The sequence below is a fragment of the Syzygium oleosum genome, unplaced genomic scaffold, assembly GCF_021117445.2.
Source record: "Syzygium oleosum isolate NSW1041296 unplaced genomic scaffold, Sole_v2.1 Sole_v2.08, whole genome shotgun sequence".
In the NCBI taxonomy this organism is placed as follows: domain Eukaryota; kingdom Viridiplantae; phylum Streptophyta; class Magnoliopsida; order Myrtales; family Myrtaceae; genus Syzygium; species Syzygium oleosum.
Window position 1 is genome coordinate 7103539 of NW_026607492.1, and position 70499 is coordinate 7174037.

General features: G+C 41.2%; 5 protein-coding genes, 1 long non-coding RNA gene and 1 pseudogene across 8 annotated transcripts in view; 5 read left to right on the forward strand and 2 right to left on the reverse strand.

The window, feature by feature from the left end:
* Window positions 1-264: 264 nt before the first annotated feature.
* Window positions 265-11385, forward strand: LOC115687659 (aminopeptidase P1-like). The gene is made up of 16 exons (XM_056313784.1): window positions 265-437; window positions 574-637; window positions 3023-3162; window positions 3690-3974; window positions 4064-4186; window positions 4351-4665; window positions 5625-5711; window positions 5857-5924; window positions 7119-7188; window positions 7529-7663; window positions 7814-7894; window positions 9162-9216; window positions 9360-9464; window positions 9608-9664; window positions 10250-10374; window positions 11018-11385. Exons 1-16 carry the CDS (start codon window positions 345-347, stop codon window positions 11177-11179), a joined length of 1965 nt encoding a protein of 654 aa, XP_056169759.1. The 5' UTR covers window positions 265-344; the 3' UTR covers window positions 11180-11385.
* Window positions 11386-16496: 5111 nt separating this feature from the next.
* Window positions 16497-17925, reverse strand: LOC115665138 (nuclear transport factor 2B-like). Its single transcript, XM_030587025.2, has 2 exons — window positions 17528-17925; window positions 16497-16823 (listed from the first exon to the last, which is right to left on the reverse strand). The coding sequence occupies exons 1-2, from the start codon at window positions 17846-17848 to the stop codon at window positions 16725-16727; spliced, it is 420 nt and encodes a 139-aa protein (XP_030442885.2). The 5' UTR covers window positions 17849-17925; the 3' UTR covers window positions 16497-16724.
* On the forward strand, window positions 17885-19822 carry LOC130138794 (aminopeptidase P1-like). The gene is made up of 3 exons (XM_056313922.1): window positions 17885-17897; window positions 18720-18844; window positions 19487-19822. Exons 1-3 carry the CDS (start codon window positions 17885-17887, stop codon window positions 19646-19648), a joined length of 300 nt encoding a protein of 99 aa, XP_056169897.1. The 3' UTR covers window positions 19649-19822.
* Window positions 19823-28084: 8262 nt separating this feature from the next.
* On the reverse strand, window positions 28085-29516 carry LOC130138761 (nuclear transport factor 2B-like). Its single transcript, XM_056313783.1, has 2 exons — window positions 29110-29516; window positions 28085-28387 (listed from the first exon to the last, which is right to left on the reverse strand). Exons 1-2 carry the CDS (start codon window positions 29428-29430, stop codon window positions 28289-28291), a joined length of 420 nt encoding a protein of 139 aa, XP_056169758.1. The 5' UTR covers window positions 29431-29516; the 3' UTR covers window positions 28085-28288.
* An 18076-nt stretch (window positions 29517-47592) lies between these two features.
* Window positions 47593-48585, forward strand: LOC115687668 (uncharacterized). The gene is made up of 3 exons (XR_004006482.2): window positions 47593-47757; window positions 48099-48199; window positions 48452-48585. It is a non-coding gene; the product is annotated as an uncharacterized LOC115687668 (long non-coding RNA).
* A 591-nt stretch (window positions 48586-49176) lies between these two features.
* On the forward strand, window positions 49177-51752 carry LOC115687644 (trans-Golgi network-localized SYP41-interacting protein 1-like; annotated as a pseudogene).
* A 12288-nt stretch (window positions 51753-64040) lies between these two features.
* The window catches only part of LOC130138760 (aminopeptidase P1-like), an 11107-nt gene continuing 4648 nt past the window's right edge, over window positions 64041-70499 (forward strand). For 2 of the 3 annotated variants that reach the window (XM_056313779.1, XM_056313781.1), the window contains exons 1-8: window positions 64041-64368; window positions 64511-64574; window positions 67013-67152; window positions 67674-67958; window positions 68047-68169; window positions 68334-68648; window positions 69411-69497; window positions 69641-69708. In XM_056313779.1, the coding sequence (XP_056169754.1) occupies window positions 64276-64368; window positions 64511-64574; window positions 67013-67152; window positions 67674-67958; window positions 68047-68169; window positions 68334-68648; window positions 69411-69497; window positions 69641-69708 (1175 nt within the window). In that variant the 5' untranslated portion in view covers window positions 64041-64275. Of the gene's footprint in view, window positions 64369-64510; window positions 64575-66419; window positions 66537-67012; window positions 67153-67673; window positions 67959-68046; window positions 68170-68333; window positions 68649-69410; window positions 69498-69640; window positions 69709-70499 lie in introns of those variants that run through there. The other variant, XM_056313782.1, reaches the window with a different exon arrangement.

The window sequence follows — 70499 nt, forward strand, 5'->3', positions numbered from 1 at the left end:
CCCGGGTCCCTTTGTCATCACTCCATTTCCAAATATGTAAATAATTGCATAGATTACTTGTAGTTTTGGGCATTGCCTTAAAAGAAAGAGATCAGATTTCAACGAATGAATTGAAGTCATCAAGTAATTTGAGGCATGTCCTTATGTTTTTGTCAATAATAAGACACGCCTTCCTTTAAAGCTTTGGCCTATTTCAATCAGTCTCTCTTGTCAGCTCCGGCAACGGAGAGAACTTCTATTGAAGCGATTCTTGACCAAACAAAAAAACATTCGATCTTGCTTCTCGATTGGGTTGCTGCTGATACTAGAGAGACACCGTGCTGCGAAGTGACACTGAGGTGAAAATGGCGGACACGCTCGCTGCTCTAAGGTCCCTGATGTCCTCTCACTCCCCTCCTCTCGATGCCCTGGTCGTTCCTTCCGAAGATTATCATCAGGTTCCACTCTCTCTCTTCCATCTTAAACTATGGTTGATTATACCTTCCCCTTGTCGAATCCGTCCTCTTCTTTCTTTAGCATCATCTCGTTTCTTGTGGAGTTTCGCTGATGCTCGGGATGGCTGAATTGTTGTAGAGCGAGTATGTATCTTCGAGGGACAAGAGGCGCGAGTTCGTTTCTGAATTCACTGGAAGTGCCGGTGAGTTTTGTTTCGCCTTTTGTTGTTTTTTTTTTGCGCTCATGAATCGGTTTGATCGCGTTCATGAGTCGCTTGAGTTTGTATCAGTTTGAGTTTACGAGAGCGATTGAAGAATTGCGACTTTTGATACGGTCTAAATACACCTGTTGTAATGGGCCTCAAACCTATTTAATAACCAAAACGGGTCAGGTCATGTATGAGCCATCTCAAATTTAAAGGGGAATCACCACTTCTGCTACGATAAACCTCTCAAAATGGGCCTCAAACCCATTTCCAACCCACAAAAATCTTGAGACCCAACCCAGTACCAACCTGCAAGCCCAGAGACTCTCTCTTCTCTCTCTCTAGTCTCGCTCTCTCGCCCTCGGGCGCAGACGTTCTGCTCCGCGTCGATCTTCTGAGTGCTTGAGCGTACGTACCCCTCACGTGTTCGATCTAAGGGCATGAGTGTTCGTGAAATGAGCAGATGTGTGTTCAAGAAATGAGGAGGGGGGGTGCTGGGTAGGTGGTTCGAGATTAGACTTTGAGAACTCCCGCGGTGGATGACCTCCCCCAACATTGCTTCTAATTCTTCAAACAACATTCCCAAGTGATCAAATCAATCCTAAAAGGAAAAGTTTGTTTCAGTAAACGATCCCAAGTGGACGATGAATTAAACTCAGAGAGAGAGAGAGAGAGAGAGAGAGAGAGAGCAAGGAATGCCACAATTTGGTTAACAGCTTCAGAATGTAGGGGGAGAATTTGAGGTACGAACAGGGGATGACAGCTGCTGAGCACGAACTCTTCTTCTTGCGGGGGAAGATTGAGCGCTTCTTTGTGTCTTGAATTGAGAGGTGGTGAAAGAATCCACCGAAGAGTGCAAAACAATCTAGAGCAATGCTAGTAGGTCCGAGCAGGGGTTTTTCAGAGAGCGGTAGAAATGAGAACCTGCCGAGGACTTTGCGCGCGCAATCGCCGCGGGAGTTCTCGCCGCAGTTGTTGATGGCCATGATGGCGATGAAGGCGACGACCTGGCGGAGCACGAAGAGGGAGGCGATTAATATTGGTCCAAATAAAACCCCTGAAGCAGACATTATCGTATCGACCCGAGGGCGCTAAAATATGATAGCTCTGTTTTTGGGTGGGTTTGAATTGGATTTGGATTGAGTTGGGTATGGGTCATCTAAATTATTTAGCAAATAAACGGGACAATGTGAGTTAAATCGGAGGATTTGGGCCGAACATCCGCCCATTTGCCACCTCTAAGTCCACGCTGTCGTCTTGCGGTCTTCCGCTTTTTCCTTGAAATTGACGAGTGCTGGAATGAAGTAATTCTTTTGCCTATTCCAACGTATTACTTCTCTTGCTTTCGAATTCTTGTTTTTGGATTGGTATCGGTTCATCGCATGCATATTATCGTCTCTTAGTAGGCAAACTTTGAGAGCAATGTTAGTATTTACTGAGTTTGTAATCAAACACTTCAATTTATGCTAGGCAAACTGATGTGTCAGCACTGTTGTACTTTCTTTCAGCTTTTTGCAATTGAACATCTGAGTTAATATGTTTGAAGAAATGGTAGACATCGGCGTTATCCCTTTCAGATCAATAAATGATTACTACTGACTAGAAATGGGATAAACAAATGTATCCTCATTTTCATGGCATTGTGCTTCACAAAACTTTTGGTTGTTCAATAACTCTAACCTTAAAAGGTTGAAAGAGTATTTCTTTGTTTAGTGGGATTTCAAAAGTTATGGTGGAAAAGTAGAACATTATTATGACAAAAAAAAAGTAGAAAATTATTTTTACCTACATTCATTTCATTGGCCATAAAAAGATTTATATCTCATGAGCTGTTGTTCTAAATTGGTGAAAATGCTGTGGGATGAAATTGACGTTGTTGTTTCAATAGGGGTTTTCATCCTCAAATGGGTGAGGATTTCTTTTGGTTCATGCTGCTTTTGCGCTAGATTCTAGTACAATTATATTTTATGCATCTGATGAGGTGTCTTAGAAATGTATCGGCTGTATCTTGTTTTTATGGTATTGCAAATGAGGTTTACATTAGGTTGATTTTAAGAATCTCTTCGAACACCAGGCTCAATTACCTGCTTCCTTTAGTGTAATTTCACACGTCTAAGATCTGCATATGCAACAAAAGTTTGGTTCGGAGAAATGAATGAGGAAAAGGAAGAGTGTTTGCACCTTAATCCAGAGAAATTTCATACTTTGACTGTCATGTGACAGATGAAAGTCATCACTCATGTTTCACCAGCATCAACTCATTGATCTTTTTTCTTTCTGTTTAGAGAAATCTGAAGAAAATTAAGATGGTTAGAATTTCCATGTAAATTATTAAATATCTGGAGTATGTCCTAGTTAAATCTTTTAACTTGAATCGTGCAGGTCTGGCTCTTATAACAATGAACGAAGCTCTGCTATGGACCGATGCACGTTATTTCTTGCAGGCTGCTCAACAACTTAGCGATCAGTGGAAACTCATGCGCATAGGAGAAGACCCTGCTGTGGATGTTTGGATGGCAGACGTGAGTCTTTATCTTTTTGGTGAATTTTGGACTACTTTTTAAGCTAAAAGGACATGCTAATTCTAATTTGTTCTGTGCAAGATCGGAAGTTGAGACATGCTCTTTGACATTTCCTCAATTATTGGTTCTGGGATTTCTTGAACTCTATGAAGTGGGTTATATAATCTCTTGTGGGCCAAAAAAATGTTGGATATAATCTATTCAATTTAAATGTTTATGATGATTGCCAATCAAAACGATGATTTTCTTTTACTTAAGTTCTGGCATACTGATAATCTTCTCCAGACTGGCTTTGTCGATCTTGTCTCATGTCTAAGCCAGTATCATGTTTTTTCCTTCAGCTAAATCTGGTGTAACCTATGCTGTAAGACAATTTTAAAGTGCTAATTCTTATGCTCCTGCTTATGTAGTTCAGAGTTCATGGTCCAACTGAAGAGTAGGTTACTGTCGCTTACTTAGATTACTCCAGAAAATTTTTTATGTAACCATTTTCGCTCCGTGTGGATTTAATGTCTATTCTTCATCAGAACTTGCCAAATGATGCGTCAATTGGCATTGATCCTTGGTGCGTGTCCATAGACACTGCGCAGAGATGGGAACGTGCTTTTGCCAAAAAAAAGCAGAAGCTGGTTCACACTTCCACCAACTTGGTTGATGAGGTATGGAAAAATAGGCCACCTCCTCAAATAAATGCTGTGAATGTACATGCCCTGGAATTTGCCGGTCGATCAACCGCAGATAAACTGAATGACTTGAGAGAAAGGCTTACCCAGGAGAAAGCTCGTGGCATAGTAATCACAGCCCTTGATGAGGCAAGATTTTTTAGATGGGTCATCTCCCAATCATATATTTCGTAGATACTTTTTATTGGCAGTGTTAGAACTTAGCTGTTACTTTGCAGGTTGCTTGGCTGTATAATATTCGAGGAAGTGATGTGTCTTACTGCCCCGTAGTTCATGCATTTGCTATAGTCACGCCCACTTTAGCTTTCATTTATGTGGACCAGAGGAAGCTATCTTCTGAGGTTTGGTTATCACCCCTTTCCTTATGATATTGTCAGCATCAAGGTGTATTGGGTTCTTCCTGACATATTCAGTCTCCATCTTATTATAATCAGACGTTTCTTATTCTCTCCTATTATGTTTTGTTAGCGGTACTGTTGTGCTAAACAGTGTGAGTCATATGCAGGTAAGTGGCTATTTGAAGGAGAATGGAATCGAAGTGCGGGAGTATGGTGCGGTTAGCGCAGATGTGAGCTTACTTGCATCCAACCAGCTTGGCCCATGGGAATTCAAAGAAACTCAAAGTGATGTTTCTGGGGGAACGGACATTGGCTCTAGGGAGGATGCAGCCAAAAGCATTAAGAGTGAAGCAGAAGATGGTGATAGCATTAACTTTATATGGGCTGATCCTGGATCCTGTTGCTATGCTTTGTATTCTAAACTAGATTCCGACAGAGTTCTCCTGAAGCAATCTCCTTTGGCCCTTGCAAAAGCTTTGAAGGTAATGCATGTATTACCTATCTATGAAAAAGTAATGGTCACAGATAATGTTGCGCCGATGATCTTCGAGTATATGTAGTGATGTAATCATACATAAGGTAGTGATCATCGAAATAAGCTGATGTTAGCTCCAGAATCTGAGCTGGCACTGCCTTTGAATTGTTCTATGTTGGCAGAACGTTCAATCTCATGATCGACTAGGGTCAAATTAGACTCGATGCCATTTACTAATTCCAAAGCTTCACTTCTGGTGGAAATTGGCATTGAGATTGCATACTCTAGTGTGTCGTTGAGATGAACAGATCCTCTTTATATGGATGTTGATATGAAAGAATGAATATGATTCTCAATTGTGGATCCTCCATGATTTCCTTGTATGTGTTTTGGCCCATTACTGATGATGGCTTTTGTGCTGCTACTACCTCATACTTCCTGAACATTCTGTCCAACCCCTTTTTGCAGGTGCTTCTTTTTATGGAGGCCTTTGCTTTATTTGTTGATATCTTAAGAATAGCGTCTGCAAATCATTTGGTTTTAGCTGAAATAATATGGGAATGAAAAGCATTCAGTATTCTGACGATCATAATTTTTAGGAATTAACCTGTAAGAGGGTCTGTAGTTATGAGCAGAATAAGCCTATTCAAATCAAATGCACAAGCAAAGAATCTCGGGTCTGATTTGTAAAGTATAGGAGCAAGAATTGAACATTTTCTGCCTGGTCATCTGGCCATTAACTTGTAACTGATGCCAATTGCCATCATCCGGAAGCCTATGAGCAGCGATATCTCATCGTTAGCATTTTTTAGTATAGAAATTTCCATTTGGACTTTACCATTCTACTATTTGATAAGACTAGGATATTCCGTTTTGTGATCTTTGTTGGCCATGTATTGGTCAGCTGCTCTTTATTATGAAAGCATGCCAATTTTCTTTAATGAAGCGTAAGTCTGTAAATTTCAGAATCCAATTGAGTTGGATGGGTTAAGGAAGGCACACATCAGAGATGGTGCAGCTGTTGTACAATATCTTGTCTGGTTGGATAAGCAGGTATACCACGGAATCTTCTTGCATTAACCTTGAGAACTATTTGCCTTTTCCTTATCGTGCCACACATGGAGATCTTTCTTATGTCAATCATACCTGAAAGTTCCTTGAGTGAGTGATGCATGATCTTGTTTGTCTAATTGCTCAGATGCAAGAAGACTATGGTGCTTCTGGTTACTTCGTGGAGGGAGAGACTTTGGCCCAGAAAAAGAAGTTGTAAGTTCATTTCGCTGGTCATAATTTTTGTTCAATTATATTTTTTTTGGATGCAAATGCAGTGGATTACTTATTCAAGAATAGACAGTGAAAGATTTTGATATTATCCGAATGGCAAAGCAAAGGAATTTCATAACTTGGCTTAGTTTCCTGCTAGTTTTCGAGAGATGTGCCCGCTTTAATCAATGAGTGGGTGGAGACATCTCAGTTCAACTTACCTGTACCACAAGCTTTGACTTTGCAGAAACATGTTCATTTTGAAGTCATCACTTGAATCAGCCATTAGGATAGGAAGGCTTGCAGCTAGTCTATAATATCTATCTGTTGATCCTCAAACAGAAAAAGAACATTCCATTGTTTGGTCATCCTTCATGCCAATAAAGCATGTGACTCTGTAAGATGTTGGATGAAAGGCACATCCTGGGTGAACCACTTCTGTTTGAATTAACAATTGCTGCATAAAGCCTTATGAGTGACATTAACTGTGCCCCCGATTTCACTGTTCTTCTTTATGTGTATTGGCATTGCTTTCCCCAGAGAATCATTTTATTATAGTGTTGGGGACACGGGGGCATTTCTGGGATTGGCTATATCTGTATGAAATTCTTCTGCTCTCAAAAGGAAACTCTTCTGGAGAACCTGATGGGTCAGTGCTAGTTCCGTCAAGATAATTCATTATACTGTTGGCCTTCCAGTGAGGTCCTTGTTGTCCGTCTTCTGTTAGTCGAGGTGACAGAATTTGGGCTAATGCACCTCCAAATATGAGGGGCTTGAAGCACTCTGGTATCGTTATGGCTTGACACCATCTACCTCCCTAATCATTTTAGCCTTTTAAATTTGGTTTCTAAATAACATGAAGCTAATAGGTTAGTACTTTGACTATGAACTCCGACATCTAAAGACTGGGAACCTCTTCCGCTTGTGCGTACTTTGTCTCTTTTGAAGACTCATCATAAACCTGTGAAGGAAATGTTTCCTGCATTTTCTTTGACGGCATGTGGGGTGAAGCAAACTAATTTTGTGTGCTTAATGTGAGTTTCTAAAGTGTACCTTACTGACAAATGTATTGGCAGATTTCTAATTTCTCGTGCCAGTTGATTTAAAGCATCACTTGATGTCTTTTTCGGTAGTATCTTCCAAAATTTTGGTTCAAGGCACATATGCTTCAACACGTTTGATTAAAATAACGTACAGCAGGGAAGGAAAGAAACTAACGGAGGTGACTGTGAGTGATAAGCTGGAGTCATTTCGAGCTTCAAAAGAGGTAATCTCCTACTCATGGATTTTCACAGAACTGTGTGGACTCTTCTTTATGTTTTTTATTTTTAAATTGGATTTGATGTCGTACAAATGTATGCCTAAGCAAACATTATACATGCGTACGACGTTTGAAAACCCAACTGTCTGCAAGGTGTGGTTAGTAGAGGAGTTACTCTTCCATTTGCTTTTTGTAATTTGGCGTTATGTGAATGCTTGTTACAGTGCATGTATCTCTAGTGATGTGACGGATAAGATGTTCAAAACTATTTTGATTTGCCCAGGCTACCACATGTTTGTGTGAAGTTTTTATGGAATAACAATATCCTTTTCTTTAACATTTGCAGCATTTCAAAAGTTTAAGTTTTCCTACCATTTCATCAGTCGGTCCTAATGCGGCAATGAACCATTATGCACCGCAGCCGAACACTTGCGCAGAGTTAGATGCAGATTGCATTTATCTATTTGATTCTGGCGCACAGGTATGTGAGCTGTGCTTCTGTTTAGTGTTTGTTATTTGGAAATTTGCTGCTTTAACAACAAGGTAATCTGTCAATTTGCATCTCATTTCGCGATCTTTTTCCCAAGACTTATAGTTTTCTTTCTTGGTTTTGTGGATGCTGTATCCAAAGTATCTAGATGGAACAACAGATATAACTCGTACTGTTCATTTTGGGAGACCTTCAGCACATGAGAAAGCATGCTATACGGCGGTGCGTTGTTTCAGTTCAGCTTTGTTTATATAATTACGTGGCAATTGTATATGGTGGTAGAATCTAGGTAAGATTATAGATCTCATTCCTGGAAACATTTGACTCAGTAAGTTGTATGCAAGAATATCTAGCAAACCTGTTCTTATAGATGCCAATATACTACTTATTTCTGGATAGCAAGTAATGTGATCTTATGCTTTGATGGGAAGTGAAGAATATGGGGGGTTTTGAGGTGCATCAAGTCCACCTAATGCATCCATCCTTAGCCCTTTGATTTGGTGGGTCCCAAATGAGACTCGTGATCTGAGGGTAGGGAGTGCATTGGGTGTACCCCATAGCAGTGCAACTAATGTTTCTTGAATATTTCTGTAATAGATGAAGTTCTTTCGACTACTTTTAAGATAAAAGATGGTCCTGCATGCAGATTTTGAACCTTGAAATTGGCCATAGGACTGTCAATGAAACAAGTCAGTTTTGATGCTACCTTGAAGAGATTCATCAATGGTCGGCTATCGCTTTCTTTGCAGCTCTTTCAATATTTCCAACATCATCTTGCCTCCTTTGCTAGTTTCTTTTTCTCAGAGAGTTGTTTCGTCATTGGCTGCTGCCATGACGTGAATCTACCTCTTCCTATTGCTGTGTTTCGTCCTTAATTTCTCCAATAGTCGTCGAACTTGAGTATTTTAGGTCATATCTAGATCAGTCTCTAAAATGCCGTTTACTTCACAGGGTGATACCCCCTTCACCCCTCAATAGCCATTACTTTCGCCTAATACCAGAGTAAAATGTTGCCTATCTATGATTTTTAACCTCTAGGTGCAGCTGGAAACCTTGTTGTTATATATATTTGCCTTTGCATGTCATGCACTGCATCATCGGTGAACATTGATTCATTGGTCAAGACGACTCCCATTAACTATTGACGTGTGCTACTAATGCAAGTGGTGCATTAACTATTGACTCGTAAATACACCTCACAGTCTTTCATCTTCCTCTTCTCAAGATATCTCTTCCATATGTATAAATTGTTATCCCTATATTCTCTGGCGTTAGTAGTGTAAAGACCTCATATTCCTGAGCACAGATCCAAGGTCTAATTAAGGAAGTACTGGAAAAATTACCTTGAGTTTTCTTTTTTATGCGCTTTGTCTACTTATTTCAATCCAGTTAATTCCTTCTCCCCCTGTAAAACAGCAAGTCCTTTGATTTCTAATTCATACTAAGTCTTACAAGGCTCTGAGAGCTTCTGGTTCTGGGCTCTATCCAGGTACTAAAAGGGCACATCGCTCTGGGAAATGCCAGATTTCCGAATGGAACAAATGGTATCACAATCCTTCACCCTCGCACTTGACTAAATTTTGCTTCTAAATCAAATTGTCAGTGCATTCAGGGATTGGTCCCATCAACATAAACTGAGGTTTTTTTCCTTCATATTTGTAAAGTTTCTATTATTTAAATCTTTAAGGTTATGCTTTGGACATTCTTGCCCGACTACCTTTGTATAAGGACGGTCTCAATTATCGACATGGCACAGGGCATGGGATCGGATCTTACCTAAATGTTCATGAAGGTATGTGGATGAGCAGGGATAAAGCACGTTTATTTCCATATTTGGCCATGATATCTGCCATCCCAGCTTAGTCTAGGCAAGCTTAGCTAACTTTTGATACATAATCTAGCTAATGATGTTTAACTTGACCTTTCAATGATCAGGTCCGCATTCGATCGGTGGTAATGAGCCAATTCAAGCTTCAATGACAGTTACAGATGGTTAGTATATGTAGTGTACCGGATTGTAATTTGGGAAAGTTATTAGATGCCCGGGGCATTGCTATCTCAGCCATTCGATGTATAAGGCTGAGGTGGTGTGGTCTATTCACCGTGGTCTAGGGGTCAATATGCACCGGGAGCAATGCTTCCAGAATACGTAATAATTACTCTGTAACAGACTTAACAGTTCTGTTCTTGGTTATTCTATGGAATGTGAAATATGATAACCTTCCTGGTAGAAGAGAGTTCTATTGAATTTGGTAGATTTGAGAGCAGCTGGTAGGATTTGATTCAATTGTTTTTGGAGTAGTTTAAGGTTATGACTGGCTGCTTTTGGATGGTACTGTGAAATTGCTCGAAGCTATTACTTGGAATGCTACTCACAACAGCTTGTTCATCTATATTCGATGTTTATTCAGAAGTGTCTTTCTTAAAAGAAGCAGCCCTATATTTGCAATTGGTGTTCTGTATTATTGTCCTACCGCTTAGTTCATCACTTATTCGCGAGGCATTTCAGGAACCAAATTTTCAAAATCCTGTTGCATCAATGTTGCATTGATTTCCTAAAATGGAAATCTTTTGCAGAACCTGGTTACTATGAAGATGGGAACTTTGGTGTTAGGCTGGAGAATGTCTTGGTGGTCAATGAAGCGGATACAAAGTTCAACTTTGGTGACAAGGGGTACTTATCATTTGAGCATATAACGTGGGTAAGTTATAATTACATAAAAGGGCATTGCCTACCAGTTGGTGAAGGTGTTTCCTTGCTTTTCGACTTTGGTTTTTTCTATTAACTACGCAATTCTTCCCTGTAGTTGGTGATATTTCAATCTTGTTGACAAATTTGACATTTTCACCAATTTTTATGTTCTCTTTGCTTGGTCACTGTTCCAGTCATCTAATTACATTTTCGACAGGCGACTAGCAGTTGGATTATTTGGGTGGGTAGAATACAGAGAGAATTAAGGGGAAAAAGATACAAACTTGCTTTTATTCGTCTTTGGAAGAGTATAACAAACGAAGACATGGGCAGACCAACAACATTTGAAGCATGAGCAGAAATTTTTCCCAGTCAATGTTCTTGTTTCCTAGAGGCATGATGCTTGTAGAAAAATGTTATACCCTGTTTAGCGCAAAAGACTTGACTTGAACATTCACTTCATTAGAAAAAACTAAATTATTATCAACCCGGTCAATTTATCGGAGAATCACCACCACCTCATTCTCTATCATAGGCATCCTCGGAGTTTAACGTCTTATGGGATAAATAATTATTCGGGATGAGTGACTAATTTAATGTTATTTCCAAATCATCGAGCTCTCTTTCGTGATTCTAATCTGTTTCCTGTGTAGGCACCGTATCAGAGCAAGCTGATCGACTTGAGTTTATTGACGCCTGAAGAGATCGATTGGCTGAACACATACCATTCGAAGTGTAGAGATATATTGGCGCCATACTTGGATGATGCTGAAATGGCATGGCTGAAGAAAGCTACTGAACCTGTCCGTGCATGAGCAAAAAACCGCGGAAAACTCCATTTGTTATATCTATATTTCCTTCTCCATCCTTTATGAATTCCTGCCCCATCCTTGACTTTCTGATAAAAGAGAAAGGAACTTGATGCTTAAGTGGTTGCATAAAAGATTGCTATTTTGCTGTTACCATGTGAATACATTGGCTGCATTTTCTGCATAGTAATTCATCGCAATGATTTCGTTCCTGCTTACGTGTTTTCTGCATAAACGAACAAGCGGCGACATTTAGACTCTTGCAACCAACTTGTATGTCAACAAGGTGAAATCCTTAAGCGTATCGGTGTTGCACCAACAATGGGGTGGTGGTTGGTAGTGGATTTGGGGACCAAAAGCCTTCTGAGTCCCGAGTTTTGGTTGTGCTGTTGCACTTCATCAATTACTAAAAGAGTGAGCGAGCTCCCCATCTTTGAGATTTTCTAGTTATGATTGTTTGTGCCATCGTCGGGTTTGATAAAGACTTGTTTTCTATGAAATAAGCGTGCCGGAGTATTTCCGATCTCTCGTTTTGTGGGGATATCAAGCAGTAGGGAAAAGTGCCAAAAAAGTCCTAAACCTTTTGCATTAGTGCCAATTTAGTCCTAAATCTTTTTTTGGTGCCAATTCAGTCCTAAACCTTTTGCATTGGTGCCAATTTAGTCCTAAACCTTTTTTTGGTGCCAATTAAGTCCTAAACCTTTTAAATTGGTGCCAATTCAGTCCTAAACCTTTTGTTTTTGTGTCAATTTAGTCATTCCGGCCAATTTTGACCGGAATTTGCCGACGTGGACGCCTGCTGGCCGGCGGCCGGTCACCGGCGCCGACGTGGACAACTTTAATAATATTTTAATATTTTTTTTGAATTTTTATTTTTTTCATTTTTTTTCTTTTTTTTCACTTTTTTTTTTGTCTCTCTCCCTCCTTCCTCTGGTCGGCGAGCTCGACCTCGCCGGCCACTGGCGAGGGCGGCCTCCGGCGAGGTCGCTGGGCGAGGCTCGACCTCGCCGGATCGGCGAGGTCGGGCCTCGCCCGACCATGGCGAGGCTCGCCCTCGCCGGGAGGCCGCGGCGAGGGCTCGAGCCTCGCCCGGCCGACCTCGCCGGCCACCGGCGAGGGCGGCCTCGCCGCGGCCTCCGGCGAGGTCGGCCGGGCGAGGCTCGAACCCTCGCCGGAGGCCGTGGCGAGGGCGAGCCTCGCCATGGTCGGGTGAGGCCCGACCTCGCCGGATCCGGCGAGGTCGGGCCTCGCCCGGCGACCTCGCCGGATCTGGCGAGGTCGGGCCTCGCCCGCCGACCTCGCCGGATCCGGCGAGGTCGAGCCTCGCCCGACCAAGGTGAGGCTCGCCCTCGCCGCGGCCTCCAGAGAGGTCGCTGGGCGAGGCCGGACCTCGCTAGATCCGACTAGGTCGGGCCTCACCCGACCATGGCGAGGCTCGCCCTCGCCCGACCAAGGCGAGGCTCGCCTCACCGCGGCCTCCGGCGAGGTCGCTGGGCGAGGCTGGAGCCCTCGCCGCGGCCTCCGGCGAGGGCTAGCCTCGCCATGGTCGGGCGAGGCCCGACCTCGCCCAGATCCGGCGAGGTCGAGCCTCGCCCGGCGACCCGTTGGGAGGCTCGCGGCGAGGCCGCCCTTGCCGGTGGCCTAGCGAGGTTGAGCTCGCCGGCCTCTGGCCTCTGGCCGGTCGCCGGACCGGCGACCGGCCAGAGGAAGGAGGGAGAGAGACCAAAAAAAAAAGTGGAAAAAAAAGAAAAAAAGGAAAAAAAATAAAAATTCAAAAAATGTTAAAATATTATTAAAGTTGTCCACGTCGGCGCCACGTCGGCGCCGGTGACCGGCCATCGGCCGGCAAGAGTCCACGTCAGCAAATTCCGATCAAAATTGGCCGGAAGGACTAAATTGACACAAAAACAAAAGGTTTAGGACTGAATTGGCACCAATTTAAAAGGTTTAGGACTTAATTGGCACCAAAAAAAGGTTTAGGACTAAATTGGCACCAATGCAAAAGGTTTAGGACTGAATTGGCACCAAAAAAAGGTTTAGGACTAAATTGGCACTAATGCAAAAGGTTTAGGATTTTTTTGGCAATTTTCCCTCAAGCAGTACATGTCGTGATTCACTATACTACACATCAAATAAGGATTTACGTTTGGTAGTCATGATAAAATTCAAAATTTGATAAAATTTATCTTATCCCGTGTTTGGTGCCTGCTCAAGTTAAGATAAATTAGATTTAAGAGGAATATAGCTTGGACAAAATTATTTCATGAGGGAGATGAAATAAATGTGGATAGGATTTATTATATCCATAATATAAAATTTATTTTTCTTGAAAAATAAATTTATTAAATTAATAAAAATTAAAATAATATTTGAATTCTAATATAAAAACTCAAAATAAAAAAAATAACAACATTTTTGTTTTTATTTATACTCTAGGCCAGTTCCACTGGTCGCTCCGATTCCCAATTCCAAAAATTTGGAATAAAAAACGGAATCGATTCTCACGAGAATCACCAAGAACCGGCTGGTTCGGTCCTATCGGATTCTCACTTGGCCGCAACTGATGCACAGTCCTACTTATTTTTTTTAACAAATCACATCATCCTAATGTTTGTTCGACCAATAACCTTATAAAAGAAAACTTGTAATTACAATAAGAAACGATTTGGACTTCTCAAAAGTCAATACCCAAAGTCTTTTGTCTTACCATTCCCATGTGGAAGTATGGCTTCTCGTGGGTTCAGATGCTACTAGGGGTGCGCATGACAACCATTATGTGCTCGGGAACTATTTCTGAACAGAATTAATTTTTTTTGATTCTGTGCCCGGAAACAATTTCTGTGCATTTGAAGGCGTTTGGTAAACTGTCCAAAATTTCTATTCCTGGAATAGAAAAGAACAGAAATGCGTTTGGTAACTACACACAAATTTCTTTTTATTAATAATATTTTAATAATATTTTGAATTGTTTAATTTTTTTTTTCTTTCTACCTAGGCCATGGCTGGTCGCCGGCGGTCGGCGGCCGGCTATCGGCCACAGCCCAGGGCCGGTGAGGGCGTCACGGCCCTCGCCGGCCGCCGGCGGAGGCGAGGGTCCCCCCTGCAGGCGAGGGCGAGGGCTGGACCCTCGCCGCCTGGGCGAGGCGGCTCGCCGTCGGTCATGGCGAGGTCGGCCTCCCCCAGATTGGGCGAGGCCGAGCCTCGCCGTCGCGACCCACGGCGAAGCCGACCTCGCCGTGGGTCGCGACGGCGAGGCTCGGCCTTGCTAGATCTAGGCGAGGCCGTCGCGACCCACGGCGAGGTCGGCTTCGCCGTGGGTCGCGACGGCGAGGCTCGACCTCACCAGATCTGGGCGAGGCCGACCTCGCCATGACCGACGGCGAGCCGCCTCGCCCAGGCGGCAAGGGTCCAGCCCTCGCCCTCGCCGGCAGGGGGGACCCTCGCCTCCGCCGGCGGCCGGCGAGAGCCGTGACGCCCTCGCCGGCCCTAGGCTGTGGCTAGGGCCGGTCGCCGGCGACCGGCCACAACCCAAGAAGAGCAACACAAAAAGAAGAAAAGAAAAAAAAGAAAAAGAAGAAAAAAAACTGATTCTCAAAATTGTGCCGAGAAACAAGAAACAACTTTTTTTTACTTCTTGTTTCTCTTCCAAAACTGTTTCTCGGCACAAATATTTGCAAAAATGTGCCCGGGAATAAAAAGTTAACCAAACGCATTTATGTTCCCAAACTATTTCTAGGAACAAAAGAACAGAAATTTTTACTGTTTGGCATGTTACCAAACGGGCCCTAGATGGCCGAAGTCTTGTAGTCCAAATTGGCTCCCAGATCAAAATCTTCGGGCATGCCGCATGTTTAATGCACACTTTTCCAATATAAAAATTTGTATGTCTCGTGATTTTTATTTTTGGCTGTGGTTAAAAGAAAATGGGTTTGTCTGAACACTAATATGCCAATAACAGAACAATAATTGACATAAAGTCTAGAGAATCCGCGAGACAAAGTTCACAACTAAGGGGTAAAGATGAATGAGTATATAGAGCCTAGCACGTAAGATCCAAAAGTGTGCTTGGCTCTATGTTGACCAGACAAAATTGGATGCAAAAGCTCGTGGGCAATATTCATGTTGAGAAATCAGACTACTCAAGGTCTGCTTATGGTATTCATTTTTAGGACTTTTAATCCCAGGCATGAGCTGATAGTCCACATTGTCAAACTCTAGCAAGCTCCGATATGCGAGTCGTCTCTAATTAACCGAATTTGAAAACGGGGGACTCTATTAAAAAAGTTATACATGTTTAAGGATGTAGCTAAATAGATTAAAATTTTAATCTCGAGATATGAACTTTGGAAGAATAGATTTGATAATAGTGTTGCAATTATCCTAATTCCATAACCAAACCAATCAAGCTTTTCTCCAACAATTTTGTGGAGATGCGACCGTACCTCCGCATCATCAAGAACGATTAGGACTTTCGTATTCGGTAATATCTCTTTAAAAAAAATTGAATCCTTTCGCAACATGATCAACCTCATAATCTCTCTTTAGGATATCGCACATCAACTTGCTTTGCAAAAACCAAAAAACCTCCATGTTGTTTCGCAACAACTCCAATATCCGTAAGGAAACTACAACAGTCGAATCGAGAGGAAATTTGCTCGTGAATGAGCTTGGCAAGAGTTATCTTACCAACTCTGCCCATATCCCCAATCTTTACTATGCATAGATCAGGGCAGCTCGTCCTTTCAAATGTTGCAAGCTGAAATGTGTGTGGCTCGAACTTAATAGCCATTTTGGGTACACTCTTTTCAGAAAAAAATTGGTCTAATGTTTTTTTTTTTGAAATACTAATCCAACAACAAGGTGAATGAGAGCTCACCCTGATGGCTGCATAAGCCATACAATCCATATCTGTAGATTGGATCTCCGAGCTTCAAATCTTCAGGCCTCACCACCTTCCACATCAATTGCATCCAAATGGCCATTACCTTGTTGATGATCTCCCTCACCATTTTGGCCCTTACATCACGCACTTGGGCTAGTGCTTCAGGATAAAGCAACTGAGATTGGGTTAAGCATCTGACCTTGTCACCACGAGTCCCATATCCCTTCGATGTGGATATTGCGGGTCCCATATCCCAAAACCCGGCCAACGGGTCAGACCACCGGCGGCCCTCGCCCGAAGTTGCGCGACCTTGGCGGCCGTGCCTACCCCAAGCCGAGGATGCGAGGCTGGCCGGGGGCAAATTCAAGCGAGAATCAAATCCAGATCTCCAGGGATTTAAAACAGCAAAGCAGTCCAATCCAAGTGAGTCAGGACAGCGAGGATAAATGTAAGGCCCTTAGCATATCAAGCAACAAGGAGAACCCGAATATAAAACTCGAACAAGAGATAGTAATTTGACACAAGGCAGACTCAATTCGAACATGAACTCCACTAAGACAAGCCCGGTTCTAACTTACTAAACCATATAGAAATCTGTTTCAAACGGTACTACAGCAAGTTTTATTGAAGGTAAAAAACAGACTGAAACTCCCGGCCTCTGTAAAGCCCCTAGATGATAGGAAGCCTCTCCTGTCTCCGATCGAAGGTCTTCCAACCGTTGCCTTGTATGTAAAAGCTTCCTTCTGGTGTTGGCTCCAAAAAGAACGACTGAGGGGCAGAATCAGAATCACAGCAGAGCGTTAGGCAAACGAAGAAGAGCGGGGGGGCGAAGGAGAAGTAGAAGAAATAACTAGACAAACTTGAGATGTGCACGGGTACACACGGGGTCGTATCATCAAAGTGCGATACACACACCCACACATATATATAGCTGAGGCATGAAGCAACAATGTGAAAAACGCGGCCAAGGTCATATCTTATTCTCCTTCAAATACTTTGCAATTTCTGCATCAGAAACATCTTGCTAGACTGTGCAAGTTTTTTTTTACAAGGAGGGCATCTGGCAACTTCCAAGGGACAGGTAACCTCATAGCGGGCACAGAATTTCTCCCACGAAAATGACATAGGAGGCGATCAATTCGATAGAGAAGGAAATAAAATAACTGTAAATTTTCACCCCAAAAGTTCATCGGAGCAGCAGCAGGAGCAGCAAGACAACCATTCGATTCGATTCGGTTCGCAATAACAAATCTTCTTATGAACGGATGGATACTCTGCTAACAATGAACGAAGGGATCGCCGCCCAAGCCCAAGGTGGTGGTGATATTCAATCGAACAAAAATGCCCATCTCATCCAAGCCACCATCCTCCTTCGACGCTCAAAAAAAAAAAAAGAAAGAAAGAATTTAAATAGCAATTATAAATGGATCCTCCTTCATCAACCCGATAGAGATAGAGATAGAGATAGAGACCTGGCTGAAACTGAGGGCCTCCGGCTTCCCGTCTAGCCACAAGAAGCCGATGGCCAAGACGAGCGCGCCGTGGGTGAGGGCCACGGGAGAGCAGTTCATCTTGCTGATATGGAGTTGGCACTGCTGAAGGGAGTTGAGTTTGGCGACGATAGCCTCCTTGCCCTTGATCCTCTCCCGGCACTCGAAGTTCATCACCGACTCTTCCCGGTACAGGTTCACCAATTCCGTCCGGTTCGCGTCGAACGTCCGGTAGTAGTTCTCCACGAACCCCTTGGCCTCCGCTGTTATCCGATCCAGGGTTTCTCTATCCAGCATCGGCATCTCTCCCTTCTCCTTCTGCTTCTGGTTCTGTGTGCGATGCAGCCAGACGGTTACCCACAAGAGAGAAAACCTAGAGGGGGAAGGGGCCATCCGCGTTACCTAAGGAAAAGAAGCCGACTGACCCAAAACCCACCGGTCCGTCGTTCGGGAGGCGCAGGGGCAGAGGTTTGATGTAGGTTTTTGGATACAAATTGAGGCAACTTCTGCTGAAAACGCAAGACCAATTTAGGTATATTTTCTCAGCATTTTGCTAAGGATGGTTGGCAGCATTTTGCTAAGGAGGAGGAACCATCGAGGCTTCAGGATCAATTCTCATGGAATGTGTAACACCCCGGTCTACACTGTGTAATATTGTCCGCTTTGGATCCACTGGTCCTCACGGCTTTAAAACGCGTTACACATGGTAGGCCACCCAGGCATTATAAACTAGCCTAGAACTCCCCCTTAAGCGATGTGGGACAAGAGACATGCCCTCCTTGCCATCCTAGAAGCCTGCCAGAAGCCGCTCCTTGCTCAGGCCAGAATCCACCAGCCCCAGCGACCACTCCCCGCCCTCGTCGGACCGGGTCGTTACAGAATGTGTCTTATTTTGATAAAGTTCTTTGTTGTATTATGACTTGCTGCTTTAGGACAGTACTGTGAAATTACTCAAAGCTATTACTTGGAATGCTCCTCACAACTGCTTGTGCATCTATATTCGACGTTTATTCAAATGTGTCTTTCTTAAAAGAGGCAGCCCTATTTTTGTAATTGGTGTCCTGTATTATTGTCCTCCTGCATCACTTATTCACGAAGCATCTTATGAACCCAAATTTTAAAATCCTGTTGCATCAAGGTTGCATTGATTTCCTAAAATGGAAACCTTTTTCAGAACCTGGTTACTATGAAGATGGGAACTTTGGTATAAGGCTGGAGAATGTCTTGGTGGTCAATGAAGGGGATACAAAGTTCAACTTTGGTGACAAGGGGTACATATCATTTGAGCATATAACGTGGGTAAGCTATAATTACATAAAAGTGTATTGCCTACCAGTTGGTGAAGGTGTTTCCTTGCTTTTCGACTTTGGTTTTTTTCATTAACTACACAATTCTTCCCTGTAGTTGGTGATATTTCGCTCTTGTTGACAAATTTGACATTTTCACCATTCTTTATGTTCTCTTTGCTTGGTCACTGTTCCGGTCATCTAATTACATTTTCGACTGGCGACTGGTAGTTGGATTATTTGAGTGGGTAGAATACAGAGAGAATTAAGGGGCAAAAGATACAAACTTGCTTTTATTCGTCTTTGGAAGAGTATAACATTCGAAGACATGGGCAGACCAACAACATTTGAAGCATGAGCAGAAATTTTTCGCAGCCAATGTTCTTGTTTCCTAGAGGCATGATGTTTGTACAAAAATGTCATACCCTGTTTAGTGCAAAAGACTTGACTTGAACATTTACTTCATTAGAAAAACTAAATTATTATCAACCCGTTCAATTTATCGGAGAATCACCACCACCTCATTCTCTGTCATAGGCATCATCGGCGTTTAACGTCTTATGGGATAAATAATTATTCGCGACGAATGACTAATTTAATGTTATTTCCAAATCATCGAGCTCTCTTCCGTGATTCTAATCTGTTTTCTGTCTAGGCACCGTATCAGAGCAAGCTGATCGACTTGAGTTTATTGACGCCTGAAGAGATCGATTGGCTGAACACATACCATTCGAAGTGTAGAGATATATTGGCGCCATACTTGGATGATGCTGAAATGGCATGGCTGAAGAAAGCTACTGAACCTGTCCGTGCATGAGCAAAAAACCGCGGAAAACTCCATTTGTTATATCTATAATTCCTTCTCCATCCTTTATGAATTCCAGCCCCATTTTTTACTTTATGATAAAGGGAAAGGAACTTGATGCTCAAGTGGTTGCATAAAAGATTGCTATTTCACTGTTACCATGTAATACATTGGCTTCATTTTCTGCATGGTAATTCATCGCAATGATTTCGTTCCTGCTTACGTGTTTTCTGAAGGGAAAATTGTCAAAAAAGTCCTAAATCTATTGTACGGCGGCCAATTCAGTCCTAAACCTTTTAAGTTTGCCAATTCAATCATAAACCTTTTAAATTCTTGCCAATTCAGTCCTTCCGGTCAATTTTGGCCAGCCGGCGCTGACGTGGTCGCCGGCCGGCGCCGGCCGTCCGGTCAACGCTGATGTGGCAATTTTTAATTATTTTTTTCCAATTTTTTAATCTTTTTTTTTTTTTTTTTCTGCTTTCTTCCCTCTGGCCGGTCCGGCGACCGGTCCGGCGGCCGGCCAGAGGGGAGAGCCGGCGAGGTCGACCTCGCCGGCCTCTGGCGAAGCTCGCCCTGCCGGCCACCGGCGAGGACGAGCCTCGCCGGCCCCGGCCGGGCGAGGTGAGGTCGGCCGCGCCTCGTCGTCGCCGGGTCGCGACGGTGAGGCTCAACCTCGCCTCGCCGGGCGAGGCGAGGTCGGCCGTGCCTCGCCGTCGCCCGGGTCGCGACGGCGAGGTTCGACCTCGCCTCCGTTGGGCGAGGCAAGGTCGGCCGCGCCGCCGTCTCGCCTTTGTCGGGCGAGGCGAGGTCGGCCGCGCCTCGCCGTCGCGACCCGGCGACGGCGAGGCTCGACCTCGGCTCTCGCCGGGCGAGCCGAGGTCGCCGCGCCTCGTCGTCGCCGGGTCGCGACGGCGAGGCTCAACCTCGCCTCTGCTGGGCGAGGCGAGGTCGGCCGTGCCTCGTCGTCGCCTGGGTCGCGACGGCGAGGCTCGATCTCGCCTCCGTTGGGCGAGGCAAGGTCGGCCGCGCCTCGCCGTCTCGCCTCCGTTGGGCGAGGTGAGGTCGGCCGCGCCTCGCCGTCGCGACCCGGGCGACACGAGGTCGGCCGCGCCTTGCCGTTGCGACCCGGGCGACGGCGAGGCTCGACCTCGCCTCTGCGACCCGGACGACCTCGCCTCGCCTCGCCCGGCCCGGGGGCCGGCGAGGCTCGCCCTCGCGGTGGCCGGCGGGGCGAGCTTCGCCAGAGGCCGGCGAGGTCGACCTCGCCGGCCCTCCCCTCTGGCCGGCCGCCGGTCGCCGGACCGGTCGCCGGACCGGCCAGAGGGAAGAAAGCAGAAAAAAAAGAAAAAAAAGAAAAGAATAATTAAAAAATTGGAAAAAAATAATTAAAAATTGCCACGTCAGCGTTGACCGGACGGCCGGCACCGGTCGGCGGCCACGTAAGCGCTGGCCGGCCAAAATTGACTGGAATGACTGAATTGACAAGAATTTAAAAGGTTTAAGACTGAATTGGCAAACTTAAAAGGTTTAGGACTGAATTGGCCGCCGTAGAATAAGTTTAGGACTTTTTTGATAATTTTCCCATTTTCTGCATAAACGAACAAGCGGCGACATTTAGACTCTTGCAACCAACTTGTACGTCAACAAGGTGAAATCCTTAAGCGTATCGGTGTTGCACCAACAATGGGGTGGTGGTTGGTAGTGGATTTGGGAACCAAAAGCCTTCTGAGTCCCGAGTTTTGGTTGTGTTGTTGCACTTCATCAATTACTAAAAGAGTGAGCGAGCTCCACATTGTCGCGACCTAAAAAAAATTCCTCATTTTTCGGGCTAATGGATTATTAGGACTAAGCCTAACTCGGGCCCTCCCAAGCCCTACCAATTCGCAACTTATGGTTTAAGTCTTTAACATGCAAAAGTTTTCATGCTTGGAGTCGCCACTAATCTATTTGTGGTAGGTCGATTAGAAACCTAAATAAAACATAGGGAGATATGTTTTATTCCTACAAACCAGAGATTCTAAGCCCGGGGACTTGATTACGCTAGATCTGGTCTAACGCCCTTTCGGTACCTTTTCTTTTCAAAAATATTTTGGCAGGCAGTTTGGATCCATTTTAACTTAGTCACTAGCATGTGAGGTGATCATGCGGGTGCGCAAACCACCAATTTAACACCTAGAAAGCATTAAATAAATTGCAAGTTTGGAAGAATTACTTACCTGGAAGCAACGTAAGCATCTGCATTGTTAGCCAGAAAATCACATTGACACCCTAATATGATTTCTAATTAACAAGCAATTCACTCAATTTCTTTTTTTTTTTTTGGATTTTCACTTATTTAAATGAAATCTAGCCTATATGCAATGACATGCGAAAATGACATGCGATTAATGCAACCTAGCATGCAAACTATATGTCGTGCGACGACGTGACCTATTTCTAATGACAGGACGAATGATTTTTTTGGTATTTTCTCAATTTAAATTCGGAATAAAAAAAATGCCTAAATTAACATGCAAACTATGATGACTTAATCTACCCTAGCATGATTTCTTTTTAGGATTTTTGTTAAAATTCGAAATAATAAAATAACCTGAATAATCTATTAAGATTAGAATATTACTTAATTTAAACTAGGAAATAGATCATCTCAAGTCCTAATTTAAATTAAATAACTACTCTATCTTCTAGATATATTTAGGACTCCTAGACATGCAAAAACTCTAATTCAAATCTAATTAATATTTTTTTGAATTTTCTGTTTATTTGAAAAAGGAAAGCAATTAAATAAACAAGGATAGCAACCACATTCAAAACGTCCACGCGACCCGCCATATTTGTTTCAAACTCGGATTAGGCACAAAAATTAAACTATCGGTCATATCTATAGGGTTATAGATATCGACGGAAAGCCGATTATTCAAATTTGGAAAGCGGATAAAAATCATTATCGTACCCAAGTGGTTATGGATAGGATAATAATTTTCCGTATCGCCGCGTATCGAACCTTAGGGATAAGGTCGGATAGTCGTCCAGATACGTTGCTAAATTAGGCAAAATTCCTAATTTTAAGTGTTTCAAATATTGCGGATATCCCAAATATTATCCTAAGATTTAGCAATCCACCAAATAATATCCACGAAATATTCAAACACCGAAAACTTAAGAAATTAAATATTTCAAAAAATATTCGGATAATGATCTTACCTAATTTGTAGATAATCCCCAAATTCAAATCGACTCGGGATCGAGTTTGCGGATCGGGATCGGACTCGGACGACGGGCGACGCGGCGTCGGCGCGGCGGCTCACGGTGGCGTCCGGCGACGGTGGGTGATCGACGGCAGACGCGGCGGTGATGATGAGAGGCGGCAGCGATGGAGCAAGAACGGCCACTGATGCTCGGTGATGGCCTCTCAGTCAAGGAAAGACCAGCGGGTGTTGCTCTCGGTGGTGGTTCAGTTCGTGGTCTGGGGATCGTCGCAGCAAGGTTTCGGGCATGCGCGAACTTCACCACGTTGGTATGGCTTCACGGATCACCAATGTCGCCATCCTCCTCCCGTGAAGAAGTGCATGCGATGATGATGCCAGATGTGTCATCCAGAGAGCACACTTGTGCATGCGATAGCTTTTTGCATGAATCTTGGTGGATGTCAGAAAGAAAAAATGTGAATTGGACCAACACTTGACTTTTCTGGACTTGGTGGTGACTGGGAACCCACTAATGCTTCACTGCAGAGACACCACCGAGAATCAGTTAGAGGGTACAGCAACGTTATCGTCGATGGAAGCAAGGACGGCAGTTCACGGCCACAGGCCTGGCCGGGAGCAGAGGGCGCGGCAACGGACAGCAAGAGGAGCTACGGCAAGGGCGGCAGCAGCACGGGCGGTGACTCGACGATCAGCAAGGCGACCACAAAAGGGTGCAGGGACTTGATGAAATCGCTCGGGAGTGCTGTGGCTTCAGAATTGCTGGTGTTCGCAGGATGAGCTGGACGTGTCGTGGACGACCAGCAACGATGGCAGGAGGAAACCTGGAACGGAGGGACTGATTCCTGTGCGACGTTGGAGCTGTTCTTCGCATTGATCTCTCAGTTTTTCTTTTCTTTTCCTTTTCGTTGAACGAGTAGTGGAGAGACGCAATCAACAGGTAGCGTCTCTGTGGCTTCTGCAAAGGGAGAGATATTTTTATGGTTTGTGCACCACCTATTGTGGCAGTGAAGGACCTTGCTTTTGTCGAACTTGTCTGCAAGCGGATGTTTGACAATTTGGTCAAACTGCGCTCGCCAGTATGAATACAAGCATCACCACTTCATCCATCTTCAATCTCCGAGGGTGCTACCACCTCTCTCAGCTTTCGCTCACGATTTCTCTCTTGAAGCCGTGTCTCTCTCTCTCTCACTTTGCTCTTACTCTCGCTCTCTCTAGGAATTCTGATCTCTAAAAATTATGAGAGCCCCCTAAAATCCTGACCTAATGATGTATATATAACACTAATCTAGGTCAATTAGATGGGCTCTCTAGTCCTAATGGGCTTAGGCTTGGGCTTAGATTTTAATTTAATTTAAATGGGCTGAATTAATTAAGGATAATGGGCTGAATTAAACTCAAATTAAAACAACCGAGCCCGTTTGACTTGTAATTCCCGGCCCTTGCCTTCCGAGCGAGCCGAGTCCCATTCGATGAAATTTAAGCTCGTTCGTCACTGCCGGTTCGATGCAAAATGCAATTAATCTAAAATGAATTTAAACTATATGTTATGCAACCTAAATATTTTTGTTTAGGGGTTAAAAATTTAATCCCTAATTTTGTATTCAAATTACGACTAAATGGTCGCTAAAATTTAGGTGTCAACACACATCTTCGAGATTTTCTAGTTATGATTGTTTGTGCCATCGTCGGGTTTGATAAAGACTTGTTTTCTATGAAATAAGCGTGCCGGAGTATTTCCGATCTGTCGTTTTGTGGGGATATCAAGCAGTACACGTCGTGATTCACTATACTACACATCAAATAAAGATTTACGTTTGGTAGTCATGATAAAATTCAAAATTGAATAAAATTTATCTTATCCCGTGTTTGGTGCCTCCTCAAGTTAGGATAAATTAGATTTAAGAGGAATATAGCTTGGACAAAATTATTTCATGAGGGAGATGAAATAATGTGGATAGGATTTATAATATCCATAGTACAACATTCATTTTTCTCAAATAACAAATTTATTTAATTAATAAAAATTAAAATAATATTTGAATTCTAATATAAAACTTCAAAATAAAAAAAATAACAACATTTTCGTTTTTATTTATACTCTAGGCCAGTTCCACTGGTCGCTCCGATTCCCAATTCCAAAAATTTGGAATAAAAAACGGGATCGATTCTCACGAGAACCACCTAGAACCGGCCGGTTCGGTCCAATCTAGTTCTCAGTTGGCCGCAACTGATGCACAGTCCTACTTATTTTTTTAACAAATCACATCATCCTAATGTTTGTTCGACCAATAACCTTATCAAAGAAAACTTGTCATTACAATTTGAAACGATTTGGACTACTCATTAGTCAATACCCAAAGTCATATGTCCTACCATTCCCATGTGGAAGTATGGCTTCTCGTGGGTTCAGATGCTACTAGATGGCCGAAGGCTTGTAGTCCAAATTGGCTCCCAGATCAAAATCTTCGGGCATGCCACATGTTTAATGCACACTTTTCCAATATAAAAATTTGTATGACTCGTGATTTTTATTTTTGGCTGTGGTTAAATGAAAATGGGTGTCTCAACACTAACATGCCAATAACAGAACAATACTTGAATGTTAATTTTCTTTGGTGTAATTGATCAACTGGACATAAAGTCTAGAGAATCCGCGAGACAAAGTTCACAACTAAGGGGTAAAGATGAATGAGTATATAGAGCCTAGCACGTCAGATCCAAAAGTGTGCTCGGCTCTATGTTGACCAGACAAAATTGGATGCCTAAAGCTCGCGGGCAATATTCATGTTGAGAAATCAGATTACTCAAGGTCTGCTTATGGTATTCATTTTTAGGACTTTTAATGCCAGGCATGAGCTGATAGTCCACATTATAGTAACAAGTTTTTCCACATCAAACTCTAGCAAGCTCCGATATGCGAGTCATCTCTAATTAACCAAATTTGAAACGGGAGGACTCTATTAAAAAAGTTATACATGTTTAAGGATGTACCTAAATAGATTAAAATTTTAATCTCCAGAGATGGACTAAGAATAGATTTGATACTAGTGTTGCAATTATCCTAATTCCATAACCAAACGAATCAAGCTTTTCTCCAACAATTTTGTGGAGATGCGACCGTACCACCGCATCATCAAGAATGATTAGACAAGTCTTTCATCTACTAACTTGAACATTTAAAACAATAGGTACCAAAGAAAAAATTTTCGAGTTTAAATTGTTCCAAGTCTCTATTCGCCTCCCGTATTGAATGTTTCCACATTTTACAGTCTTAGGCCAAAGTCGATCTTTCAACTGAGGGGAAGTGTTAAAGTATTTAGTTAAATAAAGCCTTCATCTAATAGTTTAGGCTTTTTAAATAGTCAACTGTGATCCCGCAAAATTTTCACTATGCATTCGGGCATCGGCTTGCGCCTTGCCATCTATGAGGTTAATTAAATATTTTATAGAATTAAATTTTACCCGTCATCGATGCGCTTTTTCATCGTATAAATGCTCCAATGTCCTTTGAGCTTTTGTGAGTTTCTACCGTTTGCAAATCTTTGTAATTTTAAATTGGCCGAGAAAAATCGCTGTAATTCTTACATTTTTTATTTCTTTTTGGCAGAAAGATCTTTATTTTACTCTTTTTTTTTTGGGTCAAGATCTTTATTTTGGTCCAAATATTACTTATGCCAATAAAATTTGGAGCCATAAAGCATGTGATAGAGATGCAGAAGTTAGGAACCTCTCTTGCAAATTAGTGCATGCTATAGAAAACACTGAGGGCTAATTATTGAACTTTTCCATCGGTAGGCCGTCCAAGTACAAAGTACTACTATTTTTAGGAATTCTTTCCTGGAGAACAGTTCTATAAATTTAGATGATGCACGCGTTCTTTCAAATTATTCTCCAACGGGAAACTTATCTGCATAACTAGAAAATGTGCACACATGATTTGTATTTGGCAAAAAGATGACATCTAAAAAAAAATTAAGTAAAGCACTTTATTAGAAAAAAAATTGAATAATTAAGTAATGGAAAGAATCATTAACAACAGTGCACAGTAAGAACAATTGTACAAATACATGCGGAAAGTAAAACATGTTTCAAGATTTGGAAATTTCTTATAGAGGTTGTGTGAGATGGAAGTTACTCAAAATGTAATGTTGAAACATGAGAGTGATTAAATGGAATTGTAAACTTAGGCATTTTGTCCATGAACAATATATATGTACAAATTAACTAGTTGTTATTTCTTAAAACAGGAGGTGGTCTTTATTTTATGTGCTAGTATAATTAAAAAAAATAGTGTATCCTATGCTGCTAACTAATGCTTATATACATCGCTTTTGAAAACTATTATCTTCAAGGAGCTTTTCCCCCCGTCTTTCTATGGAGGTTAAGGCTTTTGCTTTTGGGTTCAAATTATTTTAGTTAAGCTTTGTTCAACAATTTTAAAAGCATAATAAGGTTGGAGCTCTAGCGCATATTCTATCAATGTAAAGGAAATTTTCCACAGACTGTCTGGTCCACCGTCGATTTGAGTATTGTAACTACTCACTATCTCAATTCAAGGATGTATTAAGTCCCCTGCACAACATTTCTTTACACCGACGGTGCAGGCTATATTGCTCAACAAAGTTACCCTCGAAAATTAAGTTTCCTTTTGTTTTTATAAGCTCGAAGAGCGGCAAAATTAGAGTTTCCAGCTAAAGCATATTGCAATGATTATTAGCATTCGTCAAAGATAATTTCTTTCTCTTTGTATCAGCCACACACTAATGACTACTTTCGCCTCTAAAAGTTGAATTTCTCAGTATATATTCTTAGATATCATTAGAATTATTTCGTTAGAATGAGTCTAAACAACCTCTCTTGTCCTGAACATTTTGTTTCCTATAAATTTAAGCTCTAGCGCTCAAGCACGCTTCCCTCTTGCTTACTCATTTTCACAAACACACAAAACACATGCGCAATGAACTTGGCATGCATAGATCACCCTCTTGAGAACAAAGCACAGGATCCATGGATCTTCCTTCTCGGATCTCTTGGCTTCATCGTCCTCCTCAAGCACACCCTCTCTATCCTCCAATGGGTTCACTCCCCCTTCCTCAGACCCCCCAAAGACCACGTCAAGTACGGCCCTTGGGCTCTCGTCACCGGCTGCACCGACGGCATCGGCAGGGATTTAAAACAGCAAAGCAGTCCAATCCAAGTGAGTCAGGACAGCGAGGATAAATGTAAGGCCCTTAGCATATCAAGCAACAAGGAGAACCCGAATATAAAACTCGAACAAGAGATAGTAATTTGACACAAGGCAGACTCAATTCGAACATGAACTCCACTTAGACAAGCCCGGTTCTAACTTACTAAACCATATAGAAATCTGTTTCAAACGGTACTACAGCAAGTTTTATTGAAGGTAAAAAACAGACTGAAACTCCCGGCCTCTGTAAAGCCCCTAGATGATAGGACGCATCTTCTGTCTCCGATCGAAGGTCTTCCAAAGGTTGCCTTGTATATAAAAGCTTCCTTCTGGTGTTGGCTCCAAAAAGAACGACTGAGGGGCAGAATCAGAATCGCAGCAGAGCGTTAGGAAAACGAAGAAGAGCGGGGGGCGAAGGAGAAGTAGAAGAAATAACTAGACAAACTTGAGATGTGCACGGGTACACATGGGGTCGTATCATCAAAATGCGATACACACACACATATATAGCTGAGGCATGAAGCAACAATGTGAAAAACGCGGCCAAGGTCATATCTTAATCTCCTTCAAATACTTTGCAATTTCTGCATCAGAAACATCTTGCTAGACTGTGCAAGTTTTTTTTTTTTACAAGGAGGGCATCTGGCAACTTCCAAGGGACAGGTAACCTCATAGCGGGCACAGAATTTCTCCCACGAAAATGACTTGGGAGGCGATCGATTCGATTCGATTCGATAGAGAAGGAAATAAAATAACTGTAAATTTTCACCCCAAAAGTTCATCGGAGCAGCAGCAGCAACAAGACAACCATTCGATTCGATTCGGTTCGCAATAACAAATCTTCTTATGAACGGATGGATACTCTGCTAACAATGAACGAAGGGATAGCCGCCCAAGCCCAAGGTGGTGGTGATATTCAATCGAACAAAAATGCCCATCTCATCCAAACCACCATCCTCCTTCGACGCTCAAAAAAAAAAGAAAAAAAGAAAGAATTTAAATAGCAATTATAAATGGATCCTCCTTCATCAACCCGATAGAGATAGAGATAGAGATAGAGAGATAGAGAGAGAGACCTGGCTGAAACTGAGGGCCTCCGGCTTCCCGTCTAGCCACAAGAAGCCGATGGCCAGGACGAGCGCGCCGCGGGTGAGGGCCACGGGAGAGCAGTTCATCTTGCTGATATGGAGCTGGCACTGCTGAAGGGAGGTGAGTTTGGCGACGATAGCCTCCTTGCCCTTGATCCTCTCCCGGCACTCGAAGTTCATCACCGACTCTTCCCGGTACAGGTTCACCAATTCCGCCCGGTTCGCGTCGAACGTCCGGTAGTAGTTCTCCACGAACCCCTTGGCCTCCGCTGTTATCCGATCCAGGGTTTCTCTATCCAGCATCGGCATCTCTCCCTTCTCCTTCTGCTTCTGGTTCTGTGTGCGATGCAGCCAGACGGTTACCCACAAGAGAGAAAACCTAGAGGGGGAAGGGGGCATCCGCGTCCCCTAAGGAAAAGAAGCCGACCGACCCAAAACCCACCGGTCCGTCGTTCCGGTAGAAGGACTACTGGTTTTTCTTTTTTCTTTCTTTTTCTTTTTCCAGTTCAGAAAAACCAAAACACGGAGACGCAGGGGCAGAGGCAATTAATTTTTATAAGTGACTCCTCTTCGGCAATAATAGTTTGATGTAGGTTTTTGGATACAAATTGAGGCAACTTCTGCTGAAAACGCAAGACCAAATTAGGTATATTTTGGCCGAGATACAAAAGCCAAACGAAGATCACCATTGGTCCAACTTTTCTCAGCTTTCTGATTTTGCTAGAGCCTCTTATTTGGTTGTTTGTTAAGTTCTCGTGTCAATATGGCTTTTCTCTGGTCTACGGTGTCGGTACAGAAACGGCGATTCCAGCTGTCCTTGCCGAGACTCCGAAGCGGTTTTTATCAGAAACGGTACCGGTTAAAGTGGTGTGCATATGGCAGTAATAGCTGTTGGAGACGTTCCCGATACTCTGTTGTATCTTCTTTTTTTTTTTTTAAAGTACCATTTTCAGATTAAGATTATTTAATCGAGTGTTTGACTATTTAATTGCCGCACAAAATTGTATGTCAACTTCCCATCCCGAAGCACCAAGTTTTCGTTTCCAAATTTCCAGGATTACTAAAGCTCTCCTTCTCCATGACAGAGGTCGTCGATATGATAAAGGCTCATTTTAGGCAGAAAGGCGCAGTCCTTGGCAACCAACGAATTCCTAACAATTCAGTTCCATCTCATGACGAACGTTGGTTTTCATTTCTTGTTGAATGTGAAGCTGCTGCGGTGAGTGCACGGTTAATTTTTCTCTTTTGTACATGGTACTAGCCTTTGTTTGTTATCCGACAAGTGTTTCTTCATGACTCTCTAAGCTCGATGTGTATTGGTGCAGAGTGTGGTAATGATCAGCTACAAAATGCCAGCTGATGATTTAAAAACCGTGAAGGACTACTACGACTTGCTCACGAAATCTGTGTTTCTTCGTGCCCTAAACCAAAAGTTTCTTCAAACAAATCTCGGAGGAGAGATCCGCCCTATTTCTCATGTCCAGCTTATTCAGATGTCTTAGTTCGTCCACTAAAGGCATGTTGGGATTTTGGAACCAAAATCCCATAGAATTGAATGAGAAGTGTGTGGGTGAAAGTGTCCCACATAGGGTAGAAGAGAAATGGGAGATGGGTTCAAATAGTTGAGCCTCACAAATGGGTTTGGGCCCCAAGGGGTACCCCACTTTTGTAGAAGAGAGAGGACCTACGTCAAGCTAGGTCGGTCCACCCCCCCGCGCACGCGCCGCCGTCCGTCCGGTCGGTTCGGTTCCGAGTCCACTTTCTATCGGTTTTTATTTTTTCCGAACAGACACGTTGTTTAGAATTTATTTATTTTTTTTATTTTTTGGACAAATAAACATGTCTGTTCGTGAGCTTCGGTTCGCCCGAACGGAAAACCGAAGCCCCTTTGCGACTGTTCATGAACCGAACCGGTTCAAGTGAACCTTCGCTACTGTTCACGAAAATCCGCAACTCTTCATTTTTCGCCACTTGAATAAGACCGAACAGTTTAGTTCGGAATAGACATCACTCCGTGGCATTCATTTTTTTCCCGACGCACTCTACGCATATTCACTTCATCATTGTCATTTGGTGCGATTGTTCTGCAAAATTGCGTTCGTTGGAGTCCTCCGAATACGTACTGCTTCGGAGGAACAAGATCCGTTCTATCCTGGGAGACGATTGTCCAATATCGTCGGGTACTGACTGAGGGGCTAAATTCGTCTTAAGGACACGACGTTAATTCGTTGGGCTCGGATCAACATTCTGCTTATTTGGTTGTACTGCTTTCAGGTTAGTTTTCCTAACGTTTGATTTTAATCTCTGATATACGAACTTAGCCGAACAACAATCTTAAGATGAAATTACTTCGGTTCTGTTCGTATATTCTTATGCGTTGTTCATTGAGTTTTTCTATCAAATATCATATTGCCGTTTCTTTAATTTGAACTTTTGTATAGTTCGTATGTTCCTTGTCATAGTCGTATAGAATACGATTCTGTTTGTACATTCTGACCAATCGATTCTGTTCGTAGTTATATATTTCCGATTCTGTTCGTGAATATGTTCTGTGTTTATATTTCAGAAATGGCTTCGGCTTCGACTCCGGTTAATCCTATTCCGAATCACGGAGAAAAGCCAGAAAAGTTCAATGGTACGGATTTCAAGAGATGGCAACAAAAGATGTTGTTCTATCTCACGACCTTGAACTTGGCTAGATTCCTCAATGAGGATGGTCCTAAATTGGACGTTGGAGAGACAAATAAAGAAAAGCTTGCTGCTGTGGATGCATGGAATCATTCTGACTTCCTGTGTCGCAACTATGTCCTCAACGATTTGGACAATACTCTCTATAACGTATATAGTCCGCTAAAAACGGCTAAAGAGTTATGGGATAGTCTGGACAAGAAATACAAAACCGAAGATGCCGGATTGAAGAAATTCATTGTCGGTAAATTTCTGGACTTCAAGATGGTTGATTCAAAGACCGTCTTAAGTCAGGTTCAAGAGCTTCAAGTGATTATGCATGATATTCATGCTGAAGGAATGACTCTAAGTGAGACATTTCAAGTGGCTGCATTCATTGAAAAATTGCCACCATCCTGGAGAGATTTCAAAAATTATCTCAAACACAAGAGAAAGGAGTTGTCACTTGAAGACTTGATTGTTCGGTTGAGGATAGAGGAAGACAATAGGAATTCCGAGAAGAAAGTTGGCAGCAATCTGGCGGTCTCAAGAGCCAATGTTGTTGAAGAAGGATCAAAACCCAACAAGAAGAGGAAAACCTATGGACAAGGATCCACCCAAGGCTTGAAAAAATTTATTGGCAAATGCTACAACTGTGGCAAGTCTGGACATCGAGCCAAAGACTGCAGAGCCAAGAAAAGACAGAAAACTCAGGCTAATGTGGTGGAAGAAATTTCCAATGGTGTTGATGATATCAATCTAACTGCCATGATATCCGAGTGTAATATGGTGGGAAACCCCAAGGAGTGGTGGATTGATACTGGAGCAACTCGTCATATCTGTGCAAACAGATCGATGTTCTCGTCCTACACAAGTGTGGGGGGTGATGAAAAACTTTATATGGGTAATTCATCAACCTCTAAGGTTGAAGGTGTTGGAAAGGTTGCTCTAAAGATGACATCTGGAAAGTTGTGACACTAAATAATGTGCTACATGTGCCAGACATACGCAAGAATTTAGTGTCCGGATCTCTTCTTAGCAAGAATGGCTTCAAGCTGGTTTTTGTATCCGATAAGTTTGTACTCTCCAAGAATGAGATGTATGTAGGAAAGGGTTACCTTAGTGATGGTCTTTTCAAGTTGAATGTAACGACTGTTGTACCCAATGATGTTATGAATAAAGTTGTTTCTGCTTATGTGCTTGAGTCTCCTAATTTATGGCATGCTAGATTAGGACACGTTAACTATAAGTCGATAAAGAAGTTAATGAACATGGGTTTATTGCCAAAATTCGATTGTTCAAGTGAGAAATGCCAAGTGTGTGTTGAATCTAAATTTTCTAAGCCTCCGTTTCATTCTATAGACAATAGAGTCTCAGAACCTTTAGATTTAATACACACAGATATATGTGATATGAAATCAATACCGTCAAGAGGTGGTAATAAGTATTTTATCACATTTATAGATGACTGCTCGAGGTATTGTTATGTTTATTTGCTTAGTAGCAAAGATGAGGCTGTGAATGCTTTTAGAATTTATAAGTCCGAAGTTGAAACTCAGTTGAATAAGAAAGTTAAAATGATAAGAAGTGACAGAGGAGGTGAATATGAATTTCCTTTTGAGGAAATTTGTACTGAGTTTGGTATCGTTCACCAAATGACTCCTCCTTATACGCCGCAATCTAATGGAGTGGCGGAAAGGAAAAACCAATCTTTAAAGGAAACAATGAATGCATTGTTGAATAGTTCCGGTTTACCACAGAATTTGTGGGGGGAAGCTGTTTTAACGGCGAATTTTATTTTAAATAGAGTACCCCACAGAAAGACACAACAAACTCCCTATGAGAAATGGAAAGGCAGAATGCCTAACTTGAATTATCTCAAAGTGTGGGGGTGTTTGGCTAAAGTTGCGGTTCCTAAGCCTAAAAAGGTTAAGATAGGACCAAAGACTGTTGACTGTGTCTTTATTGGATATGCTCAGAATAGCAATGCATATCGTTTTCTTGTTCACAAGTCAGAGATCCCAGATATACATGTTAATACGATCATTGAATCAAGAGACGCTTCGTTCTTTGAAAATATATTTCCGTATAACATAGTATATGAGCCAATTGATAATAACAAGAGGCCTCGAGATACTATATCTAGAAGTGATCCAATGGAGGATGAACCTAGACGTAGTAAAAGACAAAGGACTTCCACGTCTTTTGGACCTGATTTCTTAACGTATCTGTTAGAGAATGAGCCTCGGACATTCAAAGAAGCTGTGACTTCGCCAGAAGCCCCGTTCTGGAAAGAAGCTATCAATAGTGAAGTTGAATCCATATTATCAAACCATACATGGGAATTGGTTGACCTTCCTCCTGGTAATAAACCACTACAATGTAAGTGGATTTTTAAGAGGAAAATGAAAGCGGATGGTGCTATTGATAAATATAAGGCTAGGCTTGTAGTAAAAGGATACAAGCAACGAGAAGGTCTTGATTATTTTGATACTTACTCACCTGTTACTAGAATTACATCTATAAGGATGCTAATTGCCATAGCAGCGGTGTATAAGCTTGAAATCCATCAAATGGATGTTAAGACGGCTTTCTTAAACGGGGATTTGGAAGAAGAAATATATTTGGAACAACCCGAAGGGTTCATTGTTCCAAGTCAAGAGAAGAAAGTATGTTGGCTTATCAAGTCACTCTATGGATTGAAACAAGCACCGAAACAATGGCATGCTAAATTCGACCAAGTCATGTTGTCGAATGGTTTCAAGATCAATGAGTGTGATAAATGTGTATATGTTAAGAACACTTATAATGGTTTTGCCATTTTGTGCTTATATGTAGACGACATGCTTATAATGGGCAGCGATAGTGAGGTTGTTAAGGCGACCAAACGCATGCTCACAAGTAAATTTGATATGAAAGATATGGGGGTTGCAGATGTTATTTTAGGAGTTAAAATCCATAAAACATATGGAGGATTAGCTCTATCACAATCCCATTATATTGAGACGATTTTTGGAAAGTGCAAGAATCTAGATATTGTACCAGTAAAGACTCCGATAGATGTTAATTTACATCTTTCGAAGAATACTGGTGAAAGTAAGGCTCAAAATGAGTATGCTAGTATACTAGGCAGTTTAATGTATGTCATGAACTGTACTAGGCCGGACATAGCTTGTGCGGTTAGCAAGCTCAGTCGATTTACAGTTAGTCCAAATGAAAATCATTGGAAAGCAATGAAACGTTTATTGGGCTACTTAAAGCATACTCAAGATTATGCTTTGCATTACACAGAATATCCAGCGGTACTTGAAGGATACTGTGATGCAAATTGGATAACCGGCACTAAAGACACAAAATCGACAAGTGGATATGTATTCACACTTGGGGGAGCGGCAGTGTCTTGGAAATCATCCAAACAAACTTGTATTGCTAGATCCACTATGGAATCAGAATTTATTGCTTTGGATAAAGCCGGTGAAGAAGCAGAGTGGCTTCGAAATTTCTTGGAAGATATTCCTAATTGGCCTAAACCAGTGCCCGCTATTTGTATACATTGTGACAGTCAAGCGGCAATAGGAAGGGCAAGGAATGTCATGTATAACGGTAAGTCTCGACACATACGTCGAAGACATGACACAGTAAGACAACTTCTTTCTAGTGGAATTATCACCGTTGACTATGTGAAGTCAAAAGATAATATTGCGGATCCATTGACAAAAGGCCTAACTAGAGAGATGGTTGCAAAAACATCAAGGGGAATGGGTTTAAGGCCTATAAACAAGTCATCATAGCGGAAACCCTACCTAGTTGACTGGAGATCCCAAGATCTAGGTTCAAAGGGATCCATTGACAAAAGGCCTAACTAGAGAGATGGTTGCAAAAACATCAAGGGGAATGGGTTTAAGGCCTATAAACAAGTCATCATAGCGGAAACCCTACCTAGTTGACTGGAGATCCCAAGATCTAGGTTCAAAGGGACAACTAAGTTATGAAGACAGCAGTGTAGAGTACTGTCAAATTTTTACTCATTCCCGGATGAAGACAGTACTAATATGTGAAGGTTAAGCAAAAGCTTTTAATGATTCTGAGTTGAGTATGTGATATACTATATGTTCAGAAATCACCTATGTGAGTGTGAAGTGAGGGCCGCTTATGTGAGAATTGAAAAGGCTGAATTCTCTAAAACACTCATGAGACCAGGCGGTGTTCATGGCCAAAACGAACACAACAGTGAGAACCAATTTTGTTCGAGAAACAGTTGTGTGATTTCTATTGTCTAGGCTTACACCAAAGGTCGACAGTTCAAAGACATCAAGTCTACTGATTGACTGAGTAAGTCCGATAGGTCTCACTAAGGAAAGTTTAAGGTCTCAGACTACTTATCCTGATGCAACGTTTTCTCATGGAATAATCGCACATTGCATCTCATGCATACACGAAGAGTCATGATATCTGAACTTCTCATTCATATGGGGGATTGTTGGGATTTTGGAACCAAAATCCCATAGAATTGAATGAGAAGTGTGTGGGTGAAAGTGTTCCACATAGGGTAGAAGAGAGATGGGAGATGGGTTCAAATAGTTGAGTCTCACAAATGGGTTTGGGCCCCAAGGGGTACCCCACTTTTGTGGAAGAGAGAGGACCTATGTCAAGCTAGGTCGGTCCACCCCCCCGCGCGCGCGCCGCCGCCGCCGTCCGTCCGTCCGGCTCGAGTCGGTTCGGTTCCGGGTCCACTTTCTATCGGTTTTTATTTTTTCCGAACAGACACGTTGTTTAGAATTTATTTATTTTTTTTATTTTTTGGACAAATAAACATGTTTGTTCGTGAGCTTCGGTTCGCCCGAACGGAAAACCGAAGCCCCTTTGCGACTGTTCACGAACCGAACCGGTTCAAGTGAACCTTCGCTATTGTTCACGAAAATCCGCAACTCTTCATTTTTCACCACTTGAATAAGACCGAACAGTTTAGTTCGGAATAGACATCACTCCGTGGCATTCATTTTTTTCCTGATGCACTCTACGCATATTCACTTCATCATTGTCATTTGGTGCGATTGTTCTGCAAAATTGCGTTCGTTGGAGTCCTCCGAATACGTACTGCTTCGGAGGAACGAGATCCGTTCTATCCCGGGAGACGATTGTCCAATATCCTCGGGTACTGATTGAGGGGCCAAATTCGTCTTAAGGACACGACGTTAATTCGTTGGGCTCGGATCAACATTCTGCTTATTTGGTTGTACTGCTTTCAGGTTAGTTTTCCTAACGTTTGATTTTAATCTCTGATATACGAACTTAGCCGAACAACAAGGCATACGTGACAACAGCATTTTGCTAAGGAGGAGGAACCATCGAGGCTTCAGGATCAATTCTCATGGAATGTGTCTTATTTTGATAAAGTTCTTTGTTGTATTATGACTTGCTGCTTTAGGACAGTACTGTGAAATTACTCAAAGCTATTACATGGAATGCTCCTCACAACTGCTTGTGCATCTATATTCGACGTTTATTCAAATGTCTCTTTCTTAAAAGAGGCAGCCCTATTTTTGTAATTGGTGTCCTGTATTATTGTCCTCCTGCATCACTTATTCACGAGGCATCTTATGAACCCAAATTTTAAAATCCTGTTGCATCAAGGTTGCATTGATTTCCTAAAATGGAAACCTTTTTCAGAACCTGGTTACTATGAAGATGGGAACTTTGGTATAAGGCTGGAGAATGTCTTGGTGGTCAATGAAGGGGATACAAAGTTCAACTTTGGTGACAAGGGGTACATATCATTTGAGCATATAACGTGGGTAAGTTATAATTACATAAAAGTGTATTGCCTACCAGTTGGTGAAGGTGTTTCCTTGCTTTTCGACTTTGGTTTTTTTCATTAACTACACAATTCTTCCCTGTAGTTGGTGATATTTCGCTCTTGTTGACAAATTTGACATTTTCACCATTCTTTATGTTCTCTTTGCTTGGTCACTGTTCCGGTCATCTAATTACATTTTCGACTGGCGACTGGTAGTTGGATTATTTGGGTGGGTAGAATACAGAGAGAATTAAGGGGCAAAAGATACAAACTTGCTTTTATTTGTCTTTGGAAGAGTATAACATTCGAAGACATGGGCAGACCAACAACATTTGAAGCATGAGCAGAAATTTTTCGCAGCCAATGTTCTTGTTTCCTAGAGGCATGATGTTTGCAGAAAAATGTTATACCCTGTTTAGTGCAAAAGACTTGACTTGAACATTTACTTCATTAGAAAAACTAAATTATTATCAACCCGTTCAATTTATCGGAGAATCACCACCACCTCATTCTCTGTCATAGGCATCATCGGCGTTTAACGTCTTATGGGATAAATAATTATTCGCAACGAATGACTAATTTAATGTCATTTCCAAATCATCGAGCTCTCTTCCGTGATTCTAATCTGTTTCCTGTCTAGGCACCGTATCAGAGCAAGCTGATCGACTTGAGTTTATTGACGCCTGAAGAGATCGATTGGCTCAACACATACCATTCGAAGTGTAGAGATATATTGGTACCATACTTGGATGATGCTGAAATGGCATGGCGGAAGAAAGCTACTGAACCTGTCCGTGCATGAGCAAAAAAACCGCGGAAAACTCCATTTGTTATATCTATAATTCCTTCTCCATCCTTTATGAATTCCAGCCCCATTTTTTACTTTCTGATAAAAGGGAAAGGAACTTGATGCTCAAGTGGTTGCATAAAAGATTGCTATTTCACTGTTATCATGTAATAGATTGGCTTCATTTTCTGCATGGTAATTCATCGCAATGATTTCGTTCCTGCTTACGTGTTTTCTGTAGGGAAAATTGTCAAAAAAGTCCTAAACTTATTGTACGGCGTCCAATTCAGTCCTAAACCTTTTAAGTTTGCCAATTCAATCCTAAACCTTTTGAATTCTTACCAATTCAGTCCTTCCGGTCAATTTTGGCCAGCCGGCGCTGACGTGGTCGCCGGCCGGCGCCGGATGTCCGGTCAACGCTGACGTGGCAATTTTTAATTATTTTTTTCCAATTTTTTAATCTTTTTTTTTCTTTTTTTTTTTTCTGCTTTCTTCCCTCTGGCCAGTCCGGCGGCCGGCCAGAGGGGAGAGCCAGCGAGGTCGACCTCGCCGGCCCCTGGCTGGGCGAGGCGAGGTCAGCCGCGCCTCATCGTCGCCTGGGTCGCGACGGCGAGGCTCAACCTCGCCTCTGTTGGGCAAGGCGAGGTCGGCCGCGCCTCGCCGTCGCCTGGGTCGCGACGGCGAGGCTCGACCTCGCCTCTGTTGGAAGAGGCAAGGTCGGCCGCGCCTCGCCGTCGCGACCCAGGCGATGGCGAGGCTCGACCTTGCCTCTCGTTGGGCGAGGCGAGGTCGACCACGCCTCGCCGTCGCGACCCCGGCGACGGCGAGGCTCGACCTCGCCTTTGCGACCCAGGCGACCTCGCCTCGCCTCGCCTCGCCCAGCCAGGGGCCGGCGAGGCTCGCCCTCGCCGGCCCTCCCCTCTGGCCGGCCGCCGGACCGGTCGCCGGACCGGCCAGAGGGAAGAAAGCAGAAAAAAAAAGAAAAAAAAGAAAAGAAAAATTTAAAAATTGGAAAAAAATAATTAAAAATTGCCACGTCAGCGTTGACCGGACGGCCGGCGCCGGTCGGTGGCCACGTCAGCGCTGGCCGGCCAAAATTGGCCGGAAGGACTGAATTGGCAAGAATTTAAAAGGTTTAAGACTGAATTGACAAACTTAAAATGTTTAGAACTGAATTGGCCGTCGTACAATAGATTTATGACTTTTTTGATAATTTTCCCGTTTTCTGCATAAACGAACAAGCGGTGACATTTAGACTCTTGCAACCAACTTGTTCGTCAACATGGTGAAATCCTTTAGCGTATCGGTGTTGCACCAACAATGGGGTGGTGGTTGGTAGTGGATTTGGGAACCAAAAGCCTTCTGAGTCCCAAGTTTTGGTTGTGTTGTTGCACTTCATCAATTACTAAAAGAGCGAGCGAGCTCCACATCTTCGAGATTTTCTAGTTATGATTGTTTGTGCCATCGTTGGGTTTGATAACGACTTGTTTTCTATGAAATAAGCGTGCCGGAGTATTTCTGATCTCTCGTTGTGTGGGGATATCAAGCAGTACATGTCGTGATTCACTATACTACACATCAAATAAGGATTTACGTTTGGTAGTCATGATAAAATTCAAAATTGAATAAAATTTATCTTATCCCGTGTTTGGTGCCTCCTCAAGTTAGGATAAATTAGATTTAAGAGGAATATAGCTTGGACAAAATTATTTCATGAAGGAGATGAAATAAATGTGGATAGGATTTATAATATCCATAGTACAACATTCATTTTTCTCAAATAACAAATTTATTAAATAAATAAAAATTAAAATAATATTTGAATTCTAATATAAAACTTCAAAATAAAAAAATAACAACATTTTTGTTTTTATTTATACTCTAGGCCAGTTCCACTGGTCGCTCCGATTCCCAATTCCAAAAATTTGGAATAAAAAACGGGATCGATTCTCACGAGAATCACCTAGAACTAGCCGGTTCAGTCCTATCTAGTTCTCAGTTGGCCGCAACTGATGCACACTCCTACTTATTTTTTTAACAAATCACATCATCCTAATGTTTGTTCGACCAATAACCTTATAAAAGAAAACTTGTGATTACAATTTGAAACGATTTGGACTTCTCATAAGTCAATACCCAAAGTCATATGTCCTACCATTCCCATGTGGAAGTTTGGCTTCTCGTGGGTTCAGATGCTACTAGATGGCCGAAGGCTTGTAGTCCAAATTGGCTCCCAGATCAAAATCTTCGGGCATGCCGCATGTTTAATGCACACTTTTCCAATATAAAAATTTGTATGTCTCGTGATTTTTATTTTTGGCTGTGGTTAAATGAAAATGGGTGTCTCAACACTAACATGCCAATAACAGAACAATACTTGAATGTTAATTTTCTTTGGTGTAATTGATCAACTGGACATAAAGTCTAGAGAATCCGCGAGACAACGTTCACAACTAAGGGGTAAAGATGAATGAGTATATAGAGCCTAGCACGTCAGATCCAAAAGTGTGCTCGGCTCTATGTTGACCAGACAAAATTGGATGCCTAAAGCTCGCGGGCAATATTCATGTTGAGAAATCAGATTACTCAAGGTCTGCTTATGGTATTCATTTTTAGGACTTTTAATGCCAGGCATGAGCTGATAGTCCACATTATAGTAACAAGTTTTTCCACATCAAACTCTAGCAAGCTCCGATATGCGAGTCATCTCTAATTAACCGAATTTGAAACGGGAGGACTCTATTAAAAAAGTTATACATGTTTAAGGATGTACCTAAATAGATTAAAATTTTAATCTCCAGAGATGGACTAAGAATAGATTTGATACTAGTGTTGCAATTATCCTAATTCCATGACCAAACGAATCAAGCTTTTCTCCAACAATTTTGTGGAGATGCGACCGTACCACCGCATCATCAAGAATGATTAGACAAGCCTTTCATCTACTAACTTAAACATTTAAAACAATAGGTACCAAAGAAAAAGTTTTCAGTTCAAATTGTTCTAAGTCTCTATTTGCCTCCCGTATTAATGTTTCCACATTTTACAGTCTTAGGCCAAAGTCTATCTTTCAACTGAGGGGAAGCGTTAAAGTATTTAGTTAAATAAAGCCTTCATCTAATAGTTTAGGCTTTTTAAACAGTTGACTGTGATCTCGCAAAATTTCCACTATGCATTCGGGCATCGGCTTGCGCTTTGCCATCTATGAGGTTAATTAAATATTTTATAGAATTGAATTTTACCCGTCATCATGCGCTTTTTCATCATATAAATGCTCCAATGTCCTTTGAGCTTTTGTAAGTTTCTGCCGTTTGCAAATCTTTGTAATTTTAAATTGGCCGAGAAGAATCGCTGTAATTCTTACATTTTTTATTTCTTTTTGGCAGAAAGATCTTTATTTTACTCTTTTTTTTTTTGGGTCAAGATCTTTATTTTGGTCCAAATATTACTTATGCCAATAAAATTTGGAGCCATAAAGCATGTGATAGAGATGCAGAAGTTAGGAACCTCTCTTGCAAATTAGTGCATGCTATAGAAAACACTGAGGGCTAATTATTGAACTTTTCCATCGGTAGGCCGTCCAAGTACAAAGTACTACTATTTTTAGGAATTCTTTCCTGGAGAACAGTTCTATAAATTTAGATGATGCACGCGTTCTTTCAAATTATTCTCCAACGGGAAACTTATCTGCATAACTAGAAAATGTGCACACATGATTTGTATTTGGCAAAAAGATGACATCTAAAAAAAAATTAAGTAAAGCACTTTATTAGAAAAAAAATTGAATAATTAAGTAATGGAAAGAATCATTAACAACAGTGCACAGTAAGAACAATTGTACAAATACATGCGGAAAGTAAAACATGTTTCAAGATTTGGAAATTTCTTATAGAGGTTGTGTGAGATGGAAGTTACTCAAAATGTAATGTTGAAACATGAGAGTGATTAAATGGAATTGTAAACTTAGGCATTTTGTCCATGAACAATATATATGTACAAATTAACTAGTTGTTATTTCTTAAAACAGGAGGTGGTCTTTATTTTATGTGCTAGTATAATTAAAAAAAATAGTGTATCCTATGCTGCTAACTAATGCTTATATACATCGCTTTTGAAAACTATTATCTTCAAGGAGCTTTTCCCCCCGTCTTTCTATGGAGGTTAAGGCTTTTGCTTTTGGGTTCAAATTATTTTAGTTAAGCTTTGTTCAACAATTTTAAAAGCATAATAAGGTTGGAGCTCTAGAGCATATTCTATCAATGTAAAGGAAATTTTCCACAAACTGCCTGGTCCACCGTCGATTTGAGCATTGTAATACTCACTATCTCAATTCAAGGATGTATTAAGTCCCCGCACAACATTTCTTTACACCGACGGTGCAGGCTATATTGCTCAACAAAGTTACCCTCGAAAATTAAGTTTCCTTTTGTTTTTATAAACTTGAAGAGCGGCAAAATTAGAGTTTCCAGTTAAAGCATATTGCAATGATTATTAGCATTCGTCAAAGATAATTTCTTTCAATTTGTATCAGCCACACACTAATGACTACTTTCGCTTCTAAAAGTTGAATTTCTCGGTATATATTCTTAGATATCATTAGAATTATTTCGTTAGAATGAGTCTAAACAACCTCTCTTGTCCTGAACATTTTGTTTCCCTATAAATTTAAGCTCTAGCGCTCAAGCACACTTCCCTCTTGCTTACTCATTTTCACAAACACACAAACACATGCGCAATGAACTTGGCATGCATAGATCACCCTCTTGAGAACAAAGCACAAGATCCATGGATCTTCCTTCTCTGATCTGTTGGCTTCATCGTTGTCCTCAAGCACACCCTCTCTATCCTCCAATGGCTTCACTCCACCTTCCTCAGACCCTCCAAAGACCTCGTCAAGTACGGCCCTTGGGCTCTCGTCACCGGTTGCATCGACGGCATCGGCAGGGATTTAAAACAGCAAGATCTCCAGGGATTTAAAACAGCAAAGCAGTCCAATCCAAGTGAGTCAGGACAGCGAGGATAAATGTAAGGCCCTTAGCATATCAAGCAACAAGGAGAACCCGAATATAAAACTCGAACAAGAGATAGTAATTTGACACAAGGCAGACTCAATTCGAACATGAACTCCACTTAGACAAGCCCGGTTCTAACTTACTAAACCATATAGAAATCTGTTTCAAACGGTACAACAAGAAGTTTTATTGAAGGTAAAAAACAGACTGAAACTCCCGACCTCTGTAAAGCCCCTAGATGATAGGAAGCCTCTCCTGTCTCCGATCCTCTCCTGTCTCCGATCGAAGGTCTTCCAACCGTTGCCTTGTATGTAAAAGCTTCCTTCTGGTGTTGGCTCCAAAAAGAATGACTGAGGGCAGAATCAGACTCACAGCAGAGCGTTAGGCAAACGAAGAAGAGCGGGGGCGCGAAGGAGAAGTAGAAGAAATAACTAGACAAACTTGAGATATGCACGGGTACACACGGGGTCGTATCATCAAAGTGCGATACACACACATATATATATAGCTGAGGCATGAAGCAACAATGTGAAAAACGCGGCCAAGGTCATATCTTAATCTCCTTCAAATACTTTGCAATTTCTGCATCAGAAACATCTTGCTAGACTGTGCAAGTTTTTTTTTTTTACAAGGAGGGCATCTGGCAACTTCCAAGGGACAGGTAACCTCATAGCGGGCACAGAATTTCTCCCACGAAAATGACTTGGGAGGCGATCGATTCGATTCGATTCGATAGAGAAGGAAATAAAATAACTGTAAATTTTCACCCCAAAAGTTCCTCGGAGCAGCAGCAGCAACAAGACATCCATTCGATTCAATTCGGTTCGCAATAACAAATCTTCTTATGAACGGATGGATACTCTGCTAACAATGAACGATGGGATCGCCGCCCAGGCCAAGGTGGTGGTGATATTCAATCGAACAAAAATGCCCATCTCATCCAAACCACCATCCTCCTTCGACGCTCAAAAAAAAAAGAAAAAAAGAAAAAATTTAAATAACAATTATAAATGGATACTCCTTCATCAACCCGATAGAGATAGAGATAGAGATAGAGAGATAGAGAGATAGAGAGAGAGACCTGGCTGAAACTGAGGGCCTCCGGCTTCCCGTCTAGCCACAAGAAGCCGATGGCCAAGACGAGCGCGCCGCGGGTGAGGGCCACGGGAGAGCAGTTCATCTTGCTGATATGGAGCTGGCACTGCTGAAGGGAGGTGAGTTTGGCGACGATAGCCTCTTTGCCCTTGATCCTCTCCCGGCACTCGAAGTTCATCACCGACTCTTCCCGGTACAGGTTCACCAATTCCGTCCGGTTCGCGTCGAACTTCCGGTAGTAGTTCTCCACGAACCCCTTGGCCTCCGCTGTTATCCGATCCTGGGTTTCTCTATCCAGCATCGGCATCTCTCCCTTCTCCTTCTGCTTCTGGTTCTGTGTGCGATGCAGCCAGACGGTTACCCACAAGAGAGAAAACCTAGAGGGGAAGGGGGCATCCGCGTTCCCTAAGGAAAAGAAGCCGACCGACCCAAAACCCACCGGTCCGTCGTTCCGGTAGAAGGACTACTGGTTTTTCTTTTTTCTTTCTTTTTCTTTTTCCAGTTCAGAAAAACCAAAACACGGAGGCGCAGGGCAGAGGCAATTAATTTTTATAAGTGACTCCTCTTCGGCAATAATAGTTTGATGTAGGTTTTTGGATACAAATTGAGGCAACTTCTGCTGAAAACGCAAGACCAAATTATGTATATTTTGGCCGAGATACAAAAGCCAAACGAAGATCACCACTGGTCCAACTTTTCTCAGCTTTCTGATTTTGCTAGAGCCTCTTATTTGGTTGTTTGTTAAGTTCTCGTGTCAATATGGCTTTTCTCGGGTCTACGGTGTCGGTACAGAAACGGCGATTCCAGCTGTCCCTGCCGAGACTCCGAAGCGGTTTTTATCAGAAACGGTACCGGTTAAAGTCGTGTATATGGCAGTAATAGCTGTTGGAGACGTTCCCGATACTCCGTTGTATCTTCTTTTCTTTTTTTTTTTTAAAGTACCATTTTCAGATTAAGATTATTTTAATCGAGTGTTTGACTATTTAATTGTCGCACAAAATTGTATGTCAACTTCCCATCCCGAAGCACCATGTTTTCGTTTCCAAATTTCCAGGATTACTAAAGCTCTCCTTCTCCACGACAGAGTGTCGTCGATATGATAAAGGCTCATTTTAGGCAGAAAGGCGCAGTCCTTGACAGCCAACGAATTCCTAACAATTCAGTTCCATCGCATGACGAACATTGGTTTTCATTTCTTGTTGAATGTGAAGCTGCTGTGTTGAGTGCACGGTTAATCTTTCTCTTCCGTACATTGTAGTAGCCTTTGTTTGTTATCCGGCAAGTGCTTCTTCGTGACTCTTTAGGCTCGATGTGCATCGGTGCAGAGTGTGGTAATGACCAGCTACAAAATGCCAGCTGATGATTTAAAAACCGTGAAGGACTACTACGACTTGCTCACGAAATCTGTGTTTCGTCATGCCCTAAACCAAAAGTTTCTTCAAACAAATCTCGGAGGAGAGATCCGCCCTATTTCTCATGTTCAGCTGATTCAGATGTCTTAGTTCGTCCACTGAAGGCATACGTGACAACAGCATTGTGCGAAGGAGGAGGAACCATGGAGGCTCCAGGATCAATTCTCACGGAGGTAAATATGTCAGTTCTTTGTTGTATATCTTAGGCTCCATTCGTTTGGCGAAAAATATTCTCCTTTTGGAAAATATTTTCCCGAAAGTCATTTTCCTGAAAAATGTTTTCCTGGAACACGGTGTTCGGCTAAAATCTGAAAAAGTTTCGGAAAATATTTTCTGGTGTTCGGCGACCGGCGGCGGCGATCGGCAACCGGCGGCCGTTGGTGGCGGAGGGCGGCAATGGGCGGCGGCGGCGGGCGGCGACGGGCGGTGGACCGACGGCCGGCGGCGGCCGACGATCGACGGTGACCGGCGACCGACGACCGGCGGCGGCGATGGCGACCGGCAGCGGCCGAGGACGGCGGCGGCGGTGGACCGGCGACCGGCGGCGGCCGACGACCGACGGTGACCGGCGACCGACTTACCGGGCGGCGGCGACGGCGGCGCCAGCTGATGGGCAGCGGTCGGCGGCGGCGACGGGCGGCGGCCGGCGACCGACAATGGCGATCGACGGCGGCCGACGATCGACGGCGGACCGGGTAATCGACGACCGGTGGCGGAGATCGGCGACGGCGACCGTCGCCGTCGATCGGCGGCGGCGACCGCCGAACGCCGGGCGGCGGGCGACCATGCGGCCGGCGGCAACGACCGGCGGCGGTGACTGGCGGCAGCGACTGGCGGCCGACGGCGGTGACCGGCGATCAACTTCCTCTCAGAGGAAATCATTTTTCCCCAAAGTGAAGGCAAAATTGCCTATGGGAGGGAAAATATTTTCCGTGGGAAGTTATTTTCCGCCCCCGAACACTGGAAAATTCAGAAAATATTTTTCCGGAAAATATTTTCCGCCAAACGAACGGAGCCTACACAACACAATTGCCTAGTGAGCACTTAGGCTGCATTTCACAACCCGTATACGCGGACGGATACGATAATAGTTATCTTGTTCTAATTAGAAGGGGCATTAGTTGCTAACTGCATGATGCTTACATTTCTCCAAAGGTGATCTCGATGCTTTTGCTTTTCATGGATGTTTGCATGGCTCGGGCGAAAAACGCGCATTCTTAGTTGCAATAGTTACTCTTTATGATAATGTTTGTGCTTGTAATACTTTTCTTTCTTTTTGTCTTTCCAACCACTGGACCATATTAAGGCCAACTAGGGAAAGGAGAATACTGTAAAACTTAAGTAACACATGCGTCCAATTACCACATATTTGTTGGAAGAAGGTAGACTCATCTTACGCGTCGTGCTTGACTAATCGGTTCGAACCAATGAAGTTATTGGACATGGAGTTCTCAGTGAGTGTCAAAGTTAGTACTATTCTGACTCCTCTTCATATCCATCGGTTGCAGTACCAATTATTTACTACAGTATGCAGCACTATTTGTCACTGGGTGGTTCACTTATATTCATCCCCTCGATCATGGTCCCAACCATGGGAGGATCCGACGTAAGCTTAGTTTTGGAGAGAGAAATTTGATGTTTTCTCAACGTTGCTTTGATATTTTGTTGACACATCTTTAACATTTTTTACTACAGAAGGATAGTGTGACTGTAATTTCCACAATGCTATTGGTGTCTGACATTACTACGTTGCTGAACTCTTACTTTGGTACCTGTCTTCCATCAGTTCGAGGGAGCTCATTCGTATTTTTGGCGCTACCTTTAGTAATAATGAATTCACTGGAATATCGCAATCTCACTGAACATGTAATTCTCTTATATTGATGAATTCATACTGTCTTACAAATTCAGTCCCTACCATTTCTTCCACATGTTTAGAAATAAAGGATCACAATGAGCATGCAAGGAATCAGGTTGATGGAATAAGCAGGAAGCACGACAATGTGTCACCTTGTCTTAGTCTCTTTTGTTTTTTTGATATCGTCTTTTATATCTAGCGGTACTTTTTTAAGTTTAAAAAAAAAAAGGAGATCTACGGTCTATTCTTGACTGAAATGAAGTTGAACGCGCAACCCCGGCGGTCTTTTTCTTGTTTTCTGTAGAAATTCTTGCAATTGTGCTAACCTGTACTGTCCAATTAAGTGCAGAGGTCTAGGCATATAATGAGGTAATTGCAAGGTGCTATAATCGTTGGTTCAATTTTCCAAAGCTTTCTAGGGCTTACGGGTTTAATGTCCCTCTTAATCAGGTAATTTGGATTTTATAGATGAGCGTTGCTGCATATATTTAGTTACCCTGGTAGAGCTAATTCTGTATCTACAACTGATGCACTGCGGTGTACTGATTTAAAAGACAGTTCTTAATGTAATTTTTTTTAGGAAACTCTCTTATGATCTAAAACCTAATACAGCGTCTACAATTCTCTTTTAATTTCATTTAGAATTTTATGGATCAGAGCTAAATTTGTGAGCTTCCGGGTAATATGATTCTGCTTTTGCAGGCTGATAAATCCTGTGGTGGTTGCGCCAACTGTTGCTGCAGTTGGTTTAGCATTTTTCAGTTATGGTTTTCCTCAAGCTGGTAGCTGTGTCAGATCAGCGTTCGGCTGATACTATTGGTTCTTATTTTCTCCTTGGTAAGAGGCTTCTCTTGCTTGCGCTCTTAAATCTCTATCAATGAGTCGAAAAAAAATTATTGTCTCTTTTGAAGTCATTTTCTGTTTTCATTCTATTCGGGCAAACATAGAAATTTATCTCGTGTAGTAACATCGCTTTTGTTTTTCCAGTATCTTCGAGGGATCTCCATCTTTGGGCATAGATTGTTCCGAATATATGCGGTACGTACAGTCTTGAATAGTTGTTTAAGATTCATCTTCCAAACCGTTGTTCCAGGCTTTGATCTTTTTCCCTTGTGAACTTTGAATTTTGAAGACATCGAATTATATGTTCAAGTGTTGCAGATTCCAACCGTTTTGTTTTGAAGTGCTTAGAATTGTACAGCCCATGCTTCCCCTGAAAAGGACCCTTAATTTGGTTTACCAACCACATGAAAGTCTGATTAATAGCTTGCTCAAGCGTTTCTTGTAATCGCCAAGGCAATTTTAAAGTTTATTAAGCACAATACAGGATTGAGCTTAGTTATATGACATCTCTAATTAACTGCATGTTCCATTCAGCATGATGATTATATGGGCATATGCATTCTTTTTGACAGCCAGTGGGGCATATGATTACAAAGGCTGCAGTCCCGGCATACCCAGTTCGAACATTTGAATACAATGATATTGTCAAAAAGGAGCATCAAGTGTCATGGGAGAAGGAGCAAATGGTCATGCTGTTGGCGAAAGCTTCTAGAACCTCGGTTGAAGAAGACCTTGGGGTCTATCAACGGCTATCCTTTTCTGACAATGCTTTGAAAAGGTTGAGGAAGAGAGAACTTCTGAGTTGGGCCCTTCTCATGCTGATTTGGAATCATTTGAAAGAATTAAAAGCCTGTTATATTTGCGGGTTCAGGAGTTAATGCTACATGAGAAAGTACTTGAAGAAGAGATGCTGGAAAAATCTCAGAAGGTTTATAATCTTTCATATCAGTTGCAATTGTTGTCTAAAGAACTTGAAACACTCAAAGAGGAAAAGGATCATTTGAAAAAGGATCTCGAACGATCAGAAGAGAAATCTGCTCTTTTGAGAGAAAAGTTATCTATGGCAGCCAAGAAAGGAAAGGGACTGGTTCAAGATAGAGAAAACTCGAAACATCTTCTGGATGAGAAGAACTCCGAATTGAAAAACTGAAGCTTGAGATACAGCAGCAGGAATCTGCAGTTACTGAGTCCAGGGATCGGATAAACAGAATGTCTACTCACATTGAGCACATACCAAAGTTGGAGGCAGATCTTGTTGCCCTAAAAGATCAACGGGATCAAATTGAGCAGTTCTTATTGGAGAGTAATAACATGTTGCAGAGGGTGATTGAGTCCATTGATGGTATCGATATTCCTGCAGGCACTGTCTTTGAAGAGCCTGTGGAAAAGTTAAAGTGGCTGGCGGAGTACCTCAATGACTGTCAAAAGGCTAAGGAACTTGCTGAAGAAGAGTTGGCCAAAGTTCGAGAAGAATCTAGTGATTTATTTGGCAGGTTAGCTGAAGCCCATACTGATATGAAATTGTTGCAAGAGGAAAGGCAGGGGTTTGAAAAGTCGAAAGAAGAAGCCATTGACTTAGAAAGCGAGTTAGTTGAAGCCAAAGCATCTATCAAAGCTCTGGAAGATTTGTTGTCAGCAGCACAGGATGATGTCCTCAGGCTTGTGGAAGAAAAGAGGGAAATAGAAACCAGTAAGGAAAATGTTGAAAAAGAGCTGCTGAAAGCCATTGAAGAAGCTTCTTCCCAAGCTAGTAACTTCACTGAGGCTTGTCTCAAGAAGTCCCTTGAAGAGGCACTGTCGCAGGCAGAGAATGATGTTAATGCACTCACCAATGAGAAGGAAGCAGCTCAAGTGTTTAGAGCCGTGGCAGAAAGGGAGCTAGAGAAACTGAAGGAGGAGATCTCCATTCAGACTGGCAAATTGGCAGATGCACAACAAAGTATAAAGTCACTAGAAGATGCATCATTGGAGCTGGAGAAGAAGGTTGGTTTATTAACTGAGCAGAACCATAATTTAGAAGGTGGGAGAAGCCATATGGAGACTGAGCTGAAGAAGCTGCAAGATGAATCTGCAACCAAGGAAATCAAGCTGGCGGATGTTACTCTAACCATTAAATCATTGGAAGATGCAGTGTCAAAGGCTGAGAATAATGTGCTGGAGCTTGAGAATCAAAACAAGAGATATAACCAGGAAGTATCAGCACTCAATTCAAAGTTGAATGCATGTCTAGAAGAAATGGCTGGCAAAAACGGCAGTTTGGAGAGCAGGTCTCTAGAACTTGTCAGTTACCTTGATGAGTTGCATGCCCTTGTGAAAAACGAAACGTTGTTTCCCCTCATCAAGGATTGCTTCGAGAAAAAAATGGGAGTGCCTGAAGAGCATGAATGACATCCTTGAGAGAGTAAAGGATCAACATATTTCCTTACATTCAGAAGCAGCGGAAAAGCAAACTGTCCATGAGGTATTGTAGAATATATGCTTCTTGAGTGCTGATTACCGTTTATGCAAAGGTTTCTTATGTAGCTTTTCTCTTTCTATGTCTCAGGAAGATCCCATCACCAAAAAACAGTTCCCTGTTGAACTTAGCAATAGCCTGGGTGTTGAGATGGAAGCTGGTCTGATGAATGAAGCGGGTGAAGACATCTCTTCATGGTTTAGAAGGACCATCGAAGGTTTTCAGTTAAAAAAACAAAATTCTTGTTGACAAATCTGAAGGCTTTTCCACATTTATAGATGAAATTCTGGCAGCTCTTTTGAAAAGTTAGAGGAAAGATGTGATGATGTAACAGCTATGTCTCAGGACATGAGATCTTTGAAGCAAGATATGAAACATATGGAAACGTACAAGCTAGAGCATAGAAATACAGTGGCCATGTTGGAAGATGACATTGCGACTTTATTATCTGCCTGTACTGATGCCACCACAAAATTGCTGCTTGAAGTTGAACGCTATCCTCTTGGGCAGTTGTCTAGTGCCGAGCTGGAAACCTCAGGTAGATCTTATGCAGAAGAAAGAGAAAGTAGTATAATTAATGCAGAATGGTGTCAAAAGAAGGTTGATGGCAGCAAACATGCCAAGCCTATTGGAGATTTGTTATTTTCCATTCAAAATGTTTATGCTTTGATTAAGCAGTTCCAGAGCTCAAGTGAGGTGACTTAAAGAAGCGAAAGCAGTTTCTCTAATAAGAACTGCTCAATTTGATCCATATTGACACGAGATCTTAAGGGCGCGAATAGTAACCATTCTGCTCCAGAAATCAAATTCTTGCCAGAAATTGATTTTTGGAGGAGAAATCTGTTTGATAAAACATGACTAATTCTGCTCCAGAAATTGATTTTTTTTACACCTAAAAAAATTTAAATTTCACTTAAAGTGGGTGGCCACAGGTATTCTAAGCCATTCTATGAAGTTTTAAAATTTTTTATTTTTTGATTTTTTTGGGCACCTCAAAAAATTTAAATTTCACTCAAAGTGGATGGCCAAAGGTATTTTAAGCCATTTTGTGAAGTTTTGAAATTTTTTATTTTTTTGGGCACCTCAAAAAATTAAATTTCACTCAAAATGGGTGGCCACATGTATTCTTAAGCCATTCTGTGAAGTTTTGAAATTTTTGATTTTTTTGAACACCTCAAAAAATTTAAATTTCACTCAAAGTGGGTGGCCACAAGTATTCTAAGTCATTCCGTGAAGTTTTGAAATTTTTGATTTTTTGATTTTTTTGGACACCTAAAAAAATTTAAATTTCATTCAAGGGTGGCTTCTAAGCCATTCTGTGAAGTTTCGAATTTTTTGATTTTTTGAAAAAAATTCACAAAATTTCCTATTTTCCCGAAATCTGACTTTTTTTTTATTTTCTGGAAATTTTTATGAATTTTTCTGGAATTTTTCAATTTTTATGCATTTTCTGAAAAAAAATTAGTGAGATCTCAAAATGTGTTGTAAAGGTCACGAAAAAGAGAGAAAAGAGGGAGAATGCATTCTGGAAGAGAGAAGCTACAAAAAGTAGCTTATCTTTTTCTTGCCCAAAACTCATTCTGGAATCAAGTATTTTTAACAAACGCATTTTTATTCCAGAATGCAAAAATTGCTCCAGAATGCATTCCGGAAATTTTTTAACAAACGCATTTCTGTTTCGGAATGCAATCTGGAGCAGAATTTCTGCTCCGGAATGGATTCCATGCGCGCCCTAAAGAAGCGGTTTTTATCGGGGCATATTGACACGAGAACTTAACAAACAACCAAATAAGAGGCTCTAGCAAAATCAGAAAGCGAGAAAAATTGGACCAGTTGTGATCTTCGTTTGGCTTTTGTATCTCGGCCAAAATATACCTAATTTGGCCTTGCGTTTTCAGCAGAAGTTGCCTCAATTTGTATCCAAAAACCTACATCAAACTATTATTGCCGAAGAGGAGTCACTTATAAAAATTAATTGCCTCTGACCCGTGTGCCTCCGTGTTTTGGTTTTTCTGAACTGGAAAAAGAAAAAAAAAGAAAAAGAAAAACCCGGTTTTGTAGTAGTCCTTCTACCCGAACGATGGACCGGTGGGTTTCAGGTCGGTCGGCTTCTTTTCCTTAGGGAACGCGACAATTCCAAACAAAAGGAGAACTCTGGAAGCCCCCTTCCCCCTCTAGGTTTTCTCTCGTGGTTACCGTCTGCTCTAGGGTTCGTCTATTACCTCGCCGCCGGAACTCTCCTTTCTCTCTCCTCGGAAATCACTCTCTCTTCATGGATCCCGTGGATCCCGCTGTTTTTTTTCCGTTCTTCGCGGGCCGTTATTACGCCCTTTTCAATCACGCTAGGGACTTCGTTATGGAGTTTTTTATGGAAGATTCTGTCGCTACTTTCAATGATGAGCAAGCCAATGGCCCAGCGCAGATAGCTACTCTTTTTAATGGGGTGGGGGAATGCATCTACACTGTGGATGTACTCTTCATTCACGCCATAAACCCGGTCACCCTTGTTACTTATGCGGATGTCTACGGGCTGTTCCACACTGCGGAGGGAATGAGAGCGTTTGTTGAGGTATGTTTCTCAACAATCTTTTATAATGATGTTTTAATTGGTATTAATAAGTTAATTGGTGAATTTCTTATTTAGGTTTTCATTCTGTAGCCTATTTCGGAAGTCGGTTTACGTGTTCTGTCCTCCTCGTTCTATTTCGCGGACCAGCTGCCACCGGCACTAGCTGTCCTGCTGCCACCGCTGCCGCCACAAGAAGAACCACCATAAGAAAGTGTAGGTTCAAATTAGGTTCAAATTCTAGTCATTGAGCTGCGTATATATATAGAATTGGTCTTTTAGGTTGTCGTGGATCCGTTGATTTTTATGGAACTCGATTTGGACTTACCGTTTGTCCGAAACAAAATTTCGAAGTTTTCCGCGTTAGGAGAAAAGTACACGTCCTGAAACCTTCGGGCCATATTTAGTAGGTTTTTGGCTCGATTTTGGAGCGACCAAGCTAAGGGTTTTGTCATACTTTGAACGGGCTTTCTTTTGCCGAAAATAAAGAAAGAAAAGAAAAGAAAAAAGAAAAGAAATACAAAAAAAATTAGTTTCGATTTTAGAAAAATATATTTTTCTAAAAAGGGGTGGGCTTAATGGGTGGGTTGGAAATTGCTTTCACACTCAATCCATTAAGACCCATTTATAATAGGTTTAAAATTTTAAGACACATTTAATATGGGCTCTTCAAAGTTCTATTGACCCATTTATGACCCTTTAAAAAAATAAATGGGTCATATATTCATTTGAAGACCCATTTAACAGGTCTAAATACTGTTAGTGGGTTTATTAAAATCAGTTATAATTTATGCTTATCAAAATTTCATACCTGAAAAGTAAGAAGCAAATTTCGCAAAAATAGAAGATAAAAAGAGCTTCTTGGCAAAATCATTTTGCGTGGGCTTTTGGATTGGACCTGTGATCTATAATCCTCCCATAACCAAATCTGCTATAGGGTTTCTTTCATACCTCGCAGGAACTCTCCTTCTTACTCCGAGCGACAAATCTGCTCTAGATTTCTCTCTCATACATGGCCGGGAGCCCGAAAATCACTCTCCTTCTCTCTCTCTATATGTATCCCGATGTCTTCGTTCCTTTCTTCAGGGGGCGCTACCATGCGCTATTTGATCATGCTAGGGCCTTCATTGTGGAATTTTTTTTAGAAGAAGTTTTCAGATTTAGGGTTTAAATTCGAAATTTTGGGAAATTCAAGCCATGAAATCCGATTTTTGAGTCGTTAAGCTGCGTATATATATAAAATTGGTAGTTTAGGTTGTCGTGGATCCGTTGAATTTTACGGAACTCGATTTGGACTTACTGTTTGTCCGAAACAAAATTTCGAAGTTTTCTGCATTAGGTGAACACTACAGGTCCGAAACCTTCGGGCCATATTTCGTAGGTTTTCGGCTTGATTTTGGGGAGGCCAAGCTAAGGGTTTTGTCATACTTTGAACGGGCTTTCTTTTGCCGAAAATAAAGAAAGAAGAAAGAAAATAAAAGAAATAAAAAGAGAAAAAAAATAAAATATGAAAATAATTTCGATTTTAGAAAAATATATTTTTACAAAAAGGGGTGGGCTTAATGGGCTGGTTGGAAATGGGTTTCACACTCAATCCATTAAGACCATTTATAATAGGTTTAAAATTTTAAGAACCATTTAAGATGAACTCTTCAAAGTTGTATTGACCTATTTATGACCCTTTTAAAAAATAAATGGGTCATATATGGGTTTAAAGACCCATTTAACATGTCTAAATACTGTCAGTGGGTTTATTAAAATCAATTGTAATTTATGCTTATCAAAATTTTATACTTGAAAATTAAGAAGCAAATTTCGCAAAAATAGAAGATAGACAGAGCTCCTTGGCAATATCATTTTGCGTGAACTTTTGGATTGGACCTATGATCAATAATCCTCCCATAACCAAATTTGCTATAGGGTTTCTTTCATACTTCGTAAGAATTCTCCTTCTCTCTCCGAACGACAAATCTACTCTAGATTTCTCTCTCATACCTGGCTGGGAATACGGAAATCACTCTCCTTCTCTCTCGCTCTCTCTATATAGATCCTAACATTTTCGTTCCTTTCTTTGGGGGGTGCTATTATGCACTATTTGATCATGCTAGGGCCTTCATTGTGAAATTTTTTTGGAAGAAACTTTCAAATTTAGGGTTTAAATTCGAAATTTTGGGAAATTCAAGCCGTGAAATCCGATTTTTGAGTCGTTGAGATGTGTATATGTATAGAATTGGTAGTTTAGATTGTCGTGGATCCGTTGAATCTTACGGAACTCGATTTGGACTTACCGTTTATCCGAAACAAAATTTCAAAGTTTTCCGCGTTAGGTGAATAGTACAGGTCCGGAAACCTTCGGGCCATATTTTGTAGGTTTTGGGCTCGATTTTAAGGCGGCCAAGTTAAGGGTTTTGTCATACTTTGAACGGGCTTTCTTTTGCCGAAAATAAAGAAATAAGAAAGAAAAGAAAAGAAAAAAGAAAATAAATAAAAAGAGAAAAAAATAAAGTATAAAAATAATTTCGATTTTAGAAAAATATATTTTTATAAAAATGGGTAGGCTTAATGGGTGGGTTGGAAATGGGTTTCACACTCAATCCATTAAGACCAATTTATAATAGGTTTAAAATTTTAAGACCCATTTAAGATGGGCTCTTCAAAGTTGTATTGATCCATTTATGACCCTTTAAAAAAATAAATGGTTTGTATATGGGTTTTAAGACCCATTTAACATGTCTAAATATTGTCAGTGGGTTTATTAAAATCAGTTGTAATTTATGCTTATCAAAATTTTATACCGAAAAAATAAGAAGCAAATTTCGCAAAAATAGAAGATAGGCATGGCTCCTTGGCAATATCATTTTGCGTGGATTTTTGGATTGGACTTGTGATCCATAATCCTCCTAGAACCAAATTTGCTATAGGGTTTTTTTCATACCTCGTAAGAACTCTCCTTCTCTCTCCGAGCGATAAATCTGCTCTAGATTTCTCTCTTATACCTGGCCGGGAACCCGAAAATCACTCTCCTTTTCTCTTGCTCTGTCTACATGGATCCCGACGTCTTCGTTCCTTTCTTTGGGGGCGCTACTATGCACTATTTGATCATGCTAGGGCCTTCATTGTGGAATTTTTTTGGAAGAAGTTTTCAGATTTAGGGTTTAAATTTGAAATTTTGGGAAATTCAAGCCGTTAAATCCAATTTTTGAGTCGTTGAGTAGCGTATATGTATAGAATTGGTAGTTTAGGTTGTCGTGGATCCGTTGAATTTTATGGAACTCGATTTGGACTTACCGTTTGTCCGAAATAAAATTTCGAAGTTTTCCGTGTTAGGTGAACAGTGCACGTCCGGAAACCTTCGGGCCATATTTCGCAGGTTTCTGCTCGATTTTGGGGCGGCCAAGCTACAGGTTTTGTCATACTTTGAACGGGCCTTCTTTTGCCGAAAATAAAGAAATAAGAAAGAAAAGAAAAGAAAAAGGAAAAGAAATAAAAAGAGAAAAAAACAAAAATAAAATAATTTCGATTTTAAAAAAATATATTTTTATAAAAAGCGGTGGGCTTCATGGGTGGGTTGGAAATGAGTTTCACACTCAATCCATTAAGACCCATTTATATTTGGTTTAAAACTTTAAGATCCATTTAAGATTGACTCTTCAAAGTTGTATTGATCAATTTATGACCGTTTTAAAAAATAAATGGGTCATTTATGGGTTTTAAGAACCATTTAACAGGTCTAATTATTGTCAGTGGGTTTATTAAAGTCAGTTGTAATTTAAGCTTATCAAAATTTTATACCTGAAAAATAAGAAGCAAATGTCGCACAAATAGAAGAGAGGCTGTGCTTCTTAGTAATATCATTTTGCTTGGGCTTTTGGATTGGACCTGTGATCCATAATCTTCCAAGAACCAAATCTGTTGTAGGGTTTCTCTCATACCTCGCAGGAACTCTCCTTCTCTCTCAACGACAAATCTACTCTAGGTTTCTCTCTCATACCTGACCGGGAACCTGGAAACCACTCTCCTTCTCTCTAGCTCTCCCTACATGGATGCCGACGTCTCCGTTCCTTTCTTCGGGGGCGCTACTATGCGCTATTTGATCATGCTAGCGCCTTCATTATGGAATTTTTTTTGAAGAAGTTTTCATATTTAGGGTTTAAATTCGGAATTTTGGGAAATTCAAGCCATAAAATCCGATTTTTGAGTAGTTGAGCTGCGTATATATATAGAATTGGTAGTTTAGATTGTCGTGGATCCGTTGAATTTTACGGAACTCTATTTGGACTTACCGTTTGTCCGAAACAAAATTTCGAAGTTTTCCATGTTAGGTGAACAGTGCACGTCCGGAAACTTTCGGATCATATTTCGTAGGTTTTGGGCTTGATTTTGGGGCGGCCAAGCTAAGGGTTTTGGCATACTTTGAACGGGCTTTCTTTTGCCGAAAATAAAGAAAGAAGAAACAAAAGAAAAGAAAAAAAAAAGAAATAAAAAGACAAAAAAATAAAAATAAAAATAATTTCGATTTAAAAAAATATATTTGTAAAAAGGGGGTGGGCTTAATGGGTGGGTTGGAATGGGTTTCACACTCAATCCATTAAGACCCATTTATAATAGGTTTAAACCTTTAAGACTCATTTAAGATGGGCTCTTCAAAGTTGTATTGACCCATTTATGACCCATTTAAAAAATAAATGGGTCATGTATGGGTTTTAAGACCAATTTAACAGGTCTAAATACTGTTAGTGGATTTATTAAAGTCAGTTGTAATTTAAGCTTATCAAAATTTTATACCTAAAAAATAAAGAAGCAAATTTCGCACAAATAGAAGAGAGGCAGAGTTCATTGGTAGTATCATTTTGCGTGGGCTTTTGGATTGGACCTATGGTCCACAATCCTCCCATAACCAAATATGCTATAGGGTTTCTGTCATACCTCGCAGGAACTCGCCTTCTCTCCAAGCGACAAATCTACTCTAGGTTTCTCTCTTATACTTGGCAAGAAACCCGGAAATCACTCTCATTCTCTCTCGCTCTCTCTACATGGGTCCCGACGTATTCGTTCTTTTTTTCGAGGGGCGCTATTATGCGCTATTTGATCATGCTAGGGCCTTCATTGTGAAATTTTTTTTTGGAAGAACGTTGACACCTAATTTTTAGCCGACGTGTCATCAATGATAGAAAACTCGAGATTTTGGCCATTTTCACAGTTGCAAGAACCGCCGCCGCCGCCGTCCTCGCCGCCTCGCTCGCCGCCGGTCATCTCGTCCCTATCCGCAATCCTGAGTCCAACCCAAGTTTGAATTGGGAATATCTGCAAATTAGGTAAGATCATTATTCGAATATTTTTCAAAATATTTGATTTCCCAATCTTCGGATAATTTAAATATTTTGTGAATATTTTGTGGATTGTTAAATATTTTAGGGATAATGCATGCGATATCTGTTATATTCAAAATATCCCAAATTAGGAGTTTTTCCTAATTTAGCAACGTACTTGGACGATTATCTGACCTTAACCTAAGGTACGATATGCGGTGGTACGGAAGATTATTATCTTATCCATAACCACTTTAATATAATATATATCTTATTCGCTTTCCAAATTCAAATAGGCGGCTTTCCATCGATATCTATAATCATATAGATATGATCGTTAGCTCAAACCATTTTCCTAATTTGAACATGATAAATAAATCTTACGGATTGCATGGACCGCTCGAATGTGATTGCTATCTTTTGTTTGATTGTTTTATCTTTGAAATGGAAGAAAATCCAAAAATATTAGTTAGAATTTAAATGAGAAATTTTGCATGCTTAGGGAATCCTAAATATATCTAGAAGATAGGATAATTATTTAATTTAAATTGGGATTTAAGATAGCTTATTTCCTAGTTTAAATTAGGGATTATTCTAGTTCTAATAGATTATTTAGGGTATTTTTAGAAATTGGAATTTTAATGAAAAATACCCCAAAAAGAGTCACTTTAGAATAAATAAAATTGTTTTTTCTAGGGTAGATCGCATGTTATTTTAGGCATTTTCTTTATTCCGAATTTTAATGAAAATACCAAAAATACATCATTCATCTGTCATTAGAGTTAGGTCATTTAATCGCATGTCATATAGTTTGCATGCTAGGTTTAATTAATTGCACGTCACATTTTGCACATCATTACACTTAGGTTAGTTTTCATTTTAATAAAGAGAAAACCTAAAAAAATACGTGAGTGAATCATTTGTTAATTAGAAATCATATTAGGGTTTTCTGTGTGATTATTTAGCTAACAATGCATATGCTTGCGTTGCTAAAATGTATGTTGTTCTCCTAAGCTAGAAATTTATTTACTGCTTTCTTTATTGGGTGTTAAATTGGTAGATTGCGCACCTGGTCACCTCACATGTTAGCATCTGGGTAATAAAATGGATTCAGACTGCCTGCTCAAAGTTTTTTTTTTTAAAAGAAAAAGTACCGAAAGGGCATTAGACTAGCTATAGCGTAATCAATTCCCCGAACTCAAAATCTCTGGTTCTAATCGACCTACCGCAAATAGATTAGTGGCTACTCCAGCACGAAAATATTTGCACGTTAAGATCTTAAACCCTAAGTTGCAAATTGGTAGGGCTTGGGAGGGCCCTAGTTAGGCTTACACTTAATAATCCATTAGCCAAACCCCTAGGCGGGATGTTCAATCGCAATAGCTATCCTACGTGCTGGCGTGGACATTTTTTTATAATTTTTAAATGATTTATTTATTTATTTTTAATTTTTTTCCTTTCCTTTCCTTTTCTTTTCCTCTTCTTTTTGCTACCGGCCTTAGGCCATGACTGGCCAGGGCAACCCTCAAACAAGGGTTGGCTTCACCTGGTCGCGCCTGGGTGAGGGTGAGCGCCGGTAAGGCGCCCCTTGCCAGATGTGGCGAGGCTACCCTGACCTGGGCAAGGGTCGGCCGCGGAGATATCGACAAATAGAGCATGGAGGTCACCAAGGAGAGGGATGAGACCGATGACGCTCAACCATCATCATCGCTTGACCTCCAAATTTCACCTAACAGTTGTGAGCGAGGGCAATGTCGGAGAAGATGAACCAGACAAAGACCCTCAACGGACACCCAAGTTGTGTGATCCAAGCGAGAGCCGCTGAGGATGGGTGAGGTGACGACCCTTGCCTAGGCAAGGTTAGCCTCGGCAGATTTAGTGAGGGCGGCCTTGTCGGTGCTCGCCCTCGTCAAAGTGTGGCTTGGCGAGGTCGACAAAAAGAAAAGGGAAAGTAAAAAAAAGATTTTTTAAAATATTCAAATATTAATAAAAAAAATGTCTACATCAGCGCTGACCATATCATGTAGGACGACCGACGTCTACGTCAGCGATTTACGGCCTAAATTGACCTTACAAACTGAAATGGTGTTAATGTGAAAAAGGTTTAGGACTAAATTAGCCAACTTGAAGGTTTAGAACTGAAGTGGTATCAATGCATTAGGTTTATAACTTTTTTGGTAGTTTTTCTGTGGGATTGACCTAATGACATGTATACAACACATTCCTTTTCAGTTGAAAGTGAGGATTCTTCATGCTATTTGTTCATCTTCTTTTTTGGCTTGACCTATTCTTCCATCTTTAAAACGCATATCAACATCAACATTTTATATCATTTGAAAATCGTCGGTTAATGGTTTTTGTAAATCTTTTTTATAAAAAAAAACTAAAACAATCTCTCTATATTTGTGGGATAGACAAAAATTAGTTTTTCACCTAAATAATTTGAAACAGATGTATCTTAAACTCATGGATTTTATTAATATGTGTCTTGGGCACTTATTAAACATTTAAATAAAAATTAATAATGAGTACACGGACACTTGCATTCGCAAGATCACAAAGTAATTAGAGATTCGTTGGAGGATAAAATTTTCGGTATCTTATCATCTTTATCTTATGCAAATTTTCTTTTGAAAAGTATGACTTTTTCTCTCTTTGCCCACTAAATTCTCTCTTAGCGTTGGAGAAACGCTTAGAAAATGGGATCACTAGCTTCACCTTTGGACTACTACAACAGTTTAATCTCCAAGTGTAGAATTAGAATATTTGGATTACAAGCCATCCTTCTTTTTTGCTAAGTAAAAAACCGTACTTTATATATTTAACAATCAAATCTTCACACGGTGTTCTTCCCTATTGGCCGAGAAACAATGGTAAAATCAAATCTTATGATCGAATGTCTTTGAAAACGCATTGATAAATTGGTACAAGCGTCACAATATATCAGTTTTTCTTTTTTCATATTTATTTATGATTAACTTCGTTTACAAAAAGCAAATCGACGGCAAGTATTTTCACGATCAGAATGATGAAATTTAGTACTTAAAAGGAACGTAAATAAAATTTGAAAATTTTCACTAAAATTTCCATCATGTCAACCATTATTAGAGTTTGGATTTGAGCCTTGATGCAGTGAGCAGAGTTCGATGCTCTGCACCTGGGTTGGCAATGCCTAGATCGGGGTCTTAGATCCTCGGACCTAAGTTCTTGATTTGCACACTTGGGTTCTTGGCTTCCGAATCTTGGACTTAACTATTGAACTTAGTTTCGAGCTCAAATCTAAGTCCACCCTATTAAGGCCTGTTTGGTAACCGGTCAAATAGTGTCTGATTCTACTCTTTTGTTCCGGAAAACAAAATAAAAACAGAAATCCGTTTGGTAAATTTTTTGTTCCCGGGCACAAATTTGTTCCCAGAATCAGTTTTGGAACAGAATCAAGAATGAAAAAAAAGTTGATTCTCGATTTTGGGAACAATAATGAGAAATGGTAAAGAATTTTTTTTCTTCTTTTTTCCTGGCATGTGGCCGACGACCAGTCATAGACTAGGGCCGGCGAGGGTGTCGCGGCCCTTGCCATATCTGGTGAGGGCTGGACTCTTGCGGCCTGGGCGAGGGCGGCCCTCGCCCAGGTCGCGAGTTGCCCTCGCCTAGGCCGCGAGGTCTAGCCCTCGCCCTCGTCGGCGAGGGTGGCCCTCGCTTGTGGCCGGCAAGGGCTGTGACGCCCTCGTCGGCCCTGGCTTGTGGCCGGTCGCTGGCGCCAGCGACCTGCCCATGGGCCAAGGAAGGAGAAGAAGAAAAAAAGAAAAGAAAAAAAAAGAAATATTAAAAAAATTCAAAATATTATTAAAATATTATCAATAAAAAGAAATTTTATGCGGTTACCAAATGCATTTATGTTCTTTTTCTATTCTAGGAATAGAAATTTTGGGAAGTTACCAAATGTCTTTAAATGCTTAGAAATTGTTTCTAGAAATAGAATAAAAAAAAATCATTTCTGAGCAGAAATTATTTTCGGGAACAGAATGGTTACCAAACGCACCATTAAACTTAGGAGTCTTAGGACTCGATGCCTGGACACATTCCACCGGACCTTAGACTCAGGTCCCCTTGTCACTCCATTTCCAAATTCCCCAAGTATTAAATAAATTACTCGCAGGTTTAGGCATAGCATTAAAAGTTAAAAGAGAGCAGATTTTAATAGAGGAATCGAAGTCAAATAGTGATTTGTTACATCTCTGTGTGTTATAATTTTTTTTTGTCAACAATAATACACACCTCCCTCTTAAGCTTTGGCCTATTTGGATCGATCTCTCTTATCAGCTCCAGAAAAAAAAAAAAAAAACGTCCGTTGGAAGGCTTCTTGAAAACATCAATCTTTGTTCCTCCTTTAATAATTTTATTTTCAAAATATTAAATCTTTATCTTTGTGGGATAGAAAAAACTTAATTTTCCACCTTTAATAATTTAAAATAAACATATCTTAAACTTATGGATTTCCGTTAACGAATGTCTCGACGCACTTGTTAAACATCCAAATGAAAAAAAAAGTTGTTATTTCCGATCTATGATCTCTCTCATATTGTGTATAATTAGTGCATTGGAAATCAAAATATTTCTTAATTATATATTGTTAATAAGTACTCGAGATACTCGTTAACGAGTTCTTAAATGTATTAGGGAATTGTGGATGATAGAAATTTTAGTACATTGCCATCTCCATGTCGTAGATAACTTTTTACATTAAAAAGTCCACTAAATTCTCTTTCAGCGTTGGTGTAACGCTTCGGTAATTGGATCACTAGCTTTTACCTACGGACTCCTACAAAAGTTCGATGTCAAGTGGAGAAAAAGAATGCTTCAATTAAAAGCCATCCTTTTTTTTTGGCTAATAAAAAATCAGTACTTTGTAATTAATAGTCCGATTCACAGAGTTCGTCCCAATTAGTCGAGGAACAACAATAAAATCAAATCTTATGCCAAATTTACCCTAATTATTTTTTCATGTTTAACATAATCTAAAACAATAAGTTAGCAAAAAACAAAGTAATAAAAGAAAGAATTGCATGGAATACTTGTAGTTTTGGGCATTGCCTTGAAAGAAAGAGATCAGATTCCAACAAGGAATCGAAGTCATCCAGTGATTTGTTGCGTCTCCCTATGTTATGTTTTTGTCAATAATAAGACACGCCTTCCTTTAAAGCTTTGGCCTATTTCAATGAGTCTCTCATCAGCTCTAGGCAACAGGCAGAACTTTCCACTGAAGCGCTTCTCGAAAAATTTCAATCTTTCTTCCCGATTAGATTGCTGTTGATACGAGAGTAACTTTGTGCTGCAAAGTGACGCACAGGAAAAAATGACAGACACCCTCGTTGCTCTCAGGTCCTTGATGTCCTCTCATTCCCCTCCTCTCAATGCCCTGGTCGTTCCTTCCGAAGATTATCATCAGGTTCTACTCTCTCTCTCTCATTCATCTTAAAATGTGGTTGATTATATCTTTTCGATTGTCGAATCCGTACTCTGCTTTCTTTAGCATCGTCTAGTTTCTTGTGGAGTTTCGCTGATGCTCGGGATGGCTGAATTGGTTGCAGAGCGAGTATGTATCTTCAAGAGACAAGAGGCGCGAGTTCATTTCTGGATTCACCGGAAGTGCTGGTGAGTTCTTTTTCGCCTTTTGTTGTTTTGTTTGTGCTCATGAATCGGTTTGATCGCGTGCATGAGTCGCTTGGGTTTAATGAGTAATTGAGTTTATGAGGATGATTAAAGAATTGCGATTTTTGCTGTAGTTTGGATGAACCTATCAAAATGGGTCTCAAATCCATTTTCTAACATAAAAAAATTGTTAAAATGAATCATATGAGCATTATAATTCTATAATCAAAAGCCCAAAATAAGTGGGTTAGGTTATGAACCATATCCAACCCACAAAATCTGAGACCCAACCCAGTACCCACCTGCAAGCCCAGTGGCTCTGTCTTCTATCTCTCTAGTCTCCCTCTCTCACCTTCCGCCCCTCGTCGATCTTCCGAGTTCTCCAGCGTTCGTCCTGCTCACGTGTTCGATCTAAGAGCATGAGTGAGCTCGTTGACTGCCTTCGTCTCTCTTTCCTCTTCTTTGCCTTGATCGAGGCCTCTGTGGACTTTGAGAACTATTCGAATTTTATCTGAGTGTTCAAGGTGATTGATTCTATTGCCGAAATGAACAGATGTGTGTTCAAGAAATGAGGAGGATGTTTTTGGGTAGATGGTTCGAGACTAGACTTTGAGAACTCCCGCGGTGGATGACAACATTCCCAAGTGTTAAATCAGTCCTAAAAGGGCAACCAGGAAAAGGAAAAGTTTGTTTCAGTCAACGAACCCAAGTGGACGAAAAATTAAACTCAGAGAGAGCAAGAAATGCCACAATTTGGTTAACAACGACAGGCTTTAGGTGGAGAAACTGGGGTACGAACGGGGGGGGATAACAGCTACTGAGCTCCAACTCTTATTCTTGCTGACCAAGATTGATCGCTTCTTTGTGTCTTGAACTGAGAACTGGCGAAAGAATCCACTGAAGAGTGCAAAACAATCTAGAGCAATGCTAGTAGGTCCGAGCAGGGGTTTTTCTTAGAGCGGCAGAAACGAGAACCTGCCGAGGACTTTGGGCACGCAATCGTGGCGGGAGTTGTCGCCTCAGTTGTTGATGGCCATGGTGGCGATGAAGGCGACGACCTGGCGGAGCACGAAGAGGGAGACGATTAATATCGGTCCAAATAAAACCCCGAATCAGACATTATCGACGCAAGGCACTAAATTATGATTGGGGCTTTTTCTCTGTTTTTTAGTAGGTTATGTGGGTGAGTTTGGGTTTGGGATGGCCATCTAATTTATTTAGCAAATAAACGAGTCAATATAAGTTAAATGAGTGAATTTTGGTCGAACCAATTTATATCCACCCAAACCCAACCCAACTTGCCCATTCTGGACCATGTTGTTGTCTTGCGGTCTTCCACTTTTTCCTTGAAATTCATAAATGCTCGAATGGGGTAATTCTTTTGCCCTTTCCGACGTATTACTTCTCTTGCTTTGGAATTCTTATTTTTGGATTGGAATCGGTTCATCACATGTACATTATTGTCACGTAGTAGACAAACTTTGAGAGCAATGTTAGTATCTACTGAGTTCGTAGTCATACACTTCAATTTTTGCCAGACGAACCGATATATAAGCACCATCGTACTTTCTTTCAGCTTTTTGTGATTGAACATCCGAGTTAATATGATTGAAGAAATGGTAGACATTGGCATTATCTGTTTCGGATCAATAAATCATTCCTACTGACTAGAAATGGGAACATTTGTATCCTCATTTTCATGGTATTTTGCTTGACAAACCGTTTGACTGTTAAATAACGGCAACCTTAACAGGTTGAAAGAGTATTTCACCGTTTAGTTGGATTTCAAAAGTTATGGTGGAAAAGTAGAAATTTTTTTTTGAACATCACCTACATTCATTTCATTGCCCAATATGACAGCCAAAAAAAGGTTCATTTCTCATGAGCTGTTGTTCTAGATTGCTGAAAATGCTGTGGGATGAAATTGACGATGTTGTTCCGATAGGGGTTTTCATCCTAAAATGGGTGAGGATTTCTTTTGGTTGATGCTGCTTTTGTGCTAGATTCTAGTACAATTGAATTTTACGCATCTGATGAGGTGTCTTAGTAATGTATCGGCTGTATCTTGTTGTTATGGCATTGCAAATGAGGTTTACATTAGCTTTATTTTAAGGATCTCTTCTAACTGTAGGCTCAATTACCTGCTTCCTTTAGTGTAATTTTACATGTTTAAGATCTGTATATGCAACAAATGTTTGGTTCGGAGAAATAAATGAGGAAAAGGAAGAGTGTTTGCACCTTAATGCTGAGAAATTTCATACTTTGACAGTCATGTGACTGATGAAAGTCATTACTAGTGTTTCACCAGCACCAACTCATTGATCTGTTTTCTTTCTATTTAGAGAAATCTGCAGAAAATTAAATGGCTTAGAATTTCTACGTGAATCATTAAATATCTGCAGTATGTCTTAGTTAAACTCTTTTAATTTGAATCGTTGCAGGTCTGGCTCTTATAACAATGAACAAAGCACTGCTATGGACCGATGGACGTTATTTCTTGCAGGCTGCTCAACAGCTTAGTGATCAGTGGAAACTCATGCGCATAGGAGAAGACCCTGCTGTGGATGTTTGGATGGCAGACGTGAGTTTTTATCTTCTTGGTGAATTTTGGTCAACTTTTTCAGCACGGCCATGCTAATTCTAATTTCTTCTGTGCAAGATTAGAAATTGAGACATGTTCTTTGACATTTCCTCAGTTATTCGTTCCTGGATTTCCGACCTCTATGAAGTGGGTTATGTAATCTCTTTTGGGCCAAAAAAAAGTTGGATATAAACTCTTCATTTTAAATGTTTTTGATGATTGCCAATCAAAACGATGATTTTCTTTTACTTAAGTTCTGGCATACTGAAAAACTGCTCTGACTGGATTTGTCGATCTTGTCTCATGTCTAAGCCAGTATCATGTTTTTCCCTTCAGCTAAATGTGGCGTAACCTATGCTGTAAGACAATTTTAAAGTGCTCATCCTTATGCTCCTGCTTATGTAGTTCAGAGTACTTGGTCCAACTGAAGAGTAGGTTACTGTCGCTTACTTAGATTACTCCTGAAATTTTTTTATGTAACCTTTTTCGCTCCGTGTGGATATCATGTCTTCCTTCATCAGAACTTGCCAAATGATGCGGCAATTGGTATTGATCCTTGGTGCGTGTCCATAGACACTGCGCAGAGATGGGAGTGTGCTTTTGCCAAAAAACAGCAGAAGCTGGTTCAGACTTCCACCAACTTGGTTGATGAGGTATGGAAAAATAGGCCACCTCCTCAAATAAATGCTGTGAATGTACATGCCCTGGAATTTGCGGGTCGATCAACCACAGATAAACTCGACGATTTGAGAGAAAGGCTTACACAGGAGAAAGCTCGTGGCATAGTAATCACAGCCCTTGATGAGGCAAGATTTTTTAGATGGGTCATCTCCCAATCATATATTTCGTAGATACTTTTATTGGCAGTATCACAGCTTAGCTGTTACTTTGCAGGTTGCTTGGTTGTTTAATATTCGAGGAAGTGATGTGTCTTACTGCCCCGTAGTTCATGCATTTGCAATAGTCACGCCCACTTCAGCTTTCTTTTATGTGGACCAGAGGAAGCTATCTTCTGAGGTTTGGTTATCACCCCTTTTCCTTATACTATTGTCAGCATGAAGGCGTGGTTGGTTCTTCCTGACATAGTCAGTCTCCATCTTATTATAATCAGATGTTTCTTATTATCTTCTGTTATGTTTGTTGGTGATACTGTTGTGCTAAACAGCATGACTCATATGCAGGTAAGTGGCTATTTGAAGGAGAATGGAATCGAAGTGCGGGAGTATGGTGTGGTTAGCGCAGATGTGAGCTTACTTGCATCCAACCAGCTTGGCCCTTACGCATTCAAAGAAACTCAAAGTCACATTTCTGGGGGAGCGGACATTGGCTCTAGGGAGGATGCAGCTGAAAGCATTAAGATTGAAGCAGAAGATGGTGATAGCATTGACTTGATATGGGCTGATCCTGGATCCTGCTGCTATGCTTTGTATCATAAACTAGATTCCGATAGAGTTGTCCTGAAGCAATCTCCTTTGGCCCTTGCAAAAGCTTTGAAGGTAATACATGGATGCCCTGTCTGTGAGGTAGTAATGGTCACAGATAATGTTGCGCCAATTATCTTCAAGTGTATGTAGTGATGTAGTCATACATAAGGTAGTGATCATCGATATAAGCTGATGTTAGTTCAAAAAAAGTCTGAGGTGGCACTGTCTTTGAGTTGTTCTATGTTGGCGGAAGGTTCAATCTCATGATTGACTAGGGTTGAATTGGTGGAGTGGATGCCATTTAATAATTCCAAAGCTTCACTTCTGGTGGAAATTGGCATTGAGATATGCATACTCTAGTGTGTGGTTGAGATCAACAGGTCCTCTTTTATATGGATGTTGATATGAAAGAATGAATATGATTCTCATTTGTGTATCCTCCATGATTTCCTCTTATGTGTTTTGGTCCGTTACTGATATGAATAGATATGACAGCTTTTGTGCTCTACCTCATACTTCATGAACATTCTGTCCAACCTCTTTTTGCAGGTGCTTCTTTTTATGGAGGCCTTTGGTTTATTTGTTGATATCTTAAGAATAGTGTCTGCAAATCATTTGGTTGAGCTGAAATGATATGGGGAATGAAAAGCATTCAGTATTCTGAGGATCATAATTTTTTAGTATAGAAATCTCAATTTGGACTTTACCATCCTACTATTTGATAAGACTAGGTATTCCTTTTTGTGATCCTTGTCGGCAATGTATTGGTCAGCTACTCTTTATTATGAAAGCGTGCCGAGTTTCTTTTATGAAGCCTAACTCTGTAAATTTCAGAATCCGATTGAGTTGGATGGGTTAAGGAAGGCACACATAAGAGATGGTGCAGCTGTTGTACAATATCTTGTCTGGTTGGATAAGCAGGTATACGACGGAATTCTTGCATTACCCTAGAGAACTATTTGCCTTTTCGTTATCATGCCACACATGGAGATATTTCTTATGTCAATCATACCTGAAACTTTCTTGAGTGAGTGATGCATGATCTTGTTTGTCTAATTGCTCAGATGCAAGAAAACTATGGTGCTTCTGGTTACTTCGTGGAGGGAAAGACTTTGGCCCAGAAAAAGAAGATGTAAGTTCATTTCGCTGGTCATAATTTTGTTACAAGTTATTTTGGTTTGGATCCAAATGCAGTGGATTACTTATTCAATAATAGATAGCAAAAGATTTTTAATATTATAGGAATAGCAAAGAAAAAACATTTGATAACTTGGATTAGTTTTGGGTTAGTTTTTGAGAGATGTGCCTGCTCTGATCAATGAGTGGGAGGGGACATCTCTGCTCAACTTACCAGTACCACAAGCTTCGACTTTGCAGAAACATGTTCATTTTCAAGTCATCCCTTGAATGAATCAGCCATGAGTAAAGGAACGCTTGCAGCTAGTCTATAATATCTCTCTGTTGATACTCAAACAGCAAAAGAACATTCCAATGTTTGGTCATCCTTCATGCCAATAAAGCATGTGATTGTGTGAGATGTTAGATGAAAGAAACATCTGGGGGCAACCACTTCTGTTTGAATTAACAATTGTTGCATAAAACCTTATGAGAGACATTAACTGAGCCCCCGATTTCACTGTTCTTCGATATGTGTATTGGCACTGCTTTCCCTAGAGAATCAGTTTATTATAGTGTTGGGGACATGGTGGTAGTTCTGGCATTGGCTGTCTGTATGAAAATCGTCTGCTCTCAGAAGGAATCTCTTTTAGGGAAGATGACGGGTCAGTGCTACTTCCATCAAGATAATTCTTTATACTTTTGGCCTTCCAGTGAGGTCCTCATTGTCCGTCTTCTGTTAGTCAAGGTGATAGAATTTGAGCTGATGTACCTCCAAATAAGAGGGGCCTGACGTACTCTGGTTTC

Coding starts and splice junctions, on each gene's coding strand:
- LOC115687659 (XM_056313784.1), top strand. CDS start 345: ATGGCGGACACGCTCGCTGCTCTAAGGTCCCTGATGTCCTCTCACTCC. Junction 438..573: donor CTTCCGAAGATTATCATCAG/GTTCCACTCTCT, acceptor GAATTGTTGTAG/AGCGAGTATGTATCTTCGAG. Junction 3,163..3,689: donor TGGATGTTTGGATGGCAGAC/GTGAGTCTTTAT, acceptor ATTCTTCATCAG/AACTTGCCAAATGATGCGTC.
- LOC115665138 (XM_030587025.2), bottom strand. CDS start 17,848: ATGCCGATGCTGGATAGAGAAACCCTGGATCGGATAACAGCGGAGGCC. Junction 16,824..17,527: donor AGGCCCTCAGTTTCAGCCAG/GTCTCTATCTCT, acceptor TCTGCCCCTCAG/TCGTTCTTTTTGGAGCCAAC.
- LOC130138794 (XM_056313922.1), top strand. Junction 18,845..19,486: donor CATTTGAGCATATAACGTGG/GTAAGCTATAAT, acceptor TTTTCTGTCTAG/GCACCGTATCAGAGCAAGCT.
- LOC130138761 (XM_056313783.1), bottom strand. CDS start 29,430: ATGCCGATGCTGGATAGAGAAACCCTGGATCGGATAACAGCGGAGGCC. Junction 28,388..29,109: donor AGGCCCTCAGTTTCAGCCAG/GTCTCTCTCTCT, acceptor TCTGCCCCTCAG/TCGTTCTTTTTGGAGCCAAC.